General features: G+C 34.6%; 4 protein-coding genes across 4 annotated transcripts; 1 reads left to right on the forward strand and 3 right to left on the reverse strand.

The window, feature by feature from the left end:
- Nucleotides 1-15,736: 15,736 nt before the first annotated feature.
- LOC119665314 lies at nt 15,737-17,128 on the reverse strand. Its single transcript, XM_038074579.1, has 2 exons — nt 16,432-17,128; nt 15,737-16,359 (listed from the first exon to the last, which is right to left on the reverse strand). The coding sequence occupies exons 1-2, from the start codon at nt 17,126-17,128 to the stop codon at nt 15,737-15,739; spliced, it is 1,320 nt and encodes a 439-aa protein (XP_037930507.1).
- A 3,230-nt stretch (nt 17,129-20,358) lies between these two features.
- Nucleotides 20,359-39,186, forward strand: LOC119672270 (secretory carrier-associated membrane protein 5). Its single transcript, XM_038083286.1, has 6 exons — nt 20,359-20,611; nt 20,676-20,897; nt 38,145-38,349; nt 38,432-38,561; nt 38,621-38,876; nt 38,936-39,186. The coding sequence occupies exons 1-6, from the start codon at nt 20,555-20,557 to the stop codon at nt 39,086-39,088; spliced, it is 1,023 nt and encodes a 340-aa protein (XP_037939214.1). The 5' UTR covers nt 20,359-20,554; the 3' UTR covers nt 39,089-39,186.
- Nucleotides 39,187-44,000: 4,814 nt separating this feature from the next.
- LOC119665325 lies at nt 44,001-45,236 on the reverse strand. The gene has a single exon (XM_038074585.1). The coding sequence runs from the start codon at nt 45,234-45,236 to the stop codon at nt 44,001-44,003; it is 1,236 nt and encodes a 411-aa protein (XP_037930513.1).
- A 15-nt stretch (nt 45,237-45,251) lies between these two features.
- On the reverse strand, nt 45,252-47,084 carry LOC119665337. The gene has a single exon (XM_038074590.1). It carries the CDS (start codon nt 47,082-47,084, stop codon nt 45,252-45,254), a length of 1,833 nt encoding a protein of 610 aa, XP_037930518.1.
- Nucleotides 47,085-68,939: the final 21,855 nt, after the last annotated feature.

Below are 68,939 nucleotides of genomic sequence, written 5' to 3' on the forward strand. Positions count from 1 at the left end.
TTTTTAAGTGATTGCATTAGGCTTGCAGCCTTACTATTCGCGGAACTGCCAGTTAGAATTATTTCATCAGCAAGAAGGTCAACCATTGCTTTATCTAATTTACTAGTATTCCATTTAATTGCTTGTGCTTTCCTTGTAAGTTCATGTTTTCGACTTATACGGTCTTGTGTTATTTCAAATATAATCAATTTATGATCACTAGCTGTGTACACATCTGCCACTTTCCATAGACTGTTTTTACAAATACTTCTACTTCCAAATGTAAGATCAATGGTTGATGTGAAACGGCCATTATCAAAAGTATAGCTAATGCCATCGTTAAGCAGGAAAATATCTAGTGAAGCAAAAGCCTCCAAGAGAGCAAAACCTCTTCTGTTTGTACATCTGCTGCCCCAGGAAGTTGACCATGCATTAAAGTCCCCTGCTATCACTAATGGCGTTTTGTGTTTTGCATTCTCTACGAGGTGATCAAGCATAGTATTGAAGTCCTCTATGGTGTCGTTAGGTGAAACGTAGCAGCTGTAAAAATGTATACCATCTATTTTGCGTATACGAAGCCATTATGCTGGTTGTTTTCAATAATTTCATAGCTTTTTTGGCCATAGATGTGTATTGCCGCTTTACCGCTCAGATCTCTGCACCACCTACCATCCCAGTCTGGGACGTTAAACGGTTCTGAAATTAAGAGAACTTCAGCTGTTAGATCATTTGCTGTTAACATCAGTAGGTCTTGCGCAACTTCACAGTGGTTTAAGTTGATTTGAAGACACTTAACCATGTATATGTAATTTCCTACAAGCGGCTTGATAGACTGGACAGATTTTATTTAACATGTCATGATTGTTATTATCGGCAGGACATAGCAGACACCTGGGTGTCTTGTCGCAAGATTTGGCTTTATGACCTATATTACCACACCTAAAGCACGCTCCTGCGTGTGTATAGGTGTGTATTGGTATCATTTTTGCAGTATTTTGAAACGTGTCCAAATTCTAGACATTTATAGCATCGAGTTGGTTGTAGGAACTCTCTAATTCTACATACTACCCAGCCAATCCGAATGCGCCCAGCATTTATTAGAATTTTAGCGTCGCGAGTGGGAAGAACGATTCTCGCATTTTGTGTCCCGTACCGTAAGGGGCGAATTACTTTTACCGCTTCTGGCTTCATACTTTCAATACTAGGGAATTGGCTTCTAATGGCGGTACAAACGTCTGATACTGTTGTGGTCTCGTCTAAGTCACGGCATTCAATGGTTTGTTGGCTTACTACATGTATATCAGCGAAATCATGAAGCACTTCTGCGATGTTACCTTTGTGCTTGTTTGCGTCCACTTATCCGCGCTTAAGAATCAACATGAGCTCGCCTTTCGCAGTTCTTCGTATTTTATTTACGGTTGAACCCAAATCTGCCAGTTCAGAGTTCGACTTTAACATCTTGAGCATGTCGGCATAGCTTGCTTCTCCCTTTTTTTGTACAATTATCGCTTCTGGACGTGTGGGCTTCTCTCTTATATTGGCAGGTGCTTCTTTGCTCTTGTTACGAGTGACTTTAGTCCACGTTGTTTTGCGTATATCATTTATTTTCGGCTGCGATTCACTTCTCGTAATATTGACTATTGGCAAACTACCAGGTGCAGCCATCTGATGCAATTGATTTTTCACTGTTTTAGCCTTCTCTACTAATCGTTTCTTTACTTCATTGTTACCACATTGGGTCTGCGCGTCCACTGTTGTCCTTGACAGGCCTGGGCTTCTATATTTAGCAATAGCTTTTTTAATCTCCTGTGATATACTTGCTACCAGGTCTTTCATTGTTTGATTTATATGACGCTGGCTATTCATAATACCAACAAGAGCCTGAACCTTGCTCTCTAAATTATCAAAAGGCTCCTCTGTGTCTGTTATTGAGAGCCTCCTATCTGAAATCCCTGTGTTGAGAATCGCTGCCGTCGTTTCTGGCAAATTAATTGCTAAATTAGCGTTTGAGGCGCAGGCATTACCTTTATTTTCGACTGGGCCATTTTTACCGCCTGGTGATCTATGCGATTTAATTGCATTCGCATTAGATACCTCATCCTCCGTCACAGTTTTACCTGAATTTTCCATTATAATTACTTGTAATTACTATTGTACTTACTCAGGTGTGTTTTTAATTCCTACTGGGATGTATAATTGCAATTTACTGCTGGGGTACTGTATATGCTACTAAAAAGCTTTTGTTTATAATAATGTTCTAAGCAAAGGTTTGAAGCTTAGATTAAATACAGCTTTTTTAGTTTCACTGCTTAAACAGGTTCCACAAACAAAAGAATAAAACAACCACCAAATAAAAAATTAATTCACTACCGTAAATTTAACATCAGGAATAATTTGAGAGGAATACTTTATTTTGGCAGTGTCCAGGAGCGCGACCATACAGGTCCGCAGTTCCTTCGCACAAAATTTTATTAAATAACACAAATTAAAATAAAATATTTAATTATTTACAATCCACTGTTCGATCAGCTGATAGTATCAAAGTGGAGATTAAAAATTAAAATCCACAACAACAAAAAAGTAAAAAGAAGCCGGCAAAACACTACCGTGCTGACTCAGCAAATTAAAAGAATTATTATTTTAACGCCACTATAAGTGTCCGAGAATGTGACCAACTATCTCCGACGGTGATCACAGTTCTTTCGCACAAACGCTTAAATCAAAAGATTTAAAGAATCACGCATCGTGTATAGTTAAAAAAACAAAACTATTGGAGCGCAAAAAAACACGTCATTCTCGATATAAGATACATGCACATCCATCAACATAGAAGTGTGGCTGATTACCGTGCACACAAGATGTGGCACTTAAGATGTGCACAAAAATTTTCGCACACCACATTTGTGGTGTGAAATTTTATTTAGAATCGCACAACATTTGTGCGTGGTGTTTTGCATTTTTGTGCACAGCACAGTGTTTTTCTGAACCCTGCTTACGGTGTTTTACTGTTTCTAATATTTCTTTGTTGACACGCCGAAGTACCGTTGTATTTATAATTTTTTCTGTCCAGCTTATTTTCAGCATACGTCGATAGCACCACATTTTAAAAGCCTCGAGTTTATTCATCGATGCAACAGACAGCGTCCTGGCCTCTGTCCCGTAGTGGAGTATAGAGAATATATAGCACCGCAGCATTCTTATTCTAAGCGGTAATGACAGCACCCGGGTACACAGCAAGTTTTTCATTCTGATAAAAGACGACCTTGCTTTTTCAATTCGGATACGTATTTCTTTACTATTATCCCATTGCTCATTAAGCTGACATTCCAAGTAGTTGTACTTATCGATTCTTTTTATGGCTGAACCAAATACTGTTAATCTTCCTCCAGAATTGGGTCGTTTGCTTACCACCATATTTCATTTTTTTTATTAAAATTTTTCATAACCTAACACAAATTAAGAGCGGAACTAGTAAAACAAAACGTTAATCTCTTGGATTTTACTTTAGTTTGATTTCTGTCCAGCTCATTTGCTGTTGACGTCAACTGCAACCTGATACTCTATATATTTTTAACAAAAAAATCTGTTCACCTCTTTACTACCTCTCTTAATTTTTGCTCATCTTTTCATATATCTATGTGTACATTTGTAACACACCATAACGCCTGAACAATTCTTTTTGTTTTTTCTTATTCACATGAAAGCTATATACAATTTAAACTCAACACCAAAATTTAAAAATATAAAATAAAAAACTGATTATATAAATTAATATCATTAATAAAAAAAAATTCACTAATTACAAGTTTCAAATATAATACTAACTACAATTGCGTAAAAATAATATTTGGTTTATTATTAATAATAACTATAATAAAATTGTGTAATCAAAGAAAATCTTTACAATCCGAGTGTATTCCGATCGTTTGTATCAAATTTTAGTGCGATTTCTTTAATTATATTCACGATGAATTTATAAGCGCAAATATTAATTAAATTTTAATTTCAACAAATGCGCGCTCTTATATTCACGATGAATTTATAAATGCAAAAATTAATTAAATTTTAATTTCAACAAATGCACGCTCTAGGCCACAAAAAAACTTCGTTACAACTAACATTAGGTTTAAAAGAAAATTTTAATAAATGTAAATCAAACATACGTGCAATGCAGATAAATCTATTTGACAAATTTTAACAGAAAAAAAATCTTTTTATCTTACATTAATAACCGGGAAATTAATTGTATTATTACAATAGACTTATCTGTGACTATTGGTTAGTGATAGTGCCGAAATTGTGACCAAGGTGTGATCTGTGGTGAGTGTATTACTCCTGAAGACCTGCTGTCAGGGCTGTTGCTGATCATTACTTCTAGTGGAAAACAGAGCTGATACTGATGATGGAAGACATATAGATAACGGTTGCTGGTCCAGTCTCGGAGGTTGCTTCGGGATTTTCAATGATTTTTCAGATTGTAATTTGTCTCCGTTCAATTTAATAAAAAAATTTTCTTTTTCATTAATTAACTTAATTAATTTACGACATTTAAAATTCAGTTTAGTATAATCGACTCTTTACTGACACTTTTCGAAACATTATTTTTAGTTAATTTAATATATTAAGTAAAGCTGTGGTTTTATAACAAGCCTTTAACACTAAGTCTTTGATATATAGTTTTTATTAGATTTAATTTAATAATTAAAGTTACAAGTTTTAAAAAGAAAAAAAATATTTTGCGGGCACAGCACTGTAATCACGTCTCCGTCACAGCAAAAAAAATTTTCTTTTTCCGACTCCTCGTAAATCTACTGAGTAGTTATATATATAGTAGTTATATATACTTTTCGAGGCTCTTAACAGCTACTTCCGTTATTCTCTTGATCGGTAGTTTTTACGTTAAACTTGTCTGTTACCGTGTCCGCTAGTCTTGTTTGCTGTTTCTCGTGAAGCTCCGCCCTTCTATTATTGTCAGCACTCTGCTCTTTTCTATCAGGTTTCACCACTCATTTCTCCTAGCTTACTTACATCGTGGTGAATATATTCGGTGTTGGGTATGTCCTTTCATACATGTATTTGTTATATGTATATATATATGTCTACTTGAATTAATATCTATATATTTTTTTTTCTTTAGCTATGGAAATATATAGGCTACCATAACACCTCTCTTATGGATAATGACAATTGATTCACTGCTTCTAAGACTTAATTAGAATAGAATAAAAGCAGTAACGTATGTGGACGATGTTGTGCTGGTAGATTAGAAAACTGGACATTTTTTACAAAAAAAAACCCGTCAGCTCCCTAACAGAACCAAGTCCAGTAGGAACTGGTTATCGTACAAAAGTGCCTTAACTGCTTATAATAAAAAAATTGAGGAAATCAAAGAGGAAATTATGGAAAGGGCACTGCGAGGTGATAAGTCAAACGGCCTATCTTCACTAAAGAAGGCTGATGAAAGCTTTACGGCAAGCCTTGGAGAAACAGGCAGCTATTGCTTAACACTAATTTTCTAAGCTAGGGAAACCACCGAGGATAGTTGTTTCTAGGTGGTTACACGGAGAAAACTCGTAAAATCTTCACAGTCTATTAAATTAAATGGGCCATCTTCACTTTTAACCCATTTAAATCATCTGGTATCAACAATATACAACCGTAAGTTCTTCAAATAAGCGTTGATATATACATAAACACATTTGTTAACAGAAATATTTAGGATAATTCTTGAAATAAGCATTGTAAGGATGGAAATTTTGCACAAATTTCCAACCTACATAAATTTAAATAAATTTCGAAGAAATCTGAAATTAAAATAGCGAAATTATTATTTAACATAGTTATTAGAAACTACGTACCAAAAAGCCACCCAGCCTGCACGCAACTACAACACGTGAAGCAATCTGAAATTAGGAGAAAATAAATTTGTAATAAATAGAGAAATATATCTTAATAAAATAATAAATATATACCTTATTTGTTCATCCCCGCAAATTTATTTAAATAATTTATTAATAAATTATTTTTCATAATTAAATTAAACCATACAAAAATTCCAAAACGTTATATTAAAGGGTGTGGCAAATGCACCATGGTACGTAAGGAACTCTGATCTGCATCGTGATCTAGGGATAAATACGGTGGTGGAAGAAATACAGCGAAATGCAAGAATGCACCTGCAGCGACTGTACTCTCATCCGAATGATGAAGCTAACGAACTGGCGTCAATAGAGCCAACACGTCGCCTTAAGCGTCTAAAACCTTGTGATCTTTGGTCGCAAACTGTCCGAAATGCGTGATAAATAAACTTGCGTGATTTCTGATTAAATTCTTTATAATTGTTGATTAAAATTGTTTGTTAGCTTATTATATTGTTAGCTAGTTACTCTTATAAAATTTATTTAATCAAATAAAATAAATTTATATATAAAAAAAAAAAAAAAATAATTAAATTATAAATAATTTAAAAAAAAATATAATAAATTAAAATTTATTAATGAGGATAAACTGGCAAAACAAAACACAAAAGCGCAGCAGCTACACGACGAGATCATAAGTACAGCGGTTTACCTGGCAAAACCCAGCAGGTAAACCAACGGAAAATTTAAAAAATACGCTAGAAGAAAGCTCCGGCGGATGCGTATAAAAGGCGGCGCAATTTTCTAAGAATTGAGTGTGTCTTGTATGATCACTCGGTGGCATTGTATGTCAACATATAAAATAAATAAATATTAAAAAAATTGTCTGACACAGTGACGGTTTTAAGCCTAGTGTATGATCTATTAAAATATATATATAATTGTTTACGAGTGAATGGGCGGTTTTAAGTCCAGACGCGGAGACACTTTATATATGTATTCAATATAACAAGATATATATACATTCACTAACCGCGTTTCGTCCAGTAGGTACTCATCGAGCAGGATAATCACCGAAATTATACTAAGGTACAACCACGAAACCGGATCAGCCACCACTGTGAACTCTACAGGGACAGCTTCCAAATACAGCTGGTCACAAGGAAACATCTCAAGTCATATCTAAGTAAATTTAACCAACCTCTTTGAAATACGACGAAGAAAATACATTCAAAATTTGCATGCGTTTAAAATCTCAAGTTATGGAAATACGATTGGAGAAATAATAAATCTATATAAAGCTATCTTATATAAATCATTGAAAATTGTACAAATTGTTAATCTTAAGGTTTATCTAGTTACTTTTAATTGAATTCTTTTCTTTATTACATATTATTTTAATGAATTATTAAAATTTTAAATAAATCTGCATTGAAAATTTAACCGCCGTACTTTTATTTTGAGAAGTCCTGTCCCCGCGAATATAAATTTATTGTTGACGACTCTGGACAACGGCTGAGGATACCCCAGCGAAACATTTTTTTGAACGCACCAAAAAGTGTCGTTACAGCATGATGCCTGATAATTGGACGAACGCTAACACAAATAAAAACAATAAGGTTTTAGATGGTAAACAAATAACTCTCTGTACATCAGTTGATGTTACAAGAGCTTTTGACAATGTAACATTCAGATCAATTAAAGAATATATGGTCAATGAAGATATACATAGAGAGATCATATGAATTCTTAACATGCTGAAATACAAGACGATAGCCTTTGAAATGGGGTAAAGAGATTAACCTAAAGCTTGACATCATTCAAGAATGGGGTCAGGAAAAATAACTTGTAATGAACCTAATTTTTCCTAGCCGGGGTAGTTCTCAGCCTAGTCCAAGGTCTTACAAGAAAATTTATATTCGGGGGGACCCAGCGTTCAACTAATTTAATTTCCACCGTCGTGAAGTAAGATGCCGTACAACAAATTAATTATTTTAGAATTCAAGTTTTTTTCTTTATTGAACAATTTGTAATATACGTATAACAATAAATGTATTTTAAAGGAAAAACAAATTATCAAATAATATCTTTACAAATACTCGTAGATAATAATAAGCAAATAATATTTAACTGTTTTCAATTTTAAAAAAAAAAAAACAAAATTAATTAATCATATTTTAAGTTTAAAGTTTTATAAATGCAATTTCGTGTTCACTTAAATACAACAACATTTATAAAAATTCATAAAATATTTTCAAATAAAAATATAAGGGAAGAAAAATTTCTATTAAGCGTAGATTACTTTGGTATTTTACTTAGAATTTTATGTAATATTTTTTTACATTCCTTAAATGTGGATTAAGTAATTAAATTCTTTATGTTACACTTTATAATTAATTAAGATTATGTTTGCATATAACAGAATACATTTTTTTTTTTTTTTACAAATATCTTGTTTTCAGTTTCTTAAGTTCAATTTTACAAAGATACATTTTTTTTTTACATAAATTCTATTTCATAAAAACTAATAATTCATGAGCTTGTTGAGTTTAGAAAGTTTATACTCCTATGCGCTTAACTTGAAGCCTTTACGATTGTGACTGCATTGTTGTTACTTTTCTCATTTCCATTTAAATGAATAAAATTTGTAGATATTCAATTATACAATTTGGAATTTGTTAATTTTGAAGCGATTCGTTCGATTTAAATAAAACAACTTGTAAATTTGCGCTTATACATTGAAGTTACTTACGCGAAAACCTGCACTGCATTTTATAGATAAGTCTTACCCTTTCTGGTACATCAGGGCGTAATATCCAACTGCTTACAACGTCCAGCGATGAGTATAAAGAAACACCGATCAATTTATGCTTTGCCACGTATCGGGGAGAGAGACACCCAAGCCGCGCCACGTCTTTTGCTTGTGGTGTCAACACGTTTATACGTACGAACTAGCACGAGTACAAAATCTTTTAATTGACCACTGTTAAAGCCGTCAATTATTTCTTTTGTACTGTGTCTATTAACAATATTATCCCGCTTCGCGCCGTGTTGATAAACTATTTCAATTTTTGTTCCTTTATATATTACAAAAAAAAATTACACAATTTTGATAATTTTATTTCAACTTGTTAATTTTATATTAAAATAGTTTTAATTTTTATAAAAAAATCACTTAAGCGCTTTGTATCTGATCTATTAACACAAACCCGCTACTTGCAATGCAAAGAAAAACTTTTTATTTTTTTAAAAAAAAAAACCAGGTAATTAACGTCACGGGTACGATGCGTTGCGTTCAACATAAACACGAGCCAAGAGACAGAAACTCCTTCGCCTGCGCCTTTTATTCTCCTTTTTTCTAACTGCGTCGAGCGGACTTTTTCGCTAGCCGTTGTTCGGTCAATGCCCTCAACATTTCCCCTCATCAGGTATTCTGTTGTTTTCTTTCCAGGCTTCTGAAAGCTTTAAACTGCACTCACAGCTTTTTTTTCCTTTTATTATCCGCTGCAACATTTTTACGATCAACCGAAAATGTACAAAGCACATGACAATGACATTTCTTATTTTCTCTAATTTTGTTTTGATTATTTCTATTTTTACAATGTGGTTTTTTTTTTTAAAGATAAATTACAATTTAATCAAATAATTATAATTATAATAAATATATTAATCAATTTAAATAAAAAAATAGTGTGTGGACTATAGTAAAATATGACTATCACTTCCAGTGCTGGAGTTCTGTTGTTGCGGGGTGGGCTGTTGCGGTTTGGTATAGCGTGTGGTGATGCTGTATAGCGAGAGGTTATTGCTTTGTTGGAACCAATTGTTAAATTCAATCCTGTAAATTTTGTTCGTCAAGGTGCATCCATTGCATCGGCAATGAAAGTAATGAAGTATACTGACCAAACTTTACCAAAAGTAACTTACTTTATGCAATTATAAGCAGAAGTTATAAGCAACAAACATGAAGATGTACTGGCAAAATATGGTGCTATATCAGCTCAAGGTATTCTGGATATTGGAGCTTTGTTGTTGGACTGCGGAACCCACGATGTTGTAACAATTAAATTGCCAAAAATTTTAATCGTTACAAGCTCTTGATTAATCCGAACAAAACAAATATGGTACCCTTCACCAGAAGAAAGAAGATAAGTGTAACAAAACAAATATGGTACCCTTCACCAGAAGATGGAAGATCAACGACGGGAGTAATGAGATCGTTCCTCACAGAAACCCCGACAATGCTTACTGAACTCACTTCATTACACCCTACGGTTTAAAGGAATGCGACCAGTGCCGCACTAATGTCTCCTTATCTATGTAATCTCAAGACAGGTAATTTAAGAGGGCACACAAAGATTCTGGATGAAGTTTGAAATTTCCCATGTCTTAAGGTTTTTGATAAGATAAATTGATTGAATATGTATGTGCAGAGGTGTCTACCCAAATATAGCCGCAAGTGGTACATTTGGACTAGTCATCATAATACCAGTCATTAAGAGACACGCAAATCTCTGAAGCTTAGTGCAAACAGTAATAGTTCCAGCCTGTGTAAACTTTTGCCACCAGACTAGGCAACCATATGTCATGATAGAACGTGCTATTGCCAGATATATCGAAAGTATCATCTTCAGGTTGAGACCCCAAGTTTTACGTATATAGGACGGCGTTGTCTATAAAGCCCTTAGTGCTTTGGTGTATACTTTATTTAAGTATATATTTCACGTGAGTTTATCATCAAGGCCGACTCCTAAGTACTTAACTTCACTAGACAGAGGAATAGTACTGTTTCCTAAACGTACAGGGCCTACGTCTAATTTATGTTTATGTGTGAAAAGAACAACAACAGTATTTTTTCCCGATTTATGGAGAGACACTCATCTTAGCATCACGCCAAAATGCGCCAAATGTGTCCTACCATAATTTCAGATAAACTACTGCCATCACTTAATCCATTACCATTTTGTGGTATAAATACCACGTTAATTTCTCTTTTAGATTTAGCCATATACATCCAGCATAGGCTTGCCAGAAAGACACCATCACCTCTTGGGGACTTAAAGGGACTGAAAAAATTTACTGCCAATCTCATTCTATCATCAAAAGTAAGTCCAGATAAGAAAAGTAAGTCTCAGTTGTTTGTCTGATTGTTCATAGTTTAAGGTGCGCCTATCCATGGATGCATCACATAAGATCGATCCTGGAAAATGCACACATAAAAAATATTGCAAATGTTTCACCGCCATTCGCTGTGTAGAGACCAATGTTATTTGTAAGCGACTTTCTCAACACCTTGTGAAGGCAAATCATTTGTAGAGTGTTCTCAACACTGTTACAGAAAGTTTTCCAAAACCTCCGTTTAGATTTTCTAGTCTCATTGTTGTACGCAGTCCGAAATATTTTATAGTCTACCCATACCCTTCATCGATTAACTACATTAAAAAACTTTCTAACTTCTTTGCGCATATCATCGAGCTTTTTATTCCACCATGAAACATCCTGTTTGGGTGTGCGCGGTGCAACTTTACATGCATTTTTATGCGCTTGGGAGATACAGAGTTTATTTGGTATGCTGTTCGAGTTCATCAATATGACTGATTGAATTCAGTAATTGATCCTTCTTACTAGCTAAGGATAGTCTGAAGACTTCTTGGCTGATATGTTATTGAATTTTCAAGTATAATCTAACCCTAATGGTCAGATAGAGAAACTTTTGAGGCCCTCCAATTACCAACATAATTGGAGATAAATTAAATAGAAAAAGTATGGTCAAGAATTTCTCTTCTATTGTCATTAATAAAAATAGCTTCAGAACCATTGTTCAATATAATTAGTGTTAGTGTTAGTGTTACCCCATAAGGTGTGGTGCACGTTGATGACACAATCCATTATAAATTGTAAATTATTAGATTTGCAAAGACTTTCCAAGTTTCAATTGCTTCGGGTGGTGCTTCACCTGCATCACCAGAAAAATAGGCCGTCCTTATGATGATAACCTCTGAATAAAATCTGGAATTAAAATACAGTTAAAATTTTTGTTTATTAGTATAGCAGTTCTAGGTGAGTCTATATCAAGTTTATTTATCAACTTACTTGATTGATACTGAAGGCCTCTTATATACACACCGACACTCTTAAATGAGCGCTATGGCAGCTCTTTTATGACGAAGGTCCTGCACAAAGTAGCCTAAGCTTCTTTCGCATGGTTTAGATTCGCTTGTAGCACCCCTATATTGCTCATTTCATTGGATTATTTCATAAGAGTCTTCGACTTTCTTCTGAAGCCCAGCTCTTTGTGGGCATCTTTCTTTTCGGCGCATGCCTGAAGTCGAGAATGCTCTACCTACAGGTGGTCGCACCTGGTGGATGGCGTGGTTTGTGGCTCACATATATTCACAGAAGACGTTGATATTGCTTGTGGGACCATGTGCTCAACATTATGTCCCTCCGTCCTTGTGACCTGGAGTATGTTTGCCCCTCGTTTGATATGTTGCTTTCTTTCAGAAACAGCTTAATGTGACTGAAACTGTACGCTACTCTTCCTCCACTCTGATCGAGTATATTCCAGGATGCATCGTCAACGGCAAAGACTTTGTGGAGTAAAGAACCTTCTACAATCCGCTGTAGCACTTTCCAAGTTAAGAATTAAATCTATGAACAAAGACAGAAGTATAACCTTTCGTACTTTCAGTCAAGGTGTTTTCCTTCATCACACTTCAAAGCAGCAGAAACATAACCTAACTGTTTTAAGATCATCGATCACACGAACAACTACACTTCTATTAAAGGCCAAAGCAGCAGAAACATAACCTAACTGTTTTAAGATCATCGATCACACGAACAACTACACTTCTATTAAAGGCCAATCGATTGACGAACTTACTCTGTAGCACCAAAATGCGAAAAATCCACCTACTCCCCAAAACGCTTAGATGTTAAAATAGTCATTCGGACCATGCCATTCAGTCCACATAAAACTACACAGAAAAACAGTAAATTACTACATAAAACAAGCTAAAACACAATTACGTAAAACGTAAACTACATGGCAACACAAACTACCTTAAACCAAAAGGTAGATCGTGGTTGTATACCTCGTTCCAGAAACACAATGAATATTCGTCATCACACAGGTGCAAAATGACTGTGTATATCCATTAGTATAGTCCGAGTTGTGGCTAACCCTCTACATCACGTGAAGGTGCTTACCGCGTAAAGGTTATGAACACGTGGTATCTATACATTGAGCTTTTTTTTTTATCCAGCCTTATTCAAATCGTTCCAAGCGTGGAATAGTTTTTTGTGCAATCTTTAGCTTTTGGGCCACCGAAACAGTGCTCACATGACAACAACACGTCGATTTTATCAATTTCAATGATTTTATTATCATTTTTGACAATTGGTCTTCCAGTGCATGATGCGTCTTTATTTTTAATTTCTTTATTCTGCAGCCTTAACTAAATTATGCTGCATAATTAATAATAGGTGTATTAAGTATGGCAAAATATAACAAGTTGTCTAATATAGGCGTTAAGCGAGATATTGACATCACTATTGTAGTCTGTCAAATGTTATGTTATCGTATTTTTATTTTTAAAATATTTATTTTTCACAATTTTGCATACTTTTAAAATATTTAATTTCCACAATTTTGATTAGTTTTATAATGTTTTATTTCCATATTTTCCAAAGTCTGAAACTTTTTAATTTTATTACATATATTATTTAAAAATTTTTGACATAACTGGAATATTTGTTGAAATTTGCAATGAAGTTTCACAAGAGATTATTTATCGCTTTTTTAAAAGCTGTTGAATGCACATGTGATTGCGTTTTTCAATACTTAGTTCATGGTTCCAATTCATGAGTTCCATTTTTTACTATAGAATCGTTTTTTCATAATTCTTTAATTAATTTGTACTTCATACATCAAAACTAATGTTATTTTGTTGTCTTTTCCAACTTGCATAGCCTTTTCTTGTCGTAATGGTTGCAACTCTACTTTTTAACAAATAATAATATTTATCTCACTACGGCCGTGTGTGAGTTCAATTAAATTAATAGTAAATTGAAGGAAATAGTAAATTATATGGGTATGGCAGTAAATATTGGTATTTACCAGAATTTCGAATAGGGTATATTATATAAAAATTAAGTAAATAAGGTGTTACCATTGTGAAAATTTTATAAGATGTTTAATAAATAAATTTGAAAACTTTTAACCAAAAATAATAAATAAATACAATAAATAAATATATAAATATTTTCATATGTACAGTGCAAAAAAATCCCTAGGAAATTTCAATTTACTTTATCTCAATTTACTATACTTTATCTCAAATCTGTACTGGCTCTTTTCAAAAACAGATGTCAACATTTTTTATAATTAGGGTGTTCATGGAGCACTGGTTATCGGGTTATGTGCGGATGTACTTATGTGAGCAACAACAAAATGCACTGAATAAAAATAAACTTTGTGCAACCCCTGCCTATTATACAAATTTGTGTGAATATATGGTTTTTTACAGTGTTGAAAAATAATACAAAATTCAAGCAAATAGCATCACAAAAAAGATTAATTTCACCGAATGGCATCACAAACTGTGAATTTAAAATTGGCATCACTAACATTTGCAGATGGTTTTGTTTGTAAACAAACATTTAAATTTTCAAAAGTAAGTTAAAATAGGCTATGCGAAATAAAAATATACATATGACTTATTTATTTCCCATTTTCAGTGTCTAACGAAATCCGAAAACGCAAAATTTTGCGTCTATAATTTGATTTTTTATGCTCTTTTTAAGCATTTTATGTACATTTTGATATTCAAATTTCTTTGTACTGACGACAAAAACAAAGAACAGCTGATTGTATTAAAATAACGCCATGTTATGAAAGTAATCGGCATGTAATGAAAGTATCGTCGACATATAATGATGTAGGTATGCTTTGAACAAATGTCGAGGTATAGTTGAAAAGGATTTTGAATATTGTCTTAGCTCTCCAGCAGTTATACCGTATAGAATAGTGTTCTCATCAGCTTAGTAAGCCGCACAGAACTTGAGATCAGTAATTCAAAAGACAAGTGTATGCTTTAAATTTAGAATTAAGTCTAATTTATTTAGTAAAATGTTCCGGTATTTATACCGTTTAAGACTTATATACTAACAAAGATTTGTATTTCTTAAGTACTAGAAATAACCAATCAGTATTTGGGTTTTTATGTGAATGCTATTTCGTTTATGTTTACACAATATTTATTTTTATTCAATTAATGAAGCTAAGAAAACAATTAAAAGATTATACAACTTATTCTTATAACAGTAAGTATTTGCACTTCGCTTTATAGTCGAATAATGTAGATTATGTTTTTAGTTGAGTTTGCAGTTTTTGATTAACTATGAAAAGCTTTCTATTACGCAATTATTACAATCAAAATAATTTAAATACATAAGCTCACGGATAAAACTGCTGCTGTCTAATATTTTATTCTTAATGAAAAGAGCGCTGTCACCGAAAAACCAAACTATAGCAAGCCTCGCTTGCTGCCATCATGTATTATGTATTCTTGTCTTTTAGTAATGCTGCCACCATGTTTTTGTGTTTTCTCATCTTTATGTGATACTGCCACAGATTACTTCTTATCATTAATATTTTAATATACAAAAATGATTCTAACATGTTCATAATAAGTGTTTAATCATACATATGTGGTTTATTTGTTCCACTATAACTCCTTGTGTCCTTGTTCGCTGACGGCTCGAATGCAAAAGAGAGTGATGCCTACTTGTGTTCTGCTTTTATATGACTTTTGCTTGTGAAGTTACAACGTTGCCATTGTGCTTTCCGTGTCTTAATAATTATCTGTGGTTGCCACATCCGCCACAGTACTCCCTTCTTAGACGATAGCCGAAGGATTGTGATGAAGACTACGTGTGAGTGTGACCTTCTTTTTGTCTATGGCGTCTGACTGCAATGGACTGTTGTTTAATTGAAGCGGGTCTTCCGCGAACGTAACTTTTTTCTGCGTGCTTCTTGCTGGTGGTGTGTCATGCTTTGGCCTAGGATTGTCTACCAAGATTTCTAACAACTTCGGTTCTGCTGGAACATCTGTATTTTCCAGGAACGCTGGCTTCAATCTTTCGATTGAAACGTTCAACTTTTTGTCACCTACTTCAATTGTGAACACTCGTTCAGTTATTTTGTTCAATACTTCATACGGTCCTGTATATGGTGGTTCTAGTGGTTTTCTGATGTGATCTGAACGCAGAAAAACGTGTGAGCAATTGTTGAGTTCTTTATGTATGAAAATTGGCCTGTTGCTATGATGTGCTGCTGGCGTTGGTCGCACTTCACGCAAATATTCACGAAATTTATTTAGAAAATTTGATTGATTAGGAGGCGTTGACGAAGTTGATTGGGTTTTATGTTCAAAGAATTCTCCAGGCAGACGGAGGTTGATACCATAAATCATCTCTCCAGCAAATGCTCCTATGTCTTCCTTCACTGATACTCGTAACCCTAAAAGAACTGATAGGAGTAATTACAGCCATGTATGTTTCGGTCTTGCCATTAGTGCTGCTTTTAACGTACGGTGGAACCTCTCTACCATCCCATTCGCTGGTGAATGATAAGGCGTAGTGCGGATTCGTTTGGTTCCTAACAGGTCAGTCAAAGCTCGGAACAGATCTGCTTCGAATTGTGTTCCCTGGTCTGTTGTTATTACTTTCGGCGCACCAAACCGGGATACCCAGGTTGCATAGAAATTTACGGCTACTGTATCTGCGGTCATGTCTTTTAAGGGTGTCACTTCTGGCCATCGACTAAACCTGTCAATCATGGTTAATGCGTATCTATAACCCTGACATTCTGGTAATGTAATTAAATCCAGATGGACATGGTCGAATCGCTGATCGGTTTTTGGAAATTCGGTTGGCTTCATTCTGTTGTGCCTATTGATTTTGGACTGCTGACAACCCTTACACTGTCGAACCCAAGTGTTTATGTCTTTGCGCATTGATGGCCACACGTATTTTGATGCGAGTTGTCGTGCTGTGGATCTGGAACCAGTATGTGCCAAAGAATGCACTAAGTTGAATACCTCTTTGCGTAAAGATTTGGATATAAATGGTTTTAACTGGCCCATGGTGACATCACAGTATGTCCCCAAGTTCGATTGCAACTGCAATTTCTTCAGTTGCAATTTCGTGCCTGTGGACAACAACTGTTTTCGTTCTTCATCATCTTCCTGGTGCTTGCTTATCCGCTCTAGGCTGCAAGTTTCTGGCATGGCTATCGAGTTGATCCGCGAGAGTGTGTCTGCTACTTAGGGGTGCTTGTAGCTGTGCCGCTCGAGGAATGTACTTACGATAATAATTGACAACTTCAAGAAATTGACGAATTTCATGTATTGTCTTGGATCGAACATAATTTTGAATGGCTTCTACATGCTCTGCTGGGGGATTCATGCCACTTGCTGACAAATGATAACTCAAGAACTGCAATTCATCAACACCGAACTAGCATTTAGCAATATTAACGCCAAGATGTGCTTCCTGTAGCTTATTTAGCACAATTTCTACGTGTTTTTCATGTTTTCACGTTTTTTCATGTTCTGGCATGTTTCGAGAAAAAACCAATATGTCATTGAGATAACAGAAAACGAAAGGAATATTTCTGAATAACGAATCCATATGTCTTTGAAACGTTTGTGTTGCGTTTTTGAGACCAAATGGCATAACAACGAATTCGAACATACCTAGTGGAGTGCTTACTGCAGTTTTACAGATGTCTTCTGAGGCCATTGGTATATTATAATACGCTTTGTTGATATCGATTTTTGAGAATTTACAGGCGCCAAAAAGTCTCTCAGAAATTTGATCCAGGAACGGTATTGGGTATTTGTCTGGTTTAGTATGTGCATTTAGTCTGCGGAAGTCTCCACACGCTCTCCAACAGCCGGTTTTCTTTTTCCCTAGATGAACAGGACTGGACCATTGCCTATCAGATGGTCGCACTATTCCTTGTTCAAGCAATGTGCTGAATTCGTTCTTTATGGCTGTTAATTTCTCACCTGCATAACGCCTCGGCTTCTCGGCTATCGGTTGACAATTCGTTTCTATACGGTGATCAACCTGCGAGTTTTTCGGAAGGCGATACGAGTTGGGATTAGCTAGGTCAATGTATTTATTGATTATTGTGAAGAGATTGCTATTTTTGTGCAGCGTTGAGATCGAGTGTGTGGTGACTTTTCTGATTGCACCAACCACATTTAACGTTGTTAGCGGATCAATTAGCTTTTTTTTTATGTCTAGTATGAAACCAAATCTAGATAAAAAATCTGCTCCTATGATCGGTGATTTTACGTCGGCTATGATGAAGCTCCAACAAAATTCACGGCGAGGACCTAGGTCAACTTTCAACCTTTTTACTCCAAATGTATTTATTGTTGTGTTGTTCACTGCATATAATCTGACGTCTTTACTTGTAATTGGATTTGGTTTACTATTGATGAGAGTTACTGGCACAACTTAGACAACTGAACCTGTGTCGACTAAGAAGTTCAATTCGTTTAGTTTGTCAAAGACGTGGAGACGGATCTCGATCGTGCAGCAGGGGGGTTCGTTATCGCATGCCGCACTTGTTTGCGATAACGTTTTTAGTTTTCCGCTGATGGTGTTGAGCTGTGATTTCCAGCTGCCTTACTGAATTCACATGGTGGAGTGCATTTAAACGCCCTGGACCCAAATTGTGTATGGTAACTGCATACTTTGTTTCTCATATTGCTGTGCCTGCGATCTCTTTTTTCGTGACGACGGTCCGTACTTCTACCACGACTGCTAGATTTTAACTGCATCGTTAACTCACCCAGGCTGCTTATAATTTGCTGTACTGCTGTCTGTAATGCAAGTACTCGCGCTTCTAACGGCGATGACGATTGATTAAAATGAGTACCAGTTGTTGTAGCCATAACGAACTGTGGTGTTGGTAAATTGTCCATGATTCTGTCAGCTAATTCTGCCATGCTTTCCAAACTGCCAGCGTTGCATGCAGTCAAAATGCATCTAACGTTGCTGGGCAAGCGTTGTGCCCACAGAGTTGAAAGTGCATCTTCAGAAATGTTTGTACCCGCTAGATTGCGCATGTCACGCATTTGTAACTGCATGAGTCAAATGCATCAAAAATGTAACATGATCAAAGTCAAAGCGACAGTTCAACAAAAGTGCATTTAATAAATTATGTCACATTTGTTTTGTCTACAATGCAATGACCTGTCACATTAAGCATTGAAATAGGTCATGGACACGACAAAATATTTATACAAAATTCGTGGATGAAAAAATGGTTTCATTTTGTTCCGATTTATCCACGGGGATAATTTGGCGCACCTGAAAATGACAAAAAAAAAATATATTCAAAATAACAAGATATTCATATTTCAATCGTTGATTTATACATTCAATACATAAAAAACAACATTTTTTTGTTATATTGAATTATATTATAGTAAATACTTGTAAAATATGTGAAATATATTAATTAGATATAATTTAAAATAAAAAACATATTATTAAAATATATTGAGTATAATATTTAAATCAATAATAGAATCAATGTAATGAATTTGAGTGCTTTCCTTATAGCATTGACAGACGAACGCGCTTAATTATTATTAAGCAGCCTCAAATGATCATTTAAAAAATATCCTGAGAGATAGTATAAATTATCATTAGGAAGTTGCTGTATCATATGTTTTGTTAATGAAAAAGCGAGAGAATTTTGAATTCAAAATGGATAAGCCGAAATAATTAAAGAAACTCGCTTTAATTTGGTTAAAAGGACGCTGTTCGTTCAATTTAAAACTAAAAATATTATTAATGAAAGTAAAAAAAATCATGAAGCTATGAATAAACTTTTTACTATGCAAACTAAATTCAAAGCAAAAAGATCATTTTTCGCAAATCTGAATTGTTTAAACTTTGACAATTAAATAATCGCTTGAAATTTGTTTTAATTTTTATTTCGTTTCATTTTCATATGCAGCATTACCATTTCTAAAAACCTAAATGAGAAATAAATTTGGTTAAATTAGGTCATTTATAGACCATAAATGATCATTTAAATCTGCTAAATGAGCAAATAAAATATAATTTATCACCTTAATGATAATTTAGCTTCCGGCTGCGAATAAAGTAATCCGGAAGTAATAGCACTTCCGGATGTTATTAGTTATTATTTCCATTAAATAGTCTACTACAATTACATCTTTAATTCTTATTACAAATTATATAATAATATTATGGTATTAAGAAAAACAGTATATTTTTAAAATTTTTACATTCTTAAGTCATATATTTTATCCTACCTAAATGCTTTATTTAACTATATATAACATATATTGAAAAATATATCAATAGTTGCGTCCCTTTACAACGACGTTCCTTCCAGAAACGACACTCAGTTCACGTACATCATTGCTTTGTGTTGGCTGAACATCATTGCTTTGTGTTGGTTTGCACGTATTTGTAAATACGTGCAAACCCCATTTCTCAATCAGTTCATTTAAATACTTAGTCATATAAAGGAATGAGTATGAATTGAACCTGGTTCTATATTTTTATGCAAGTAACTTTAAAAGTAATAGTGTAATTATTACATATCGCAACATTCCTCAATACTTTTAAACCCATAAATAAAGCACATCTGCATATATACAATGTCTGTGTTTGAGGATAATCCTTTCGGAGAACCTCTTGTGGATAATCCATTTGCCGTAAGTCAACTGAATTTTCGATTTTCGTATTTTTCAAGTTTTTTTAACTTATATTTTCATAAAGGATCCAGCTATTCAACATGCAACTAAAAATGCATCAAGTATTCAAAATTCTTTGGAAGATTACAATCCTTTTGAACAGGAGCAAAATAAACCTCAACTTCAAATAAACTCTAATAACGCTGCTGTGGTGCAACCTTTATCGCAAAATATGACTTCACCACAAGCCCAAACATCAGTCCTTCCATCGCATACGAGTGTGCAAATTACAACTGAAGAGTTACAGGTAATTATAAATAATATATATCTTATATGAGTATGACCGAAAGACTAATTAATCTTAGTTCTTCACTGTTCAGTAAGAAGACAAAATATTGTATAAAAAAGCTGTAGTAGATAAAAAGTCTTATAATACAATATAATAATAACGAAACCATACAAAACATATATTCAAATTGAATCTTCTTATATTCGTCAATTGTTTTTAAAAGACTTTCAAATAAGTATACAATTCTTAAGCTTAATTAATTAAGCAGAAAATCAAGAAAAATTTTCTTTAAAAATACAATTAATATTTTGTAAATAATAAAAATAAAACATTGTAGCATTTCCTTCAGCTCTCATAACAAAATAATTTTAGGCCGTTTGACTGAATTTAATCTTTCATTTTCATAGTATTTCAAGACGTCTTTGAATGCAGTGTTTTGACGAGTTCTTTGTTATATATGCTCGATTACATTTAAGTCCGGAGGGTGTGCAGGTGGCTGTGAAAGTTTTGAACTGCAACATGACGACAAGAATTTGCCATTTGCGATATGTACTTAGTATTATTGTCTTAAAAAAAGTAAAACTGTCTAAAAGTTCTAATTTTTCTCATTCAGCTTTACCTTTTGTTTTAAAATATATTAATATAATCAATCCATTCTATCATTAATAAACCATTTCACAACATATGGTTTTTAAAATTTTTTTGCTTTTCCTTTGGTGTCATAATCCCTTTTCTTACACAAAATCGCTTATCTAACTATGTGATTTGATTAACAAAATTAGATAAGAACTTTATTAAATTTCCAAATAGAAAAACTGTTTTTAATTATATTCCATTTTTGTTAGATTATTTGTTCGTGAGGTGTCATTTAACGAAGCTTACAGTTATTTTCGACTGACTTATAGCACACAGAAATGACTCCCATGAATTTTGGATTGTAGAAAACTTAAGGTATACAAAAGCTGTGTGTAACACAATGATCTTAAGTGTTCGAAACATACAAAAGAGCTGGTGAATGTACGTATAAGAGATGGTGTGTGATATAATATAGAAATTTTTGCTATATTTTCTATTCATATTATCAAGTTGGATGCTTATGTGATTTATATGGCGACGATTTTCTGTTTTACGTTCTTAAGCTTCCTGAGTTTTGCTGCATCGAGACGAAACTGCAATCAGTGAAATGCAATTTTTTGTTTTAAATATACAAAATTTTGTTTCTTTTGGTTAGGAGGGAATATCGAGGAAAGCGCTTTTGATGATAGTAGTCAGAGACACTGCTTCTATTCCTAATTCTTATCGCATACTTACTGAATAATTTCGTATGCAAGGTTAGGTGAGGCAATATTTCTGAAGTTAATGCATATTTGTTTTTGTATATATTTTCCGTAAAATATATGATTGACTTTGTGTGCATGCAATGTACAAGTTCTTCTAAACTATTATAAATTTGATATTTGATGAAATGTTATGCTGGTATTATATAAAAATATGAGGTTTGCCTACCATAAGGTGATTAGGCACCGGCAGTAATGTAACCATGGATGTTGTTAGTATAAATGGTATTGATATGTTCGGTAGTGAAGACAGTACTATGCTCTCTAGTAGCAATGATATCATGTAGTATATCAATAAACACCATGTTTAATAACTATGTTTTATATATTAATATATATATTCAAATATGGTACATTTTAAAGTTCTTATTATTAAATAAATAAAGCATATAAAATTAAATTATTGACGAAATTTAATTTAATCATAAAAAATAGATTGATTGCATACAATTTATAGTAAGTATTCAACATTAATAATTAAATACTTAAATACTTAAGTATAAACTTAATAATAACTTTGTACACTTTATAATTAAACATACCAGAAGTACAGTATATCTAATTTTATTCATATTAAGTGTTGTAATAATAGTTATACGCATGCGGGCATTTTCATACAATGTACATATTTTAAATTTTATTTTATTTCATGGAATCTACTAAATATTTGATTCAATTGATTTTTTTAGAAGTTAAATAAATAAAATAATTATCAATTAAAAACAAATTTTTTAAAATTAAATAAATAAAAATATAAAATACCCAATCTCTGCATCATTTATTGATAAATTTGTTTGCGTTTTCATTGTTCTTAATTGATTATACTGATATTTTCAAGGTATGTATAAATAACACCCTGAGATCAACATTAGACAGTTATTATGATTTTACAGACATTTCAATTTTATTTATAGCATTTCTTTAAATATTTGTAGCAATTAAATTTTTTATTTCTTTGTTTTTTTCAGAAGAACGCTTTATTTCCTTTTATTATTATTTTATTTATATTTAATATAAACAACATGGTGTTTACTACTATAGGACATAGTACTGTCTTCACTACCGAACATATTAATACCATTTATACTAACAACTTCTATGGTTGCACTACTGCTGGTGCTTACTCACCTCATGGTTGGCAAACCTTATATATTTGTATGAGAAAGTGAACTCAACTCGGACCATTCGCTTGTTTATTTAATATTATTTGAATCTGTTACCTTAAGGCAGCAACCATCTTTTCTAACCAGCAAACTAACCTATTGGAGTTATTTTCGTAAGTCCCTAGATGAAAACGTAGACTAATCTTCTGAAATTTTGTCCAATCAACGGTTTGATGATGAAGTCCACATATTCACGCGGACTCTCAGAACGTAGCATGGAATAGTATTCTATTCTCCAGTTTTAAATCACATCCCCAAACCTATCCTGCTAACATCCGACATTTAATATCAAAAAAACGTAAGCATAGACAAAAATGGCAATTAACAAGGTATCCATCCTACAAAACAGAACTAAATAGATTAACTGAATATCTGAGTACCCAAATCAAGCTATTTAAAAACGAGTTTCTAAAAGTATATCTTAGCAATCTTACGATAAGATGAGAAAGAACAGGGTATTAGCTCCCATTTGGCAGACCACCGCGACCATGATTGATCTTTTGTGCTACAACAGACCCTAACTGAACAAAAGACATTCCGCCTTTCGAATGAAGGCCAAAATGTCGGTTGTTGAGGACCTCCTAATGTCGGAAGGTGCTAGCAATTCCCGACCCAGTGATCTCCTCCTGGCCCAGATCAAAGCTGGGCAGTCACATAGAATGTGGCTGGTTGTCTCCTCTGCCTCCAAGCAGAGTCTACAATCTATCTCTTCGGATAGGCCCATTTGGTTGAGGTGGTAACGTAGCCCATGGTGACCCGCTATATATCCCACTAGCAACCTCAACTCTGTTTTGCTAAAGGAGGATATTTTATTATAACTATAGGGGAGATTCAGCTCTTTAGCCTGACGGTTACCTCGACTGTCGCGCCAGTAGCGACTTCTCTCGGCAGATCAAATCCAATTAATGATTAGAGACCTAGTTGTAGACCAACTTAATCCACAGAAAGGTTCTGGGCCACAGATTATAGTGGCGGATCCTGCCCGTGCAAGACTATCGGCAGACTTATTACCATTAATTCCTGTGTGACCAGGCACCCAGCACAGTGTCACTTTATTATTGCTTGCCAGCTGCTGCAGTGTGTCATAGCAGTCTGCTAGAAGTTTTGAGAAAAACTTCCAGGAGCATAACGCTTTGATTGCTGCTCGACTATCTGAATAAATACAGATTCGGGCGCCTTTCAACCCCTTGTTAATGTTGATACGAGCGCAGACCTCGATGGCGTGAACCTCAGCTTTTAAGACAGTGGGCCATATACCCAGCGCGAGCGAGATTCTGGTGTTTGGATCAAATATTCCAGCACCAACTCCTTCTTTGGTTTTCGAACCATCAGTATACCACGATATCACTTTTGGTTCGAGTCCAGGACTGCCATTTACCCAGTCCAATCGATCGGGTATGAGGACTTCGAACTTCCTACCGAAGCGAAGTTCTATGTTCATGCAATCTGTCCCATCGCAGATCTCTATGCCAGGAACTAGTCTGCAGATAGAGTTTTGACTGACGAGACTTCCGTGCATGTTGATAACAGGGTGCAGTCTAGCTGCACTCATTGCTGCTGTCTTTTTAATAAAGAGGTGCAGAGGGGTGAGACCCACTATGGACTCCAGTGCTGATGTGGGACATGTTCGAATAGTTCCCCTCATAGCGATGCATACGAGTCTTTGCAGTTTATTGCATTTGACTATTGCAACATTTTGTTGCGCTTTATTCCATCAAACAAGAGCTGCGTAGGAAACAATGGGTCTGACCATTGTGCGGTGTAACCATGATATAATTCTAGGACTTATGCCCCAGGTTCTACCATATGAGGTCCAACATGTCCACATGACCCGGGTGACTTTGCCAATTATATTATCCAGATGAGTGTTCCAGTTAAGACGCTTATCTAGGGTGACCCTTAAATATTTGACTTCATCGGAGCATTCAATAGCCGTATCTTTAATAGATAGGGACCCACGATTTACTTTGAACCTTCTGGAAAATGGTACAATTACCGCTTTTTTTGGATTAATACTTAGGCCTTCTTTGGTACACCAGTTCGAGACTTCGTGTAATGCCGTCTGCATTACATCTGTAACTGGTGTCAAATTTACCTGTGACAATGATTGCCAGGTTATCTGCGTGACCTATGGCATGATATCCAGATTACTCCAATTTAACTAGTAGGTCGTCGACTACCAGCGTCCATAACAATGGTGAGAGAACCCCACCCTGGGGGCAGCCCCGTACAGCATTAATGCTGACGATAGTGCTACCTAACTTGAACGATATGTTCCTATCACGCAACATTCTATCTATCCACGTTATTATACATGAGTCTATATCTTTACGGGCCAGAGCTCCAGATATGGATTCGTAAGATATATTATCGAAAGCTTCCTCTACATCCAGAAATGCACATAAGGCGATCTCTTTAGATTGAAAGGTGCTTTCAATTTTGCTGACTAAATGATACAGCGCGACCTCTGTGAATTTGCCTTTTGAGTAGGTATATTGGGTAGAGTGGAGTGGTACATTTTGTTCCAATTTATTCCGTATGTACAGATCAATTAGCCTTTCGACGGTCTTCAATAAGAAAGACGTAAGACTAATGGGTCTGTAGGAGTTAGGTTGGTCCAGAGGTTTGTTCCCAAGTTTGGGAATAAAGATCACGTTCACTCCTCTCCAGGAATGAGGGATGTAACCCATAGTAAAACAAGTCCTAAAGAGTTTTATTAATGGGTCTATAATGATATCTATGCAATTCTGTAATAGAGCAGGATAAATACCATCGCCTCCAGGCGCCCTAAATGGTTGAAATGAGTTGATCGCCCATTTCACCTTGTCCCTGTCGAAGATAACACCAAATAGTGCGTAATCCCAGTTGTGAAGGATCCGTCGGGTTTTTTTAAAAGGCCTACTTCATTTGTTTTGGCCTTATTTAAAGTCTTGTGTAGTCTAGCAGCTTCAGGCAAATTATCAATACTATCACAATGGCTACGCCAGCTGGCCCGTTTGGACTGTCTGATTGAATTGTAGTCGGTGAGTGCAGCTCTGTAATATTCCCAACTACCAAAGCATTTTGCTCTATTGAATAAGCTGCTTACTAGTTTGCGCTTATTAGCTAGTTGCGAGTTCCATCAAGGAACCTTACCTCTAATTGAAGCATTGCCTACAACCGTGCTGTTGTGAAAGGAGGTTAGTAATACCTCACCTAAATGGTTTGTGGCCAACTCTATCTCTTCTCAAGTTCTTAGTGGCCTAGCTAAAGAAAAATTTTCGGAACCCACCAAGTCCCTGTACCTAAGCCAGTTGGTTTTTTTTGGCTGGTACGCTTTATTTTGCTGTTCGGATATACCGGGAATTTCAAACCTAATATGTTGATGGTCTGAGAGGGACACCTCGTCCGACACATGCCAATTCCATATAGATTCCTCAATACCTCTTGTGCAAAGAGTGAGATCTAATACCTCTTCTCTAATTGCATTAATAAAAGTGGGTTTACTACCTTTGTTAGCGATACTTTATCCTAACGACATAATATAATCTAATAGGTAATCACCTCTTTTGTTGTCGTTGCTGCTCCCCCACACTTGTGGTGAGCATTAGCGTCACAGCCTAAGATTAGCTACCGCCCAGTGGGCTTGCAGAAGTTGATCAGCTGTTGGACTTCCGATGGTGGAATGGTTTCTTCATCACCTGGGAAGTAGGCAGAGGCCATGACAATATCCGTCACCTCTCCTATTGTAGGTACTTCAACTAGGACCGCAACTAGGTCTTTAGAAATAAAGTTTGTTAGCGGAATATGTTTAACGTCTCCACCGATTAAGGTAGCTGTACGTGGCATTGCGATCGATCCGTCATAAACCAGCTTACCTGATTTTGAGTTTAGACCCCGAATATGGCCACCGAACACCCACGGCTCTTGCATAAGTCCAAGAGCAATGTTGTTGGTTTGGGCAAATCTGCACAGGGTGGCTGATGCTCCTTTAGCATTGTGCAGATTTGCCTGGAGCACTTTAAAAGTGCTCATTAGGTCTCGTGAAGAGACTTTCGGACGAGACTATCGCGTTTGTCTCGTCGAGAACCCTTGTTCTTAGCACCCTTTGATTGCTCCGGTAAAATTTTACCGACTAAGGGTGGTTTAAAGGTAGCGGTCCTTGGGTTACCTGCTACTGTAACTGGGCCCGTGGAGGGCTTTGTGGACTTACTTCCTAAGGTGGGAATCTGAACAGCACGCCCACTAGCAGTGCTAACAGCCTTGCTAGTGAATGGGCGTGTGTCTAGTTCCTCTTCCTCAGGAATAGTCACTGTTGGGCAACTGTTCGTATGGGATGTTGCAGGAGCCGAGGATGACTGGATGGTTTTGTCATCCTGAACCACCTTTGGAACTTTAACCATGGGTGGAGAAAGAGCGGGGGTGGTTCCCTTAAGCATCAATCTCAGGTGTCCGAACCGGTATGCAATCCTACCCTTTAGTTCGGACAACGACCTCATGGATTCGTCATCAATGACGAAAACAAGGTGCAGCATCTGATCCTGCGTCAGTCTGTGAATCACTTTTCATCGTTTGGTGGAGAATGCCAAAACCAATGTTAGCCAAAACTTTTTCGTTTGACAAAGTCAAACTTTGGGGTGAATAGCCACGAACTCCATGAGTTCGTGGGAAATCCTTTTTCTTAACCACGTTGATGGCGAGCCCGCATTTGACCCCTATGTGACCAGAAAATCGCTTGACCCACTCCGCAGTTTTTGCATCGCTGCAGACGATAAGTAGCCACCCCGTTCTAGGTAAACACCCTTCGAACTCCGGCTGCATATCGTCGTAATGTTGCTCTATAGCAACATCAATAATCGCCTCCTGGAGACGCGTTATTTGCTCTGTAGAGAGCAAAGTACCAGCTGGATCTGCTGACGTGAAGCCTAAACGTACGCCTTTAACAGCTAGGCTGTACGATGGCTTGGTGAACCCCACATGAGCCACCTTAGGTTTTTTGGCGGAAATCAAACCGGGAAATTGCTCCTCCGATCTGACCCGCTTGTTCGCAGGCGGATGTTACATAGCGATTTTTAGAGCCTCTGTCCTGCTATGGCCTGAAGACATAGCCGCCTTAAACCTTCTTCGCTCACTTCTTTTAAGGTGAGTAAATTTTGGGGAATCCAAACTGAGGTTCCCAACTTTGGAGCCAACGACAGTTAAACCGGATTTTTGTGATACCACACTGCCAGTGTCGGAATCACCAGATTCAGCGGCTTCGGAATTTGAATTTGAAATGTTGCGTCAGATATCTGTCAAAAGTATCTATAAACTAACGCAAATACTTAACGCTGCACTTCAATTAAAACATATATCAATTATGTGGAAAATGTTGATGTTGGTAATTATTATCCTAAAAAGGAAAAGCCTGCGCACGAGGTCTCTTCATAAAGGCATCTATCACTACTATCAATGATGTCCAAGATGCTCGAGATAGCAATTTTAAAAAGAATAAATCCTGTCATATCAGATAACATTGTTATACCAATTCACCAATTTGGCTTTAGATGTCTGCTACATAAAATAAGAACGATCCTGCCAATGGAGTACGCAATATTTTTTGAATCGTATCTTTCTGAGTGATACTTCAGAATTAAATGCGAAGACATTTATTTGGATATGTGTTCAATAAATGCGAACATTCCACAGGGTAGTATCCTTCGCCCGTTATAGTTTTTCGTATCCACAAGATATTCCGAGTTTAAATAACGCAACAATTGAAACCTTTGCAGACGATACGGCTCTACTCTTCGTGGAAGATACCCAAATAATTACAACAATACAACAAACCATGAAGTCGCTCTCAACCACATATTAGAGTGGTATATATATCTTACATATATTTCCGTTCAATAATTCGGCATTTTTCGTAGAAAGATTTACTACTTTTTTATAATCTCCATTCATCGTAAAATTTTTGTGATTTTTTTTTTTGCAATTAGATTCAGTTACAGTAGGAAAACGGGACTTTTACTAAAATGGTAGTACCGAATCAATCACACTTCTAACAAGGTGTTGCGTTAAAAAAAGAATTTTATAGAAAAGGAGTTAAAGTACTTACTTCGTTCGTTAAAGGCAACTTTTCTCCAAAGATTTCACTTTTACATTTTCATATTTAGAATACATTATCATCATCAGATCTAAGCCGCTTTGGAGATAATATTGGTTGCAAAGATGAAACGAATCAATTTCGCCAGACAAGAACTAAAATTACAGTTTCTTATAAAAACAAGCGGAAAGTATTTATATTCGCCGTGTTATATTCCGATATTTAAAACAAGCTTTTAAACTAACTATCAAGCTTTTTTTTTTAAGAACAGGGGTTGCTGCCACCACTATTCATGCTTGTGTTGTAAAATACCTGAAAGTAGACCGTAAATTAAATTGAAGCAATAATATTTGATAAGACTTCAATAGCTTCATAAAAAATATTTTGTATCTAAAAACTCTAATTTTTAATTCCACATGGAAAGAACACCGCCGAATACATCTTTGCTAAGTCAATTCGCAAAAAGAAAACTGGCTGAAACATTGCCAGATATTTCGTTGCAAGACATTTTAAATGCAATTCAAAGCAGTGAAAGCAAAGTCAATAGAAAAATGCAACAACTAGCGTCGAAAGCTGATTTCACCGACTTAAGGGACGCATTATATGATATAGACAATATAAATATGATGGTAATAGGTGATTTTAATGGAAGAAAAGGAAATGAACAAGCTATTGAGTTTATTCCAGAATTACCCCAAGGAAAGGCAAAGTTACAAAGAAATGCAAAAGATCTAACTTTAGATAGGAATGGAAGAAAATTAATAGAGTTGTTCAATGCTCTAAGGCTCACTGTAATGAATAGTAGAATTAGTGGCGATTTAGAGGGCGAAATAACACTTGCACGTGGTGAAGCAACGTCAACAATTGATTATTGTGTTTTAAAAGGTTTATTTCTAAATATTATACAGTAACTTAGTATACAAGTGAAAATCTACTCTAACCATCTACCCTAGGAAGTAACGCTTAAATTAAATCATATAATCTACTGCAAAAATATGAATCTACTACCTAAGCTTAAATGGAAAAAACAATATTTGAACTTATATCAGATTAATCTTGACCAATTATTGAACAGTAATGTGATGTGTGAAGCTACAGCTGATGAAATGATAGCAGCACTTACAATAGAAATAAATGAAGTTGCTAGTCCATTTCAACAAGGGCCAACGAAGAGAAAATGGAATAAAGATTGGTTTGATAAAGAGTGTGAAATTGCAAGGACAGACTGTTTTAATAACTTGAAGATGGCGAGAAAAAGGGGCCTAGTTTTAGATTGGAATGAGTATAAGACAGCCAAAAACGTTTACAGAATTTTTTGCTATAATTAAAGAATCCAACACACTAATGGTCTTGCCTTATCCTTATCATCAGTAAAAGACTGCAAAAGCTTTTGGAATAATGTACGTAAAGTAAATGGCATAAATTTCAGTAAGTAAGTGCATCTTAATTCTGACGTTCTAGGTACTTATTTTGAAAAACTTTTAAGCACAACGGATAATACAAATCGTTTTAGCTACGCAGAACCACTAATTGAAATCAATGAATTAGACAAAAAATTGAGGTAATTGAATTAAGAGAGGTTTTAGAGCGTTGCAAAGAAAATAAAGCGCCTAGTGAAGATAGAATTCCAGCAGAATTTTTAAAATTTGCTTCAGGTGAAGGTATCACAAGGATTAAAGAGATTTTTAACTACATATACGATAATTCAGAAGTACCGGGATGTTTTAAAAATTCAATAGTTTTTCTACTATTTAAATGAGGTGATCCGCATGAAGTAAAAAATTATAGAGGAAGATCCTTTTTAAATTTGATAGCAAAAGTATTTACAGGCATATTACATCAACGTCTGCAAAGTAGAGTCGACGATAAAAAAAACTACTGAGTGAGTAGTTTTGAAGTGCATATTTTTGTAAAATAACAGTATTTTTAGCATTGCTGTTTCACTTTGTCCGATTATACGTTGAGCCCAAAAAATTGTGTTGGTTCTCATCTACCTGTAGTTCTTCTTTACTTTAAATGAATAGTTATTATGAGAAATGTTTTAATATTTTTTATGATTTAGATAGATAAGTATGTTAAGTATTAATTAAAACAAAAAAAAATCATATTTTTAGCATTTTTTTTAAAGCTTAGAGCACATTTATATCGAATAAATGCTTGTCCGATTATGCGACGGAGTCACTGTATATAACTAAACTAACAAAACAGATACAAAATTGATTTTAATTTTTTAAGTTTCTATTTTAATTAGTTAATTTAATGTATATTATTGACTATTAATGACTATGGATGAACAAAAAACTAATGCATTTTAAAGAATAAGCACTGATGAAGTTCTAAAATAAAGAACGAAATATTTGCTAACATGTCGAAATAAATGCGTTTCACTGTTCCTGTCTGGAAGCTGATACAAATCAAAATTAAAAAACATATTTCTTACCATGTATCGCACTATGGATATGTCTGACAAGTCTATGAATTTGTTCTATTGTGCTATGTTTTTGTCGAAAGCCGAATTGATGGTCAGGGATGAGTCTGTTTTATTGAATAATCGATGTAAGGTGCTTTAGAAATAGGCTTTCCATAAGTTTTAACAAGATCGGAAGATTAACTTATTGGGCGATATGATTTGACATCTTCTAGGTTTTTTCCTGGTTTCGGTATCATGGAAATTTGCGCTATCTTCCACTGTGGCGGAATAAACACCTTATTATCACAGCATCAAGTAGAAGAGAGAGAATTACAAATCATTTTGGTGGTAGCTGCTGCAGGGCCATGGCTGTGATCAAATCGTATCCTGGAGCTTTTTTTACTTTTAACTTCGCTATTACATTCCTAACTTTATTAATAAAATATCTTTTAATTGGAAGTTCTAACTGGTAAGGCTCTTGTAGAAAATGTATCCTTTGTTTCATGATATCTGGCATATTTTGATTATCATTTGGTTTGAAGACCTGATCCAAATATAACACTAATGTTTCTGCTTTTTCAATATCCCTTTTTGCCCATGAATTGTCTATTTTGCGTATAGGTGGTTGATAAGCAATCGGTCTGTTGTTCTTTTTTATGTCTTTCCAAAGGGGGTATTTTGTATTACATGAAGCACTTAGGTTTTGGAGGTATAGGGGCGTGCGATTATTGTTGTACTTTATAAGAAGGACTTTAACAAGTTTACTTAATTTGTTTAAGCGAGTTTTATCCTCAGGGAGTCTCGTCCTTCGCCAATTTTTTCTTATCCTACGCTTTTCTTTGATTAGGTATTTAATGTTAAATGGATATTCTTGTTTAACACTTTTTGAAAACGGAGAATTTGATTCCCAGATGGTCAGATGACATACAAACCTCCGTTGATACAGCAAAATCAATTGTCAGGTATTTTTCTTCTATCCGTTGGCCAATAAGTTGGTTCACCTGTTGAAATTGTGTGTAGATTGAGTACATTAATTGCTTCGAAAAGTTGTCTTCCTTTTGGGGATATTAGGCGGGAACCCAATTTTAAGTGTTTTGCATTAAAATCTCCGCCTACTAGAAACCTAGATCCAAGCAACGGAAAAAATGATATGTACATATTCTTCAAAATACTGTGACGCGGTGGGCGGTGTAGAGTGATGAGAAAGTCATATCGCCTTCTTTAGTTTGTACTACAATGTACTACAATATGGTTTTGCTTCATAATGTTTTACCGATGAGGTAAAATCCTTATGAGGATCGCAGTGCCACCATTTGCTTTAGCATTGGGATGCATTGTGTGATAAAGTTCGTAATTTGGAATTTTAAAGAAACTACGGGTTTCTGATACGAGCGTTATGTCGACCTGGTTTATTTTTAAGAATTCTTTTATTTCGACAGAATATTTTGATAGACCCTTTGCATTCCACATAACTACGATTAAATCAAGAATTTTGTTTATTTGTCAAGTTGATCAGTTAATTGGTCATTACTACGATTTTTTGCATCATTTGCTTCAACAGCGTTGTCATCTCGCGGAATTCTTCCACAAAATTAATTGATATTGGTGAAAGCTTCTCCTCTGTTGCGCTATTGGTGTCTGACTTCACTATTTGTGCGAATGTTTGTGATGGATGAGAATTCTTAATGTAATTTTTGGTTAGAGAAGGCAGAGGATTTTCTTGAATTTTAAGTTCCGGTGCCTTAGGCTTTAATTGGGGACACATTTTTTTTTTGCATGTTTTTGTAGATTTGACATCGTTTGTAGTGGGCCGGATGAATTCCCTCACATAAAATACATTTGACATCATCGGATCTGCTTTTCCTTTCACAATTTACAGAAGCATGGTTTCCAGCGCACTTGATACACTTGCGTGACAGTGTCCTTTCATGTGCCCATACTGCTGGCAGTTTGCTCATTGAGAGATTTCACGTTTCGGGTGAGGGTAAGGTACTTTTAAGTTGCATTGATTAGGCGCATGTTCGTTTAATAGATCTATTAGAGGCTTGATGCAATGTACCTTATCAATAAATATTGGTGGAGGTTTCAGTACTTTTGAAGGAGTATCATTATTTTTTAACGATTCTTCATTTATTTCATTCTCATCTGCCTGTAGTTCTTCGTAACGATTTAGTTTGACAAGTCCATTCAGCCAGTATGAATCTAGCTTGGTTTGTTTTTGGCTTGTTTGGTTTTTACTTGGACTATCACGTTGACGTTTACGATTATTAACTACTTTCCAAGTGTCGTTAACAGAGGTAGCGTTTCTGCTGAATACAGCTTGATTTGATCCTTTGTCCTGGAGGAGGTTATTTTTTCTTCATTATACAATTTTTGAAGCTGTTGAAGTTGTTGAATTTGTTGTTGTATATTTTTTACCTGTACTAATTTAGCTGTTTTCTCTTTTAGATGACCCAAAGTCGCATTGCTTGGTGCCTGTCGTGTGTTTGTGTTAGTTTCTTTTAATATTGTTGCGTGTTGTTTCGTTTTTATTATTGATTAATTTCATTTTATTAGCGATGGCAATTTCACTAGCTATTTTTGTTATACTTGTTTCAATTTTTGATTTTTCTAAAGGTTTAGTTGAAGAATTATCTGTTATTTTAGTGTCATCTATGTTTAGTGTTATATAGCCATTTAGGCCATTTTCACTTATTAGAGAGTGCCCACGTAAAACGCTTTCGCAATCGCTCATACAGTAGATTTACAATATAATTACAGTTGGTTTATTTTATTATTTTTTTAATTATTTAAAATTTCACATTTATAAATAAATAAATTTATTATTGTTTAAATTCAATATTTTTTTTTACTTAATATTTATTAAATGTTTTGATTGTGCTTTCGCGTATTTATTAATTTAGTTATATAGCATTAGTTATTTATTTAGCTATATAATTACACAATTACACGATTTTGTTAGTTACAATTGGTTTAATTTTTTGACTGATTCCAACACTTTTTATTTTAAGTTTTAGAGCTTTTATTTGCCGTCTTTATCAGCTGTTTTTAAATGTGTGTGAATTTGAAACCAATAAACAAATTCAAAAACAAAACAATTCTGCAAAGCCAAAACTCACTTTTTTTTACATAAAAACAATATAATTATATTAAAATATTTTTATTGACGTTAAGGCGTGCACTATTATTTTTATAAATTTTGTAAAGAGTCACTGTATCGATTATTTGTGATAAGTTTATATTACTTTCTGCTTTATAAACTTGCAAGAAAAAACATTAAAATACGCGGTGATATTTTTTGCGCGCGCACCTTAACGTTCAACACTTCTTAATTATAAATAAATAACACAGGATATTGTATACAACGGTCAAAAAACGTTTTCAAACAAAACGAAACATAAAAATGAAAAACAAATAATGCGATTTTCAACGATTGTGTTCTGCTTCAGTGGAATATGTACAAAAATGTGCGTTGTGTAAATAATTTTGAATAGGAGTGTATAGCAGAATTTATTTAATCTGTCATTGATTTATTGCAATTAACAGAAGTATAACAATTTTTTAAAATATGGGTTCAGCTGATCATTTTAATTAAATGCAATCAACGAATTTTCTTAATTTCATTTAATGTTCAAACCAATTACGGTATATATATATGTATATTATATATTTGGAACAAACCAGAACAATTGTTCCAGATTTTAGAAGAAATTATTTGTTTTCTATTTCATGGCAACTCTTAGCGTAAAAATAAATACAATTCTGCATGTAAGGCAATAAAACTCGCATTGCAATAAATATGCAAGAACGATTGGAGGATGGGATTTATTGCCATTTGTATTTTAGTTAACGCTATTTATTAGAATAAATGCGATTAATTGCAATTAATGGAGCAGCTTGAACAGTCTAGAAGTAATAAAATTAGTAATTTAGTAAAGTTATTACAATAAAGATTATTTATATTGAACAAATCAGTGTGGTCGGCGAAGTGAATAGAATTATTTTTAAAACTGTTTACGTAAAATAAAGTTTATTACTGTATTAGTAAAGTCTGGAGCAAAATTTAGGCTAAGAAAAACTAAATTGTTTAATACAAAATATAAAAAAAAAATTAACAGTAAAAAAAAATAAGAAAAGAGCATATAAACAATAAAATCCACCCAAACTTGTGACATTTCTGTGCTCTGTGTTATAGCTGATAATAAGATATTTTGCTCACAGGCAAAACTTTGTTTTCAAGTAAAAGTAGAAAATGAAAAACTTAAATGATAAAGTAACAGTATTCCCATAGAAAATTATGAAACCAACAAAAAATTGGTGTTTGAGTCCTAGAAGAATAAAGAAAAAATTGAATACCAAACAAAAAACGACAAGCGGAGAGTTTGCCTAAAATTAATATGGCAAAAACAAGCATTACAAAACCATTAGTTACTTGAGAAAGGACAAACCAATCCCCTTATCAAATGGCAGATTTAGGTATGTATGGTACATCGACGCGGACGTTCGAAACCAAGAATATCTTCCACAGTTGTGCGTAGGAAGTGAGAGATATGTTCTCATTGTCTATTATCATTATCATTGGCATTATCGGTCGCTATTCAGCCCACGGAATGAAAGTACTTCAAATACACTTGAAGCGTGCTTTGTGTCAATTATAAAGTGATCAATCTAGTTTCGTGTTGATTGATCGGAAGATAGCCAGGTTGCCTTATGAATATCTGGTGGTATATACTACCGTATTTCGCGCCACAGCGAAAACAATTAGCCTGACCGTTATTGGAGGTTGATTCATGAAGGCTGAATTTTTCGACATTTGAACTAAAAATTTCTTCTCTTCCGATCTTTGCGTAAAAATCCACGAGTACTACTTTAACGTTGTGGGCGGGACTGCAATCATATCATAGAAGGTATCTTTATTCAAGTCGTTCTTTTCTTTTGTAGGCGCGTGAGCACAAATTGGAGTGATGTTGAAAAGTTTTCCCTTGATACGGATTGTAGCAAACCGTACGTTCACCGGTGTGGATCGCTGGACTGATTTTAACAATCTTGCTAACTACAAAACCGAATTCAAATCCACGCCTATTTGCATGGTAGCTGTAGTAGATATTACAGTTTGCTCGTTTATAGCAGCCTTGTCCTGTCTATCACATTTCCTGGATAGCGGTAACATAAGCCTTACATTTGTTAAGGGCTTCCCCCATTTGGATTGGACCTTTCCTATAGAGGATTCGGATATTCCAGGTGCTTTTTTACGTTCTGCGTTGGCGGCTGATTTTACGTAACGGGTGCCGAACCCTGTGGACAACCCATATTTAAAGTCCTGGAAATTGGATCCACTGCAAGCACTATTAGTTCATTACCCAGCAAGTGCCAGGTAACTATCCAGCGGTGCCACGTAAGGGCTGTGCGAGAACTTGGATTTAGGACGCCAAAGATTATGCAGGCATTTTCCATGTTAAATGTAATCAGACACGTTGCCTTCGGTACTGTAACGACCTTTCCGGTCCTCTCTCTACAGCTGGGGTATAACTCAACGAGTATACCTGAGTTCGTTATAAGAAATTTATAAAAAAAATAAACACTTCTGTCTTGTGTTTTATAGTAGAGTCTATTATTCGTCTTAAATTGAAGTTATAAATAGCAATAGAGTAATGTCAAAGGCATAAGCGTTGTATACGTTGCAATCGTTGCGAGCGTATGAATCGTTGAAACCGTTGTAGTATTATAATCGTTAGAAGCAAAGATTCCTTCCCGATGTTACGCCTGACCACGCTCGTCAGCAATCGCTAAACGCTCGTAAACTTGCACGTATTCTAACAGTGTCTGTGACTCGTCATCTTTTCCTCCATCAGCTATGGCCAAATGGAAGACTGAATTACTGGTGAAATTACCCTATACCAGCATAAGCCAAGCAGAAGGTAATTCGACCACCATCACTTCACCCAAACCAGTTCACCCATTCACATGGTGATCGTCAGCAAAGGCCAAACGAACCATCATATACCTAGACCAACTAGTCCGATATTTTTCAAGTAAACAAAGTCCCGTAAATTCGTCAAAACAAATTTCTTATTGTTGTACGAATTGCAATCAAATTCAAAAAAATGCTTGCACAATAATTTCTTAAATTTGTTTATGCAGATAAACAAAAGAAATAGTTACAACAAATTTAACCACTTTTTACCAGTGACAAAAACTAATAAAAACATGATTAAATTAAATTTAATAACTAAAAATATGATATTTCTAAAACTAAAACTAACATAAAATAAAATTTTTTATTTTTAGCGTCGACAAGATGAATTAGATCGAAAAGCAGCAGAACTTGATAGACGCGAACAACAATTGCAGGGTTTAAATATACCACAATTAAACAATTGGCCTCCTCTTCCCGACAATTTTTGTGTTAAACCGTGCTTTTATCAAGATTTTAATGTGGATATCCCACCAGAATTTCAAAAATTAGTAAAACATCTGTACTATACATGGATGTGTAAGTTTTATAAAGAATAACTTTAAAAATAAAGTTTAATTATAGTTTAATTATATAATAATACTATCTCACTCTTTAATAGTTTATACTTTAACTATGTGTTGCAATATCATTGGTGGCTTGATTATTCTTTTACACAGCGGAAGTTTTACCAATTTTGGCTTGGCTATTTTTTATACAGTACTTTTTACGCCCGCATCTTACGTATGTTGGTAAAGTGTTTAATTAATTATATTATATGAATATATTTACTAATTGTCTTTCTATTTAGGTTTAGACCAGCATATAAAGCTTTCCGAAATGATTCTAGTTTTAATTTCATGGTATTTTTCTTCGTGTATTTTTTTCAAACAATATTTTCAGTATTTCAAACGATTGGCTTACCGGGCACAGGTTGGTGTGGTTTTATTGTAGCTGTTTCACAATTTAATTCAACTGCAGCAGGAATAATTGTTGGTTTACTGTTACTTTGTATTGCCTTCTGTTTTGGGTTAACTACTGTTGCAAACATTATGATGATAACTAAGGTAAGAGCTTTCAGTTTGTTATCCACAATTTGTTTTTTAAGATTAGTATACATTTAAAGATTCACACGATTTATCGAAGCACTGGCGCGAGCATAGATAAAGCCAAGGCCGAATTTACTACAGAGTTTATGCGTAATCAGCATGTTCAACAAGCCACTTCTTCGGCTGTAAATAATGCCATAAATTCTCAACTCAACAACAGCAGATATTAGATATATAAAATAAATATTTGCCATTTGCAAAAAGGATATGTATTCTCTCTAAAGAGTTTAGATATATTTTTTTTAAATAAAGTTCATTTAGTTAGTTATTTTGTTATACAATATTATTTAATTAGACTTGCAGATCAATACATGTTTATAGCTTACTTATGTATACAAAAATTCATTTTATACTTATTATATGCCTTTTATAGTACACATAATATACATATTGATTTTCATTATAAATGTTTCTTCTATTGTATTTAATACCAAATTTTTGTTTTATTTAATGTGCTCTATGTCAGCAATTATTACACATACGTATATTTTATATATAGTCACTACACATAAATAGTAAATAAATATGTTCCATATCTACACCAAAAACATATATTCACATATATCTATTTTTGTGTCTGTTAAAATATATTAGATACATATTAGACTAAGTGTATATTTGATTTTTTATAAGGTATCTGAACTGATTTGCTCGAGCTAACAGGTATTAAATGGTATTAGGTATTAATAGGTATTAAATTGTATATTATATTACCTATTAATAATAGGTATTAAATGTTTCTATAAAGTAATTGCTAGCGATAGCTGTGGCATAAGTATTATAAAAACCACATTTTCAGCAAAACCCATTTTTCTGAACCCAAAAAGTTGTTAACGAGCATATCGTTTTACTACTTGTGTTAAAGTTTCCGAGAAAGTATAATATAAATTAAAGTTATGAAATATTGAGGTTAATGGCAATAGAGTGAAAATTGTTTTAAAAATAAATTATTTAGATTAAACAGCAGTAATTTCCGTCTAATAATCTTATTGGAATAACACAGAGTTCGGTTGGTATTATTATTCAATAAAGTTGCTGTCTTACACAGACTAAAATAGCATAATCACTTTAAATGCCGAAATTTGGCTAATGTCCTTTTTTTCGTTTACTAAACAAATATGTTAGATAATTTAAGCTCTTATAAAAAATTTCTTATTTATTAAAGTAATGAAAATTACCTTAAACCAATGTTTGCAAATGGTGGTAATATAATCGTTTGCGAGGATATGTTACAATATGTTGTCCTTATTTTAAAACCAAAGATGATTAGTGAGCAAATTAAGTAAGTAATACTTAATTTGGTTGAAATAGAACATGATAGCAACAATTTAAGTTTTTTTTTAAATTGAAAACAAATTGAAGTATTTATTATTGTTGGTGTAACGCATTAAAATAAAATAAAAATATTAATAAGACGATTTATCCAAATACAAAGAAAAACTTACTCTACAAATGTATTTTATCATTTATCGAAAAAAAAAAAATTTAAAGTTAATGCATAAATGAAATAATGATTTAAATAAATAAATTGAACAAAAACTTAAATAAAACTTAATTATAACATAGTAGAGATAAGTACATTTCTTAATGATCTTAGGGGAGTATTAGATCGTTACCTGTTGAATGTTTTCATTTTTTATATTACATTTCTATTTAAAGTAGTTAAAATAACGCGCGTGTGTGTGCTGCTCATTTTTTATTGTCAATATGCAACCCAATGTTGACTTTCGTCAACCTTGCACATTACATACAGTAATCTTAATATATAAAAAAAAAAAACAACTTTAATTTGATATAGTTCTTTAGCTTCAAGTTCCGAATGAGCAGCACGCGTGTTTAAACGTAAATTAAATTTCTTAGTGATTCTCAAAATCACAACTCTTTTTCTTTTTTTAATAAACTATAAAAAAATAAATACAAAAACGCTTGTGTTTCTTCATTACCCTTATGCAATTCTTACAATAGGTAGTTTAAAAATATAAGAAAACGTAAAAAATCTCCGCAAGAAATCTAAAAGAATCAAAAAAGGTAACAATTAGACAAAAAATCGGTTTGTTGATTGAATGGCAGCAGGTAACTTTCAGCTGACCTCAGCGGTTTTTACTTCCACATTCCTTATAAGAAATCTTGAGATATAAAAAGTCAATAACTAAATCTATTTCGTCGAATTTAATAGATCTTTCAGCCTTACCGATGAATAAGCTGTCAAAAAGCTAAAAGCTATTTTTTCTGGAAGTCAAAGTCTGATACAGAGAAAATGCTTAATAGTTTTTATCCTATAAGTTTCCATTGCTTCAATGAGTACTAAAAGAAATGCGTAGTTACTCTGCGTGGGTTCCTATACACCATTGATAAAATAGAATTGCAGTACGCCTTGCAAAATTGAGTTCCCAAGACCTAGTATTGTTATATGAGGGCCATTTTTACCTGGAAGTTAAACGCAACCTAAGTGTCTTCCATTTGTTAACGGCCAGGTAAAGAAAGTAGAGATAAGTACTTTTCTTAACGATCTCTGGGGGAGTATTAGATCGTAACCCTTAGGAATACATCTATGGCAGCACCAAAGCGAGCCAAACTGTTTTTCATTCCGTTACAATATTCTTATGTGCAGTAGCTCATGACAATGATGTCAGCGACTTGGTTTAGTGCACCAATTATCACTATGAATTCTATAACTAGATTTGATTTTATGATAAAGAAATGAAGGGATTTAATTGCCGCTTGACTGTCAATAAAAATAGCAACACCACATATGTCCTTAATGTGATTTACAATTTAGCCGACATGACACTCCGATCGCTAAAATTGTCTGATATGTTAAAATATATTTTATATCTCCAAATAGCGCCAAAATTCCTGTTCCTACTCTGCAGTTCATTTTCAAGTCATCTCTATGAATTGATAAGTCGTGGTTTACTTGAAAATTTGTTCCTTTCCATTAGTTTTTTGACAGATATATTGTCTAAAAATTTCTTTCAAAATATAATTATGGATTCAGATAATCCGATGTCATTCTATTCAGACAGTTAGTGACTGTGTCTAGAATCCGGCTGTGTCTGTATGTACGGTTTGTCGAGATGCCTGTCACTTTCAGTATGACAGCGCTATTGCAAATGATATTTTTAATATGTAGATCAATGGTTAGCAAATACATGTATTAGATACAGCGTTCGAAAGGACCATCCTAAACGCTTTTGTAACGCCAACATATGTTGTCTTCTGAATTCGATTGAGTTTTTGAATGTTATAGCTCTTGTTCAGAGCTGACCACCAAACTACACCATCATACATGAGTATTCGATGCACAATGTTCGATTACGTCCAATCTGTAATATTGAGACAAACCCACATTTTTTGCCGAACATACTTTTGCAAAAATAGAAAGCTACACGAACCTTTTTAACCCGTACCGTAACATTGTATTTTCAATTTTGCTTGCTTTCTAGCAAAGCACCTACTGGCTTTTTTCGACAGTTTTAATGTTGTCTATTTAATGAAGATGTTTCGAAAATGATATTTTTTATCACTTTGTAATTATTCATTTATATATTGTTTCGAAATGATAATATTTTATATAAATGTACATTCTTATTTATTTTACAAAATTTGAAAGTTTCCGAAAGAGTGAACCAAAAAAAGACAAACACGTGCGTCTTCGCCAACGATCAACCGGTAAGAGGGAGTTGCAAATTTTGATGCAAAGCAAAAAAGGCAATAAAAGCAAGAACAAAGATTTAATAAAGCAAAAAAATGAAATGCAAAACACCTTTCGAACAAACAGTGTTGCAGTGTAAAACAATGTTAAAAATAAAATGAATTGAATTTAATTACTACTACTCTAAACACCCTCCCCCGGTTGAAAGGCTCAGACTTTAAACATATTTATCGTCTATTGGAAGAATTGCCACCTTCCTTACTGCACGTTTGATAATTCCTATATTCGTGCGTATTTCCGCCACTCGAGCCACATTGTCAGATCCGCATATTATGCTGGTGATGCGGCCTAATGCCATTTAAGAGGTGGAAGATTGTCTTCATGTACTAGTACTATATCTCCAACACGAACATTTGCTGCAGGTGAGCGCCATTTGATACGCTCTTGCAATAGCGTGAGGTAGTTGACACTCCACTTTTTCCAAAATATTTGTAGCATATAATTAACTCGTTGCCATCTGTCTAAGCGAGAGAAGTCAGTAGTAGTAAGGTTGGGCTCAGATACTGATGTTACCAGACCACCCACCAAAAAATGAGCTGGTGTGGGAACTTCTAGATCTCCCATTATATATTCGACATGTTTTTGCTTAAGTCGAAAACAACAAACACATTTGTTGATAGCGCGTGTTATAGTTTTTCGACCACCAATAGGCCAATGTTGCAAACGAATTGTGGCGAGCAGACTTTGTGGCCCAGCGTGCAAATTCTTCTGATGAAAATAGGTTATCATTGCATTTGTGATAACATGAGCTTTTGGAAGTATCATTGGATGGCAAGCTTCGAAACTTAGTAATGAATTTTTTAGTCGACCACCTACACGAATTACTCCAAATGAATCAATAAAAAGATTGAGGGAGTAAAGTTTACTTGAACTAGTAACATTTTCTCCTTTTTTTAGTATTTTGTATTCAGCAGCGAAATGAGTTTGTTGTATGTTTGAAACCATTAATTTTGTACCCCTTTCAATATCGTGAGGATCAAGTTGGCCAGTTTTCCTTATGGTCTCTTTATGTTTGAGTGACACGAATCGATAAATATATGCGAAAACTAACTGCATTTTATTAAATGAGTTAGCGAATTTACAGGATAGCGTTAAATCTTGCTGACATGTAGTTATTAGAACTCTCCTGCGTCGTTCAGGTAATTCTGCTACGCAGACAGTATTTTGGGGCCAATGTAAATGCGATGTTCTTAAAAATTCAGGTCCTTGTGTCCAAAGTGTTGAGGCTAAAAGTTCATCTGGCGCTGCTCCTCTTGATAAGATATCTGCAGGATTCATAGAAGTTGGTACATGATGCCAATTCATGCCACAGGTAAAAGTTGAATTTTGCTAATTCTGTTGGAGACAAAAACGATAAAATTGGATGGTTATTCACGTATCCAAGATAATACCACCATTGAGTCTGACCAGCAATGAAAATCGCATGTAAAATTTATAGTTTTGACGACCATATCAATGAGTTCCGATAAAAGTAGAGCAGCTGAAAGTTCTAGCTTGGGAACTGTAAGTGTCTTTAGTGGTGCAACCTTTGATTTGGAGCATAGTAGATGCAAATCAAATGCACCCGAGCGCTCACACCTGATATATATACATGCACCATAAGCGTTCAGACTGGCATCACAGAAACCATGTATCTGCACTTTAGAATTAGGCATTAAAACATAACGAGGGAATTTAAAACTGCTGATAATAGTAAATTGAGAGCGAAGTTCAATCCATGCTGAGTATAATGCTTGTGGTAGACTCTCATCCCAATGCAATTTGTGTTTCCATAAGGTTTGCATGAAAATTTTAGCCTTGGTGATGATAGGTCCAATTAATCCGATTAGATCAAAAAAACTGGCTATAGTTGAGAGAACAGTACGTTTGTTGATTTGCTGACTACTTACCACTGGAGTAAATGAAAATAAAAAATTTTCGTGGTTTGGATCCCATACTAAACCTAATGCTTTAGTGATATCAGAACCATCTTTAAATTTCAATAATTGTACATGTTCGGAGTCAGCGATACCACACAATACTCTTGGATTATTGGAACACCATTTTCTGATCTGGAAACCACCCTTTTTTAATAATTCAGTAGTTTGCCTTCTAATGTTGATTACTTCATCCACGGTGTCGCCGCCTGACATTAAATCATCTACATAAAAATCTCTGAGAACGATTTTAGAACCCAATGGGTATGATTTCTCTTCATCGCGAGCCAGCTGATGCATTGCTCGAATAGCTAAAAATGCAGCTAGCCTTGTTCCATATGTCACAGTGTCCAATTTGATTACCTTTACGTCATCATCGAGATTACTTCTCCACAAAATGCACTGAAGATATTCATCGGGATGTGTAACACGCATGCATCGATACATTTTACAGATATCTCCACAAAGAGCAATTTTAAAATATCGGAATCGAATAATTAATTCAAAGAGTGTGGATTGAATTGTAGGTCCAGACATCAGCAGATCATTAAGAGAAAATCCGGTGGATGTTTTAGCTGACCCATCGAAAACCACACGTAATTTTGTAGTTGTACTTTCATTTTTTAGCACACAATGATGAGGTAAAAAACACGTTGGAACACCTGATGGTAATTGTGCTGGTGACATGTGCTTTAAATTTATTTACTCATTAATAAAATCAACATTAATTAAATCAGCATTACGTTGCAACTTTCTTTCTAAACTGTGAAATCGTTGAAGTGCATGATTATAAGAATCTCCGAGTGAGTCGATATTACGGTGCTTAGGAAGCAAAACGGAATATTTACCAGAATCTAACCGAGTAAAATTTTGTTTGAAATGGGTTTCGCAATATGCGTCTTCCTCTGTTACCGAAGAGTGCGCGTCAAAACAATTTTCTATTTCCCAAAACCTTTTTACAATTTCATTTAACGATTTTTCATTTTCAAATTCCAATTCAGTGGTTAATTTCGTAGCTATGGCTAACGAAAATGAGTGATTGTATTTTGGAATAATACCGCCACCTGATGCTATCCAACCCAGCCTTGTCTTCTGCAGCATAAAATTATTTTCCAGACAAATTTGTCCAATACACAATAAGTTAAAAAATAAGCCGCCACCTAGAAACACATCGATTCTCTGTGATTTGAAAAACATCGGATCGGCTAAGGTGATGTTGTTTGGAATTGACCAGTCTGAAATGTTTACGTTAAAGTTTGGTTGAGGATCTGTGATAGTTGTTGTAACGATCGCAGTGCATGAAGTTGAATAATCGCCTGAGTGTGATTTTGTAAATAGCTCAACAACCTTGTTTGTTTCAAGTGTAGAATCCCCTATGCCTGATATGGTTGTGTATGTTGTTTTCGTATTTAGCTGCAGCAATTTGACTAAACGAGAAGTTATAAAGTTGAGTTGAGACGCAGAATCGAGAATTGCTCTACATGGAACGAAAGATCCTGAGGAATTTTTGATGAGAATGATTGCAGTAGCTAGTAGCACACTATTTTCAGATGGAAATTCTGGGGCTTTAGGAATAGAGGTTAAAGAGGACAGTGAGAGCAGCGACGTATTTTTTAAAATTGATGGCTCTTCCGACCGATTTGCTATATGTATTTCAGGTGCAACGCCTTTCGAATTAATTGGAGATACAGATTGCATATGAAGCAATGAATGATGCTTTGAAGCACAATGACGACAGTGTCCAGACTTGCATTTATTCAATGCGTGACCCTTGCGTAAGCAATTTAAACATAACAGCAACTTCTTTGCTTCTTTATATCGAAGCGTTGGGAAAAGATTTGTAAACAGTGTGCACTTTGTAATATAGTGATCCTTTGAGTCGCAAAATACGCAAGAGATAGTACCCATATTTGCTGCCAAATAACTATATTTTTTAGTAATTTTCTTTCCTACCTGGTGGCTAGATGTTAGGGAGACCATAGCACCGTCCATATTCTCCAATACACGACACCTTTTTTCTAAAAAGTCAGTCATCATTTCCCACGTTGGCAAATCATGGACGGACAACTCTTCTTCCCATTTAGCCTTTGATTTAGAATCGAGCTTGGCACTGATGATTTGGATCAAGAAATTGTCTGCGATTTGTTCTTTGGTGCCTAATGTTTGTAAAGCACGCATGTGCAAATTGATTCGATCACTAAGCTCTCTTAACTTTGTCGATGATTCATTCGATATATCCCTTGCCCACAAAATTTCTTTGACGTGTGCCTGTAAAATTAAAGGTTTATTATCAAATCTCTTTTTAAGTAATTCTAAAGCCTTAGCATAGTTTGCATCACTTAAACTCAACGATCTAATGATGTCAAATGCTGCGCCCTTTACGCTTGAAAATAAATGTTGTAGTTTTTCTGTTTCAGATAGTTCTTGGTTATTGTGAACTAAGTTTTCAAATATGGCATGAAAACTAGGCCACTCAGTATAATTTCCATCAAACTTTGGTATTTGTAATTCTGGAAGCCTAATTGTATGCGCCATTGACTTGATGTCTTGCTGATTCTCACCTGACGATTTATGTATTGTTGTAGATCAACTTGGATTGAATGTACGTCTTACTTGAAGCTCATGTTGAAGTTTTGATCGAACTTTCAAGTACATCATATCGAAATCAAACCGGACCATCCCATCAAATTCGGATATGTCCAATTCCTCAAGAGTAGATTGAGTATTTTCAAATTTATTGGCCAGACGCTCCACATGCTCCAGCCGAACAGAAGTATCGGAATCACACAAACTGCTTAAATATTCAGGAGTCAGAGTCTCATTGAATGTCAGAGTTAATTGAAACTTTATTGAAGTGGATCTTGATTTTAAGAGAATTTGTGAAGGCTCACTTGAGTGCTCTGTTGCCCCATTTACTTCAACTTCGTCTGTCATGATCAATAATTTAACTCGTGTAAATTTCAAATGTAGCGTGTTCGTATTATGAATTAGTTGCACTATTGCACCGAAAATTGCGTTTTGTATTTGGCCGAATTGACAAATATAAATCTTAAACACGACACTGACTAAAATTTATTTTACGACACGATAGCATAAAATAATATTTGTTCATATACCGATCCAAAATAAAGAAATGCACTATAGCACAAATTGTTTATATATGTCCGATCTGCCGAACTTTAAACTGAAATTAATTGAACATATTTTATGACACGATAGCATAAAATAAAATTTGCACATAAATACAGCGAAAATAAAAAAAGAAAGAATGCACAATAGCAATCAAAATGTATGTTAAACTTGTCCGAGTTGACAAACTTCATCGAAAAATATTTCCAAAATTAAAATGCATGTGCATTATAAATCTTTTGTACGAAATTAAATCCGAGTATATTTTTTCAATCCGATCACGTCGGGGTCACCAATGTTTCGAAAATGATAATATTTTTTATCACTTTGTAATTATTCATTTATATATTGTTTCGAAATGATAATCTTATATATAAAATTAACATTGTCAAAATGTTAGTTACCGTACTCCTCTGAAACGGTTTTATCGATTTTTACCGAATTTTATATGCGTATTCAGTAGGTCTGAGAATCGGCTACTATCTATTTTTCATACCGCTAAAGTGATTAGGGAGTCCCTATCCAGCAAAAATATCCTTATTGCTTTAACAAAAAAATTTTTATTTTTTTGACATAAATTTTGTTTATATTTTTGAAAAAGAAAAATTTTTTTCTTAATATTTTATGTAACTACGCCAACAAGTACATCGAGCATTTACATCCACTTCGTTTCTTCGTCTTCGCCTTGCATGGCAGATGGAAAATGTACTAAAAATTTTTCTAAAGATTTCACTAATGATACTATAACAAATACCGACGGATATCCAATATATCGTCGAAGAAATCCCGATAATGGGGGACAATGGCGGGTGGTGCCGTATTCGCCTCTGCGAAGCAAGACATACAATGCTCATATTAATGTTGAGTTTTGCAGTTCTGTGAAGAGCATCAAATATATAAGTATGTCCATAAAGGCAGTGATATGCCTGTGTTTAGAGTAGAAAATACTAATGTAAATGCTACTCCAATGAACAAAAACGGTGAAATTACGCTCTACCAAAAGGGTCGGTACATCAGCTCCAATGAAGCTGTTTGGCGTATCTTCGGTTTTCTAATTCATGAACGGGATCCAGCAGCTGTTCAGTTAGCCGTCCATCTTGAAAACGGTCAGCGTGTATTTTTCACGAACGAGACAGTGATTGATCGTGGTACAAATCCATCTAAATCTACACTCACTGCATATTTTGAATTGTGTAATAGTACGGATGATTTTGGTGCCTTTGCAAGAACATTACTCTATTCACAAGTACCACGCTATTTCACATGGTCTCAAACAAAAAAATGGATGCCCCGCAAGCAAGTTTCACCAGTTGATGCATGTCTCAATTTATTTAAATCGAACGCTTATTTACAGTTAATCCAAGACATACTGAGTGCTTTTATCTTCGACTGTTGTTGGTTAATGTTACTGGCCCATTATCATTATTATTATTTACAGTCAATCCAAGACAATTTGAATTTGAAGATACTTAAATTCAAATTAATTAATAAATAAACTATAATAACTTAAAAATAATATTGTTTGGCGTTTGTTATTTTTATTTTCCTTTTCGTTCATAGCGCTCCATGCCTATTTCATACATATACCACATACTTACACACTTATAATAAGTAAGTTACTTTTTGTCTACACTAGAATTAATCTAGAAACTAGAAATAATTTATAAGGCAAAACAACGTTTGTCGGGTTATCTAGTATTTTATATAAATGTACATTCTTATTTATTTTACAAAATTTGAAAGTTTACGAAAGAGTGAACCAAAAAAAGACAAACACGTGCGTCTTCGCCAACGATCAACCGGTAAGAGGGAGTTGCAAGTTTTGATGCAAAGCAAAAAAGGCAAAAAAAGCAAGAACAAAGATTTAATAAAGCAAAAAAATGAAATGCAAATCACCTTTCGAACAAACAGTGTTGCAGTGTAAAACAAGGTTAAAAATAAAATGAATTGAATTTAATTACTACTACTCTAAACAGAAGACATACTAAATTTTTGTCGCTATGGCCAGTTTTCTTGGTTTTAGTAGTAAACAATATCATTTCAGTGTTTCCTGAATTAATACTTATCACACAGTTTGCGGCCCAATAACTTATCTTAACCGAGGGAGTTTGCATTATATCGCATATGGTAAATACGTGACACTAGAATAACCACATCATTTGCATACACTCCGGCTTTAAAGCCTATCCTGTTAAGTATTTTAGGAATGTTATCCACGAAACAAACCTCCACTGTTTTGATGTATCTCTGCAGATAGGTAAAAAGTAAGCGTGATGGGATTTCAAAATTGGAAATCGCTTCATTTTTGGTGTTTGGTGGAGTTCCATCACCTTTTCCATTGTCTTGAGTAAGAATGAAGTTAACTAATGGGTCTCTGATCCTTGGCAGACTCTTGACTTCTTTTTCTAACTTGGGTATAAAAACGACGTTTACCATCCTCCAACTAAATGGTACATTACTAAATCTAAAGCACGCTTTAGATAAATATTCTAACCATACAAATACTATGTCCTGCAGTTTTTACAATATGATTGGGAGAATACCACGATTGGCACGACGGGAAACTGTTAATAATACTTGATCTCTTTCCGCGATTGTTACGATGGGAAACTGTTAATAATACTTGATCCTTTTTAGCTGTAACTATCACTTCATCCAATTGTGTATACGCACATACCAAAACAGTTTAACTGCCTTTTCATACATTCTTTTGTCAGTTTGGAAAACGAGTGTCTAAAAGTACTCTTAGTGTCTCAGCACTAATCAGAAAAGCGAAGAGAGCCCTATTTCAATGCAAGAGAGTGTGCGGAAGACGATGGGGGATATCTCCAAAGTCGATGCACTGGATCTATACAATGATGGTCAGACCTATTATAACATATGCGTCAGTTGTCTGGTGGTGTAAAGCCACCCAAAAAACAATAAAAGTGAAGTTAGATAGGGTCTAGAGACTAGCCTGTGTTGGAATAACAGGCGCTATGCGCACTGCACCAACACCGGCGTTAGAGGCGATGCTAGGTTTGCTTCCGTTGGATTTACATATAAAGAAAACGGCGGCACTGGCAGCAATTCGCATGAACCGGAGCTCCACGTGGAACAACTTCGGAAAATTGGTGGGTCATCGGAAAATTCTTGACCTCGTCCAGACCTCGGTCAAGAAAACACAGATGACATTGGAGACTATGAGGAGAGTTTACGGGACAGAAGTGTCCTATAGAACACTGATAGTAGACGGCCTTCTACATAATGAATGTAAAAGGAATGACATATGCATATTTACCGATGGCTCCTTGATGGATGGAAGAGCTGGTGCTGGGGTTTATTCGAAAGAGCTAGGTCTAACGTGCACTCTACATCTGGGAATATATGTCTCCGTGTATCAGGCAGAACTTATGGCAGTCTTACATGCTCTGGATCACCTATTGGATTGTCAGGTGTATCAGAAAAAAATTCTGATAGCGCTGAACAATCAAGCAGTTATCAAAAGCATGCAAAAGACATACATAGCTAACAGCTTAGTTCAAGAATGTGTAACGAAGCTCATGGAATGTGCTCATGGAAATGAGGTGACGGTCATGTGGGTTAAAGGACACATCGGGATTGAGCAAAACGAGAAGGTAGATGAACTTGCAAAGCAAGGATCAAGCCATAATTTCCACTAAGTGGAAATACCACTAAGTTACAACATGACGGCAGCCTATGTCTATAAGTGGATAACCTCACTTCATCTTAATAAATGGAAAGAGTTGAGCACTTGCAGACAGACCAAACTCATGTTGCCGAAACCGTGGGCCAGGGAAGCGATAAAAGTGCTTAGCTATTCACGGAGCACTCTAAGCTGGCTGACCTCACTAATTAATGGACATGACAACTTCAAGTATTACCTCAAAAAGATAACTATTGCTGAGGAAGACACTTGCAGACTACGTCTAGAAGAAAAGGAAACAGCGGTGCATATATTATGCCAATGCCCAGTACTGGCAAGTAGGAGGAAGACTGTCTTGGGACACCATTAGGTTGGTGATGACTTGGCAGGAAACCTCAAGCTAAATGAGCTGCTTGCATTAACAAAAGATGTAGCTATGAGAACGGAAGCCACCCCAGCTTTAACTCAATAACAACATCAGAAAATCGAAGGACGAAAAAGGACCCAAGTAGTTTCGTGGTCTACTTCGACTAATCCTTCACTTTAGTGGGGCCACAGTGCGCTGTCCCAACGTCGCACCATATATATAGTGTCTCAGGAGTAATTTCGGCCCATGAGTTCTCCTTTTTTAAAAGAAAGGATTTTGCGCTTTTCTTTGATAGAACTTTGCTGATATGCAGCATTTTTTCCCATTCAGAAAAACCCTGTAAAAAAGGAAAAAAAAATTTGATCGAATAATTTTATATATGTGTACTGCACACTAAACCTAAGCTCACGGTCCACTTCTTTCAGTGGCTTCACGGATCCCTCGTTGATAACCAGCAGAAGTGTTACACTTTTTTGTGAGTACCGTCATTGATAAATACCCAATGTGCATGAGCACATATTAGTTTTGCCACTATAAGAGTTAAAGCATTTCCTTGTACACCGTTTTCACGATCGGTACTTCATCGCCTTTACGTGTTTCGGAAAAGCAGCCTGGTACTTCTTATATTCTTCCACTATTTTCTAGTAACGTGCTTTGTATGTAAGATCATACATATGTTCTGTATCTTTCGCTTAAGTTTTCGGTTATCTAAAGAAATGAAATTATCTGATTTATTACCCACTGTACTCTGAAATGCTAATTAAAACCGGAAGTTTCCAGGTGTCCGGAGTTGGCGGTTCCCGCAAAACACATTAAGCACATTTTTAAAGATTTATATACCAAAATATTCTAGAACATGTCTATTTTTTAAAAAAATACCGTGCAATAGTGTACCATTCCGTAAAATTTATAATTATTTAAATTTTCATAGTGTCCCCTAACACAGAATATAACCAACAACAAATGCCTGTAACAGGTTCAATGCATTTGTGAATATGCTTCAAAATTAGTTTTTGTTAATATCTTTTTTATTTGCTACTCGATTTTGATAATTCTTGCATCAATTCATATTAGAAAAATATAAACAATTCAAAAAAATTCCGTGCAACATTGTACCTGTCTTATTTTTTTTTAATATATATTGAAAAATTTTTGATATGGCGGTATATGTTATGCAGTTTACAGACGATAATTTAGTTTTTTATATGCAATATATTTTTAAATTTAATTTAAATATTAAATTTAAAATATTTTTATTATTTAAATTAAATATTATTATTATCCCCTTAACACAGAATATAACCGCCTATAAATACCTTTAACAGAGTTCTTTATTAAACTTTACAGTGGTGGTGAATTTTTAGCCTTGTACAGCTTTTCACCTTAATATGTTATTAGAATGGCGGTAGTTAACATACATTTTTTTTGTAAAAAAACCACTTTTTTAAACACATATAATAAAAAAAAGGTTCTACTCGATTTTTGTGGAATTAGTTTTGTTTGAAAGAGTGATCAATCTAGTTTTAGGAACTTTGAGAGTGTAGGTTGTACCTCCTTCTAAATTTAAATAAAATGCACTTATATCGGAACATGTGCAAAATTTATACTTATTTTAATAATATTTTTATGTTTTAGTTGAGATATTGAAATGATTCTTTTGTACCTGGTTTCGTAAGAGTTTTTTTTATACTTTTGCGTTTTACATTTTTTAAAAAGCTTGAAATTTGACGAGTTTAGAAATTTGACTTTGACATCAAATTTCTCAAAATTGGTCTACACGATTTTTATGGTTGTTTTTGCTGTTGATAGCCTGATTAATTCTCTATTAGATGTATTTCCGTGCAACATTGTACCTGTTCTAGATTTTTCTAAAAATAAATTTTTTCAAAAAAAGTCGATTTTGGTCAATTTTTATTTTCCCTATAATTTGAAAAATACTCATCGTATCTCAAATTCGTAAATGCCAATCGAAAGATCTTTGAAAACTCTATAACAATAATGTCTTTTGTTTTAGCTTAATTCCTTATATTAAGGAAAATATAATTTTTTTTAAATTTTTTTGAAAATACAGCCCTGTGTTTTCCAGCAACGTTGCTAACTTGGCGCTGGTAAAAACACGAGCGTGTTTGAAGAAATATCAAAAATGTTTGATTTTCGTCAACTGAATTTTTAAAATTTCAAATTTTACTATTACACAAACAAATTTCGCATTTTACAAAAAAGTGAGAAAAAAAATGCTCATGTATATATACGCGCATAAAGGATGAAAGCGAAAACATCGTTGAAATGCATGTATGATTTTATTTTCTAGTATATTTTATTGTTTTTTATGAGGTGTGTTTAAAAAGTTGTTGAAAAATTTGATGACAGCGCACAGTGTGACAGAACACAAAATAAGACGGTCAAAATTCGATATTTATGTCTGAACATAATATGTTATAACTTCGTTGTTTTTCATCCGATTTCTTTGAAATTTGAAATATAAATAAATTAAATATTTAAATATTTATAAAATTATAAATGAATTTTTATTATTACTTATTGAGTTTGTTGTTGAAATAAATGGGGGTTTATTGAAGGTCATATTTTTCGTAATTATTCACTGCTTTCTGAGGCCTAAAATAGGTGTAAAACATAAAGTGCGCAGCTCAATTTTTTTTTTGTTGTAAAGTTTAACTATTTGGCTATTAGTAGGAAAAATTTCGTGAAAAAACTCGGATACCTTTTTTGGGTATTGCAGGTAGAAGTAATAATGACCATGAAAAAATTACTGACTTTTTGTGTAATTTCGCTAATAAAATTTTATTGATAATTAATATTGAATTTTTTTATACATAATGAATAACAATATCCTAAGCTTTAAAAAAAATCAAAAATGATCATTTTTAAATAAATAGTAAAAAAGCTATAAGGGTTTAAAGTTGTGATTTCGTAATTTCGCTAAAATTGCATAAAACTGCAAATAACTTAAAAACTAATGGGCGGATCACGCCCATTTTTTGCATGAAGTTGTGTTGCTATATACGTCATGTATATATAGTCCAATAAATGTAAAAAGTTTTTTAAAAATAATAAACGATTTAATATGAAAATTTTGTATGGGGGTTGGGTGTGGCAGTGGGCGGAAAACCATAAAATATTTTGGAATCTAGATAATAAAATAAGTTTTCTGAACACCAAAATTCAGCTTTCTACCTATCATAGTTTTTACGTAATCTTGGGACCACGGTAAATGCCCCATGTTTGGAAAAAAATTTCGGGGGGTTTCGGTAGGCCTATTGGGCTCAAATTAGATTTAAAAGAAAGATCATTTCAAAAACTATATGTCAAAAAAATTTCATATCAATTTCTCTACTGGTTCCGAAAATATCGAATTTTGACCGCCTAATTTTGTGTACTGTCACACTGTGCAGCGGGTGATGCTGTCTAATAGGCCCTTTAGAAGTAATTAAAAAAAATTAATTTATCAGGCGTCCCTTACATTACTCATACCATACCATAATACCATTAATTTTCCAAAAACAACAAACAAAAATTTTTTCTTTTTATTTCTAAATTGAGTTTATCATTAAATTCTACATAAAATATTAACATTTCAAATTGGAATTAAAAAAAATTAGAAATTGTTTCTTATATTGAAGAATTAAAAAATTAATTAGTTCCACATTAACTGAACTGCCAACATAACTGCAGCACATAATTACACCTACCTTTTTTAGCGTTATTTATTATTTTGCTACAGTTGGAAAAATAGTCTACAAAATATGTGCTTGCCCTCGCACACGAGGAGCACATTTTGCGTGCAGACTCGAAAAATGCACCCAAATGTGCGGAGACGAAAAAAAAAAAACAAGGTTTTTTGTTTCTGCTGCGAATACACGCGTTTCGAGTGCGGTCCGCTAGTTCGGTATATATTTCCTGCAATTGAAGTGTTGTAACAACAAAAAGTTCTTAAATGCGGTGGAATATAATATACTCACTTGGACCGATAAGGAGCTGCAGCCGATAAGTGTTATTTTTTTTATAAATTTCATTTTAAATTTTTCAACTTTTTGAATTTTCATATTTTGTTTTTATTTTATTGAATTTTGTTTGATTTGGTGCGCTTTTTTGTTTTGCAAAATAATTGCACACATATAAAATCAGCAGATAGAGACAGCAATTGAAATTATTAAATAGAAACATTACAAAGTGAATAAGTGTTACAAAACGATCAAATATTTAGGTCAATTGTTACACAAAAACTTAAACAATCGTGTAATGTTGTACCCTTATTTAGCAATTAGCAGAATATTTTAATTTAATTAACAAATTTTAAATTTATTAGCAAATTTTAATTTTTACTTGAATTTGGAATTTTGAGCATTTGAAATTTATAGGTATTAAATTATTTTAATTTAATTAATTTAGGATACCCTTTTAATTTAATTAAATTAATAGGGTATCGAAAAGGTACGAAAAGGTGCACAGATAGTTAAGATGTATAAGACGGAACAAGAAAGGGGACCACAAGTGCCGTTGGTGGCTAAGAGTGTAGCTTTCATTAGCGTGCGAACTCAGGGAGCACTAAAGCGTGCTGAGAAAGAGAAACCGAACGGTCCACCACCCAAAGTCCAAATTAGAGAAATTGGAAGTAAGGAGCAGGAAACGAATTTTCACAAATGGCAGCTAGTGCAAAAGAAAAAAGGGAAAACTGTGCAAAATCTGGACCTCATTAAATCGCCTAAAGTAAAACCGGAAGGAATTCTCATTAGCAAGACGGCAGACCAGTCTTACGCTGAAATGTTAGAGATCATTAAAACAAAACCAGAGCTACAAGAATTCGAAAAAAAGTGAACAAAATCCGAAAAACTAAAGAGGGGGAAACATTGATTCAGCTTACCAAAGAAGCTGGAAATTTAGCTAAGGACTTCTGCAATGAAATGAAAAACACACTTCAGAATTGTGCTAGTGTAAAATCTTTAATACAGCACACCCTAATAGAATGCAGGGATTTGGACGAGGTGACATCCAACGAAGAGGTGCGCGCGGCGATTGCTGATCAATTTCCAGCAATAAATGTAAGTGACATCAACGTCAAGTTTTGGCGTGCCGCAAGGGACAGCACAAGATCAGCAATAAATAAAATAAAATCATATATAATAAATAAAATAATAAAATCAGTAACTACAATATACTCAATCAATGTACATCTACAATATTACACTACATTTTGGTCCTTCGAGCCGGATCTACCAAGAGTACTATGATCATTAATATAATAGTACATTTTGGTCCTTCGAGCAAAAATAATAAAATCAGTAACTAAAGAATACTCAATCAATGTACATCTACAATTAATTAGTACATTTTGGTCCTTCGAGCCGGATATAGTAAAAGTGCTATATCAGTGTACTTCAATAATAATTAGTACATTTTGGTCCTTCGAGCCGGATGTCAAAACTCATGTTCGTGATTGAACAGTGGCAATCTACACTACTCAAGAAGTTCCAAATGTGAATCCTACAGGAAGGCTATGCAGGAGCTTAAGTCCAAAAAATTATTAAATTTCTGCAATTGAACCTAAATTGATGCGAAGCTGCCCAAGACCTTTTATCCCAAACAGCTTTGGAATTAAAGACAGATGTACTCGAAATTAGTGAGTTTTACAAATCAAAAGATACCTCCAAATGGGTACAAATACTTCTGCAAAGGCTGTCATTTGGCTAGGACAGGACATAATGTTTGAACCAAGCGTATTGATACAAAAAGAAGGTCTAGTACTTTTCAGAATACGGGGTATCTATGTGTGCAGCTGTTACATATCCCCAAATATCTCCCAAGAGAGATTTGAAGAGTTTCTTGATAGGCTATCAGGAACAATCAGAAACAAAACTCCCATCATTGTTGCAGGGGATTTCAATGCTAGGGCAGACGAATGGGGCAGTAGTACTACGACGCGCCGAGGTAGAGCCCTATTAGAAACGTTTACCTCACTAAACCTAATACAACTGAACAATGGGCATAGCCCAACGTTCGATAATGGTAGAGGCGTTTCCTACATAGATCTCACCTTTGTCAGCCCGTCCTTAGTAAGGGGTTCGCAATGGAAAGTAACAAACCACTACACCCACAGCGACCATCATGCAATCCGTTTTTCCTTATCGCTGAATGAGAAGTTTGTTTCAAAAAAATTGCAGAAAAAAGCACTGCAAATATGCTGGAAAACTAAGTATCTTGACACAGAGATAATGGAATTCAGAATTCAAACATGAGTTTCGGAGACGGGGATGCTTTTGAAAAATCAAATCACTTTATGAAGGAATTATGCAACGTCTGTGATGCATCAATGCCAAGAAAAGGCAGAAGTAATGGGCGCGCATCAAACTATTGGTGGACGGAAGAAATAGCTTTACTAAGATCTCAATGCTTTGCCTCCCGTAGGCAATTCCAACGTCACAGATCTGGAGTAGATACGGAAAATCTTCTACAAAAATAACGAGAGAGTAGATCTAAACTTAAAAAGGCAATTATTAGGAGTAAGAATCAAGCTTTTCAAACTCTGTGATCAATGATGTAGACCAAAATGTCTGGGGCGATGGCTACAAAATAGTAATGCGAAAATTTAAGATGTTAAGAGGCTCGGTACCTTCATGTCCTAAAATAATGGCGAATATCGTGAAACACTTGTTCCCAAAAAAGGGAGAACTTAGAATCTTAATACCGATAAACACCGATTTAAATGAGATACCCCCGGTTACAAATTCTGAAGTCATAGCCGCTTCTTCCAGAGTTAAGCCCAATAAATCTCCTGGATTGGATGGAATTCCCAATACTGTACTGAAGAAGGCAATACAAAAATAAGCTTCTATACATATTTACGGATGTTTACAACAGCTGCCTACAGGAAGGAATTTTTCCTTCGTGATGGAAAAAGCAAAGATTGGTGCTTATTCCTAAAGGTAATAAGCCCCCAGAACTGCCATCATCTTATAGACCTTTATGCTTACTAGACACTGCAGGTAAGGTCCTTGAAAGAATTATAAGTTCTAGATTAGAAAAATTCACAGAGGCAAGTCAGGGTCTATCAAATAACCAATTTGGCTTTAGACCTAAACGTTGTACTGTTGATGCTGTACTAATTGTATGCAATATTGCAAAGGAAGCTACTAAGGGCGTAAGGTGGCTAGGTGGTACTAAAAAGTATTGCGCGGTAGTGACCTTAGATGTTAAAAATGCTTTCAATACTGCTGAGTGGAGTAGCATCTTAAATGCACTGATGAAAATGAAAGTCCCAGAATATCTTTTGAAAATTATTACATCATATTTTAAAGACAGATTACACTTATATGATACAGAATCCGGACCCAAAACATATAGGATTACGGGAGGGGTCCGCCAGGAATCAGTTCTAGGGCCAATTCTTTGGAATATCATGTACGATGGTATCCTTCGAATTGAAAAGCCGGACGGAGTGCACGTAGTTGGGTATGCAGATGATATTGCAATAGTAGTGGTTGCAAAAACTCTAGACGAAGTGGCTAGGAATTGCAACGCTACTATTGCAACAGCTAAATCGTGGCTGCAATACAGCGGATTAGAGCTTGCTGAGCATAAAACTGAGGTGCTGTTAATCAGCAGTAGAAAAAAATTTGAACAACTCTCAATTAAAGTGGGTGGAGTAGATATACAATCTAGCCCCCAACTTACATATCTCGGTGTAACCTTAGATAGTAGGTTGAGTTTCGAAACGCATATAAGGCAATCGGGAGATAAAGCATCACGTGTCTGCAACGCATTATCTCGATTAATGCCAAACATAGGAAGTCCCAAGGACACCGCTAGAGTTATTTTAGCATCAGTTTCCAAGTCGGTGATGCTTTATGCTGCCCCGGTGTGGGCACATGCTACAACCATTAAGTCGTATTCACGCGTAATGAAAAGTGCACATAGATTGGCAAACCTACGCATCTGGCGTGCTTACCGTTCAATATCGGATGATGCTACGGGAGTATTGGCAGGACGCATGCCAATAGACCTTGAAGCGCTCTTGGTCAGAGATAGTTTCTTCCAGCACTCTCGTCGGCTAACGACTGAAACTGGACAATCTCTGTCAGAGTCTTATCTAGATATAAGAGACAAATACCTTAATGAATGGCAACATAGGTCGGACCATTCCCAAAAATCAAGATGGACGCATTCGTTAATTTCAAGTATAAGAGTTTGGATTAACCGAGGATCTGGAGACTTGGGATTTCAATTAACACAGTTTCTTACGGGACATGGCTGCTTCCGTGAATACTTATACCGGTTTAGGCTTGCAAGTAACCCGTACTTCCAGTTTTGTCCAGATAAAATTGAGAGTCCTGACCACATAATTAGAGACTGTATAAGATACTAGACAAAATCGAGAGACACTAAATGGGGAATCCAGCACTTCTACTATGATAATGCAGATATTGGCAAGCATCGAAGAATGGAGCTTTTACAAGAGCATAATTTCTAGAACAATTAATAATGTTAGAGCGGACGAAATACTTAGTACACAATCGAAGTGAATGCACGATAAGTGCTCTTCTAACCTGTCCTGTGAAGGAATACCTTAACTGGTCATTGTTACGTTCAACATCCTTTACATTCATGTGTGCAGAGTTAGAATCTGGCACGGTGGCAAGGCCAGCTAGCTCGTCAGAAAAGGGTTGGATTCTTTACTCCGCTATAGCACATCCGAACCGTAACAAAAAAAATAAAGAAAAATCGTGCCAGAGAATTTGGTTCAAAAAAAAAAAAATTTACAATCAATGATAGTAATTTTATATAATATTAATACCCTGTGTCTACCAGTTTTTTTTTTCTTTTTTTTTTCTTCTTCGTATTGTCCCTGTCCTTGTTGGTCGGTTTGGACCTACCCACCCTCACTACATTACCGTAGTTACCGTTGAGCTGAAGTAACAGGCACTGTTAAATTCTCTCCAGCTCCCTATTTTCATGTTCGTCCCTGTCCTGTCTAACTCATTTTTATTTTACTGCAACCTAACATTGCCCCCTTCTTCACTTTCACCTGTCACCTATATCTATTGAACTTAAGCCATCATTTTGTTTGAATTTACATCATTTACACATTTAGTTTGTTACAAAAACAAAAAAAAAAGAAAATCTTATGAATGGAATTATTTTTAATTTTGTTTCTTTTTTTCTTTTTATGGTTTATTATTTTATTATATAATAATACAAAAAAAATTCGACTAAACTAAACTAAGCAAAATTCTCTTCAAATAAAAAAAATACAAAAGAATATATATATATATATATACATAATGTATTCATAATAAAAAACTTACAATCTACTCTTACTATTTAATGCACAACTATATGTATATCCATAATATATTTATAATAAGAAAATAGATAAATATAACGAGAATAAAAAAATAGCTTTCTATACATCAACTTGTTGTTTTGTTTTTTTTTCCTTTTTTTTTTTTTCTTTTACATTTGGACTACCAATATTTTAATTACTTTGATTACTCTTACCAACATCGTAGCAGTGACGTCACTCCGCATTGCTGACCTAAATAGCTACAAAAAAAATTAAAAAAAACAAATTGTGGATAATCAAAGAAAAAAACAACAAAACAAAGACACCTGATGTGCTTGATCACTTATAATATATGTACATCATTTAAAGTAAAAAAATGTATATATTCTAATCTTGCGTGACTAATATCATATCCAAAATAAATTAACAATGAATATTATTTCTACTAATAATTTCATAAATAGAACTAATTAATTCAAGAAAATTAATAAAAAAAAACTTAATGTATATATAAAAAAATTCAAATTATTAAAATAAGTTGGAGAAAAAAAATTTTTAATTTAGAAACAAAAAAAAAATATGAGATTGAATATTTAAAAAAAATTATAAGACATTATAGACGGCAATAAGTCATAGGTAATTGAACAACTGAGTAAGCATAATATAATTTATTGTTTAAATGAATTTAATGAATTTAATTAATTTAATCATAAGCATTAACGTAAAAAAATCATATCCTGTAGCACTTCCGCGCGGTCTTAGTATTCTCCGTTGCTATTCTACAACTGTAAGGGTAGCTTACCGTACCAGTTGCTGTTAGATGTACTTGCAGTGAGTCCTAGGGCTAATTCCATATGTTTATCACTCCTTATTGAACTTGACTTATTACACATATAATACGGCTTGTTAGGTTGTTAAATCAAAGTTTCACCGACATGTTATATTTATATATGGCTAATTCCATATGCTTATCAATCCTTATTGGACTTGATTTATTACACTTATAATACGGCTTATTAGGTTGTTAAATCAAAGTTTCACCGATATGTTATATTTATATATGGCTAATTCCATATGCTTATCAATCCTTATTGGACTTGATTTATTACACATATAATACGGCTTGTTAGGTTGTTAAATCCAAGTTTCACCGATATGTTATATTTATTTGAATTTTTTTCGATCATCAATTTATTCAAAGTTTTGATCATTTAAACCTCCGATTTGTAAAAATATTTTTTTTTTTCACTTTCATTTTTTATTCACTTTAATTATTTTTGTATTAATAATAATTAATTTTTAAATGTTCACTTTAATTATTTTTGTATTAATAATAGTTAATTTTAAATGTTCACTTTAATTATTTTTGTATTAATAATAATTAATTTTTAAATGTTCACTTTAATTATTTTTGTATTAATAATAATTAATTTTTAAATGTTCACTTTAATTATTTTTGTATTATAATAGTTAATTTTTAAATGTTCACTTTAATTATTTTTGTATTAATAATAATTAATTTTTAAATGTTCACTTTAATTATTTTTGTATTAATAATAATTAATTTTTAAATATTCACTTTTTACTAATATATTTCAATATATCGTCTAAAATTTTTCAAGTCGCTCGCGGACATCAACCGTCTTCTTCCAAAGACTTCCTCCAAAAAAAAAACTGCAACCAATATCTCTATCTTATGTATATCATTCTCCTCCCGTAATTTAATCCGTTGGACACTCATCCCGTACACTTTTCGGGGTCGTTCCTTGAACCTCCAGTTAATGTTATTTTTCTTTCCACCTTCCGAACACTTTTTTTTTTCTTTTTATCTTATTTCAATACTTGCATTACACATTGCTCTGGTAGCATTGATCATTTCAACTTCCAATTTGGCCAAACTTTTCGCCGCGACTCTTGATCAAAACAAAAGAAAACAAAAAAATGTACAAAAGCTTTTTTTTTTTTCTTTCTTGCAAATTTTGACATTTCGCTGTGCGTGCAATGCACAGGCTAATTTTAATTTATAAAAAAAAATAAAAATAAAAATAAATAAAAAAAATGAGTAGACGGTGTGTCAAAATATTACTGCCGCGAATTTGGACAAGGAAGTGCATGCTCACTTTACCAAAGGAACCACCGTGAGACAAGCAGGTGCTGCACTGAGACTGCCTGGACAACGTGGGACATGCGAGGTAATATCATGTTTTTAATTTTCTTACTCATGTTAGCCTATCACCTCCTACTCACACAGGCATACACAACAGGATCGAAGCTGCCGATGTCGCCTGCGATATGGAGCGTCTTCGTAGAAAAATTTTCTGTGTAGGCCGTCGATCTCAATACTTTATTTCACCCTTGTTTATGTTCCCAACGTGTGGCTTCGACCCACGCCCTATGTTAGAGTCTCATGCTCTACTGACTGAGTTAACCGGACAAAACTACCGAAATTGATATTATATCACAAAAGGACGAATTAAAAGAGACTAAGACTAAACTAACTATTGACATAGATAATAATAAAAATGCTCTAGCATATCTTTGTCAAACATCTGAGCCTAAATAGATATATTTACTAAATACCTAATCGTTGGTCCAAACTTACTAGCTATTTCTTTTCGTAACTTTACGTAATTATTTCTAGTCAATTATATTTAGTAATAATTGGTAAAAAATCAATAAAAATGTTACTATCAAGTGTTTCTGGCTTATAAACAAAATTATTACATCTATGATTCCTAAGAGCTACACTAGATAAATATCTTTAGCGTGGTACGTGCCCATATCCTTACCATCCAACCCTTTTAAGGTACATAGGGAATTGCCTACATTTTTTTGAATAATACATTTAATATTTTTTTTAGCTAGTTTTGCATTATAACTTTCGGCTGCATTGCTTTGTCTAAAATTCCTTCTATATACCATTTGTCCCTCTTTAAAAGAAATTGGCTTACTCCTCGTGTTATACACCTTTTCGGCCCTTTGATGAGCCAATTTGAGTTCATGCACTGTCTTTTCTCTTAGTAACTGTTGCCGATCAGACGTCATCATTACAGAAAAATCACCTGTTTTTACGGTAGCAATATTTCGCATCACCTTGTAGGAATTACCATGCAGCATCATCTGAGTTCCAAATAAGGCATAGTAAGGTTCTATCCCAATCGCGCTATGTATTACACTCCGGAGCGCCCATGCCGCCTCACTGACATGGCGATCCCAGGTCTTCTGATCCTGAGTTATGAAAGATCGTAAAATTTGGAGCACACTGCGGTTTACCCTTTCAGCTGCATTTGCCTGTGGAGCGTAAAAGCCCGTTTTGACATGTGTGATTCCATACTTCAAGAGCAAGTCCTTAAATTTTTCTGCTATGAATTGTTTACCATTATCACTATGAATGTACTCAGGTACCCCAAACACATGAAAGATGTCGTTTTCAAGGTATTGAGTCACCTTAGCGGCTGTGGCTGCTTTCATTGGCTTTAAGAAAATAAATTTCGTAAAGTGATCCAAACATACAAATAACATCGTGTTCCCGTCCGAGGATCGTGGATATGGTCCCATGAAGTCGATATATAGTCTTTGGAACGCTCTCTCAGTGATGTGCTGTGCGCCCATCAACGGTCTACACATTTTATTTGAAGCTTTACTGGTGTTGCATATATCACAGTTCTTAATGAAAGATTGTACCTCAACTACCATTCCAGGCCAATAGTAATTAGATCTTAATCTTGCAATAGTTTTGTGCACTCCTCCATGTCCTGCTGAAGGAGAAGAATGTGCGGATTCCAACAGTTCTTTTCGTAACTCGGTCGGAACCCACAGTTTCCATGCCCTATCTTCCTGAATTAAGCCATCCGTATTAAAATCTAGACGCTTGTACACGAACCCTTCAGAGACCGTTAGGTCTGGCAGTTTTTCTTGGTCCGCAACTATTTTTTTTATGAGTTGTAAATACTCATCTGACTTGAAAAATTGCGAACCTAAATCTACTCCCAACTCTACCCTCTCCACTATTACTTCTTCCACATGTGCTCGTGATAACGTATCAGGTACAATATTCTGTGCCCCCTTACGATGCTCAATACTGAAGTCAAAGGCCTGAAGTTTGAGGCTCCATCTAGCTAGTCTTCCTGTTAGATCTTTGAGTTGCATTAGCCATTTTAAGCTTGCATGATCAGTTATTACAGTAAACGGTAAGCCCTCTATATAGGCCCGAAATTTCTTTATACTTAATACGGCCGCGTAGCATTCTAATTCCGTTACACTGTAATTTCGCTGAGCTCGGTTGAGCTTCGCAGACATGTATGCAATGGGTCGTTCATCACCAAAATCATCTTTCTGAAATAGCACTCCACCCACTCCTTCCTTTGACGCATCACATTGTACGTAAAATCTTTTTGTGAAGTCCGGATTAGTGAGCACTGGTGCTGTTGACAACTTAGTTTTGAGCGCCTGAAACGCCTGTCTGGCTTCATCTGACAGTATGAATTTTTTTATATTCGGCTTTGTAAGACACTCATGTAGGGGTGCAGCTATTGTGGCATAATCTTTTATGAACCTCCGATACCACCCTGTCATACCTAGAAATCGACGCAATTGCCTTGGGGTCTTTGGTTCAGGGAATTCTTCCATAGCTGTGATTTTACCTTTATCGGTTCGCAAACACCCGTCGCCTACTATGAACCCTAGGTACTTGACTTCTTTGTAACAAAATTTGCTCTTTTCTACGTTTATTGTGAGGTTATTTTTAGCTAAACAGGTAGCTACCTCCTCGAGAAGTTTGAGATGTGATTCAAAAGCTACCGAGCATACTAACAGATCGTCAAGATATACAAAAACACTTTCACGGAGCCTTGCTGGTATCACCTTATCCATTAAGCGACACATCCTTTGGGCTGCATTGCATAACCCAAAGGGCATGACGGTGAATTGATAGAGAGGACGCCCCGGCACCGTGAATGCAGTTTTTTCCCTTGACTTGTTCTCCAACGGTATTTGCCAAAAGGCATCTTTTAGGTCAATGGCTGATATATATCTTGTATCCTGCAGCCTACTAAGAATTCCTTCTATATGGGGTAAGGGATACGCATCTTTTATAGTACGCTCATTTACCTTCCTAGCATCCAAACAGAGCCTATGCTTCTCCCCTTTTATCACCAGTGTTACTGGGGAGTTCCAGCTACTGTTACTTTCTTCAATTACTCCTAGATCTAACATCCTGTCTAATTCGGCATACATTAGTTTTTGTATGGCCGGCGATATTGGATAGTGCCTCTGTTTAACTGGTATGTGCTCGTCTCTTACTTCTATTACATGTTCTTCATACATTGTTTTGCCTAATCCTAAAGTTTTAAATGATGGAAAATTTTGTTTAACTATGTCCAGTCTTCTATTTTGGCTACTTGTTAAAACATGTTGGTCCTTATCGAACTGAAGGTCCTTTGGGGTTGCAATCAACTCCGAAACATCTGTCCAGTTATTTTCATTACCCCCTACTATTGAATTCTGTCTGTTTACCACTGCTAACCCGAACACTCTCCAAAAGTCGGTACCAAAATAAAAATGTTGCTGCAATGCAGGTACTACCAAAAATTCCATATTTTTTAACATACCATCCCACTTTACGGGCAAAGTGATTATTCCTATGACTGCAGTCTTTCCTCCATTTGCGGTTTTAACCTGTTGATTCTTCAAGGGAACCATTTGGTCTGACCGTTTTTCAAGGAATTTGGCAGCATCTTTTCCAATGCAGTTTGCACTAGCCCCCGAGTCCAATAAAGCTAATACTTCTTCCCCATCTATAGTAGTTTTTGCAAAGAATCTATTATCATCATCTAAAGTTACTATAGCAGACACTAACTTTCTACTGTACCGTTTGAACAAAGCCGTTTTTTCCCTAATTTTTTTTATTTTCTTGAACTTTCTACTCGGCACCTCTTCATTAAATATTTTGGCTCTTTTTTGTTCATACTCTAATATACGCTGGTGTAAACTTTTACGTTCATTGATAACAGGTATTACTGGCGTTTGAACTTCCATTTTTCTTCTTAAAATAGTTATTTGTTTCCCAGATTCATCTTCATTTGACAGCCTCCCCGGGTTGACGCTGTCATTACTTGGTTTCCCTCTTGAAACACACAATATGAAACATCACTATCACATATGAAACATCTCATAGAGTGAAACGACGATTTACATATCTCCTTTACATCATCCTTATTCTTATAATGATTTCCTGGCATACCACAAGTATAGCACAAATTCATGTGGAACGGAGAGTAACATAAGGGTTTATTTACTTGAGCATTTTCCACCATACCACGCGTTGAATTGAGAGAGGCCCCTAATGAATTAGGTGAGGGATTCCTATTACCTCCATAGTTGTAGCTGTGTTGTTTAATTTTACTGTCTACAACAGCCTCCACTCTCGCTATTCCGTCTTCCCTGATTCCTGGCGCAATGGTACCCTTATAGTGAATTTCTGATACAGGACGTCCTTTACTCCTATTTTCTTGTAACAGACGTTCCCCTCTTTTACACTCACTAATGAGGTCCGCTATCGAAGCAAAAGATGCCGAAAACACAAGACTAGCCAAATTTCCTCTTAAGTTGCTTTTTATAATTTGGACTATCTCCCTTTCGGGTATCTTTTTCTTAAGCCTAAACGACAAATTATGAATATCTGCGTAAAATTGCTCGAACGTTTCTCCTACTTGTTGCCTACGTTCCATCATTTGCCTGATTATTTCGTAATCGCTATCGCAAGATCTAAAATGACTTAACAGTTCTTTTTTCAGCTGATAATAGTTGAAATTCTTATCCACCGCATGGTCCTCCATCACTTGCCAATACCACCTAGCAGCGCAACCCGATACCAAACAGTGAAAATCAGTGAAGAGCTGGTGATAAGAAAGTTCATATTGCTCTCTCATTTTTCCGATACGGAAAATGAAGCTTTCTACAGACATTTCTTTAGTGGTCCCATCAAATTTGATCCGCCATTTATCTAGGTCACAATTTTTTCGGGTCACCCTTTCGTCTTCTTCAAACAATATTGAGTCCCTTCTATGATCCCTTAGCCTAGTATTATTCGCTAAAAATTCAGAGTTCGCGTTTAACTCATCGCTTCCTACTACCGTCTTATTCACTCTATTTCTTTCTACGGAATTAACCCGCCCTTTCAATGAACCTAATTCATTTCTGATATCATGCATCCCACTCGCCAGAACTTGGGTTTGTTGCATCAACATGTGCATCATATCAACGAGTTCCCTTTGACTTTCTCGTTCCATTTTTCCAACATTTTTAACATTCTCTTCATTCAACCCATCATTCACACCATCATTCACACACGCCTCTCCTACCGCTATGACAGGTAACGCACCGCCTACTGCGCCTTCCTTTTCTACGTCTTCTTGATCCGCCATTAGTGAGAGTTTATTCAACTCTGATATGAACTCAGGGGACCTGATAATTGAGGCAATCGCGTTGCGGTTAACTGCTTGCGTCTCCTTTCTTTGGAACAAAATTCCTGCACACAAATTGATATCGCGTTCTGGCACACTATCCGTCGGCCTAATCACGCCTGTATCTATTTGAGTCAGAAGATACGACGCTGCGTCTCTTCCCAAAGCTCTCGCTACACTCCTAGTAAGTAGCTTATTTTCGTTCCTATTGCGTGTATTTGCTTCACCTGTAGGAGTAAACCACTCGCGATCGCTCTCCATGAATCAGAAACAAAATAAAACTGAACAAATTCGTGTAATTTGAATTGTAGCAAAATAGGAAATGTAACTAATTACTGTGGTCTATTTACCCAACTAATTCACCAAAAAAAATTATACACTATCTCTATTAATTCAAACCATTTATGAAGAAACAATTTCATAAGAAAAAAAAATTCCAGTAATAAGTAATATACCAGAGTCAAAAAGCGAAAGAGAATTAAAGAAA

The sequence above is a fragment of the Teleopsis dalmanni genome, chromosome 1, assembly GCF_002237135.1.
Source record: "Teleopsis dalmanni isolate 2A chromosome 1, ASM223713v2, whole genome shotgun sequence".
Taxonomy (NCBI): Eukaryota; Metazoa; Arthropoda; class Insecta; order Diptera; family Diopsidae; genus Teleopsis; species Teleopsis dalmanni.

What these genes read in the sequence shown, in the direction of transcription:
- LOC119665325 (XM_038074585.1), bottom strand. Translation starts at nt 45,236, where the DNA reads ATGTCACCAGCACAATTACCATCAGGTGTTCCAACGTGTTTTTTACCT.
- LOC119665337 (XM_038074590.1), bottom strand. Translation starts at nt 47,084, where the DNA reads ATGGCGCATACAATTAGGCTTCCAGAATTACAAATACCAAAGTTTGAT.
- LOC119665314 (XM_038074579.1), bottom strand. Translation starts at nt 17,128, where the DNA reads ATGCCAGAAACTTGCAGCCTAGAGCGGATAAGCAAGCACCAGGAAGAT. An exon ending in GATGGTAGAGAGGTTCCACC is followed by an intron (nt 16,360 to 16,431) that starts GTACGTTAAAAG and finishes CAGTTCTTTTAG; the next exon opens with GGTTACGAGTATCAGTGAAG.
- LOC119672270 (XM_038083286.1), top strand. Translation starts at nt 20,555, where the DNA reads ATGTCTGTGTTTGAGGATAATCCTTTCGGAGAACCTCTTGTGGATAAT. An exon ending in TTACAACTGAAGAGTTACAG is followed by an intron (nt 20,898 to 38,144) that starts GTAATTATAAAT and finishes TTTTATTTTTAG; the next exon opens with CGTCGACAAGATGAATTAGA. An exon ending in TCTGTACTATACATGGATGT is followed by an intron (nt 38,350 to 38,431) that starts GTAAGTTTTATA and finishes ACTCTTTAATAG; the next exon opens with TTTATACTTTAACTATGTGT.